The 68,823-nt window shown below is 46.2% G+C and overlaps 1 protein-coding gene, 1 long non-coding RNA gene and 1 pseudogene across 3 annotated transcripts; 1 reads left to right on the forward strand and 2 right to left on the reverse strand.

Annotated features, from left to right (window-relative positions):
• Positions 1-516: 516 nt before the first annotated feature.
• On the reverse strand, positions 517-25,467 carry LOC306648340 (cytochrome P450 2B4-like). The gene is made up of 9 exons (XM_079118399.1): positions 25,261-25,467; positions 9,312-9,474; positions 9,031-9,180; positions 7,932-8,092; positions 7,347-7,523; positions 6,828-6,969; positions 5,445-5,632; positions 5,114-5,255; positions 517-1,080 (listed from the first exon to the last, which is right to left on the reverse strand). Exons 1-9 carry the CDS (start codon positions 25,429-25,431, stop codon positions 899-901), a joined length of 1,476 nt encoding a protein of 491 aa, XP_078974525.1. The 5' UTR covers positions 25,432-25,467; the 3' UTR covers positions 517-898.
• A 558-nt stretch (positions 25,468-26,025) lies between these two features.
• Positions 26,026-27,234, reverse strand: LOC306648350 (growth arrest-specific protein 7-like; annotated as a pseudogene). The gene has a single exon. The product of its transcript is annotated as a growth arrest-specific protein 7-like (transcript).
• A 25,745-nt stretch (positions 27,235-52,979) lies between these two features.
• Positions 52,980-64,435, forward strand: LOC306648368. The gene is made up of 4 exons (XR_013760369.1): positions 52,980-53,705; positions 56,663-56,784; positions 58,590-58,763; positions 63,560-64,435. It is a non-coding gene; the product is annotated as an uncharacterized lncRNA (long non-coding RNA).
• Positions 64,436-68,823: the final 4,388 nt, after the last annotated feature.

The raw sequence follows: 68,823 nt of genomic DNA on the forward strand, positions 1-68,823 counted from the left end.
TGACATGAACATCAGGAACGAGATGGTGGTACTTGCACACCTTTGGGAATGAACTAAATTCTACACTCCAGAATGGATGATTTTGTGTTGTTAATTTATTTCAATACAAATAGGAAGGTGCTGTCGAGAGTTTGTGTTCTAGAGTCAAAGGGTACTGGGTTCTCCACTGGCTAGTTCTGTGACCTCAGATGAGGATGCCCTCACCTGGCCTCTGTAAAATGGGTGGTCACCACGACCCACCACTGAGGCTGTTGGGGAGTGGTATTGAGAGGGCTGCCAGGTTTAGGGGGCAGCAGCCTATAATCCAAGTGGCTCAGGAGGCTGAGGCAGGAGGATCACAAGTTCAAAGCCAGACTCAGCCACTTAGCGAGGCCCTGACTTTAAATAAAAATTTAAAAAGGGGGCTGGGTTGAGTCCATGAATTCAATCCCTGCTGCCAAAATGAAAGGGGGGGGGATCATATGCAAAGCTTCAGCACAGATGATGGAGCACATGGAGTCGACAAATGGAACCATCTTATTTTGGACAAGGGAGAATTTATTCAGCATGAGCTCTGCCTGGGAGGCAGAAGTTCAGAAGGACCTAGAGACCAGTTTCCCCATTTGCCCCCAGTGTCTATATGCACACCTAGGAAGGGGCTTGATTATCTTCAAGCTTGCTTCTGACTTCTGCAATTCTATTAATAGAGGAAAGGAGAATGCCTGAGAGCCTTGGAAGAGCTACAGTGTGAGGGAAGGAAGTAGGACTACACAGGGGACTTTCCCTGGTTGATGCAAACGAGGACAGGGAGGCTGCTGGTTCTCAGGCAGGAAGATGTGGAGGCCATGGGGGGGGGTCATTCTCTACAGAGGTAGAAACAATGACCCTGGAATCCTTTGGCCCTCTTCCCTCAGCCCATTCAGTGAGGAAGGAAGCGGATCTGGTATGTTGGGGGTACTCTGCCCACACCACTCTCCCTGGGAGTGAGATCGATGTCCTCAGGAGCCACGGGACTGGCCACAGAGAAGTTCTGGAGGATGGTGGTGAAGAAGAGGAACAGTTCGTTGCGAGCGATGCCTTCACCAAGACAAATGCGCTTCCCTGTGGGCACAGAGGGTCACCATGTGGGCACGGGGCCAGTGCACGTGCTTGCCCACCACACCCCAAAGCCCAGGCATGTGTGCACTGCAGTGGATTGTCACAGGCTTGACCTGTAACATGTTGGACCTTCCAGAGTGCCCAAATCTTCAGGTGCAGACCTTTGGCCGTACTCATGTTGATTTTTATAGGAGAGAGTTTACAATTGTTGTTTGCTTTTCAAAGGGTTCAGTGGCCCCTGGGAGATAAGGACCCACTTGTGTTTGGATGTGTCTGTGTATGTAGTTAAGTGTGTGCATATTTCTGACTTGACATTTTAATGTTCTTCATTTCTCATGAGAAGAATAGTACTTTTCAGGCACTGACAGGGCAACTGAAGTTAATGTTGTAGAAACTCCTAGACTAATGCCTGGCTGACATTAGGAATCCTGCAGGTGTAGTTACTGCTGTGTTTTGAAGAGCCAATAAGCATGTGTGTGTATGTGTGTGTGTTTCTGGCACTCTGTGTTATGTCTGTCTCTGGGTTGTCTTCTGGTTTCAACCTGAAATCCACCAGCTCCATGAATTCACTCCAAAAAAAATTGTTCATAAAGTTGTAAATAGGACCAGGGCCCATGAGCAGGGTTTCTATGGCATCCCCTGGACTTGCAGAGGTGCTTGGAAAATCCCTGTTGTTTACAGACCACAGGCTTATAGAGGAAGGAGGACAGAGAGATCTCCGGCTGCTTCAGTGCTTCCTCATCTGCAAACTGACAGCCCTGGGAAGGCCAGTGGAGGCTGGAATTCCAGGCATCCCCTGCACCTTCCCAGACACTGCAAAGTTGTCCCTGCGTGGATATATCTGGCAAGGGGACCGTGTCCTTTTGGCATTTCCAGATGTCAGGAGATGGGACTGCCAAAGTACTCAGGGCAGATGTCTGGATTGGATCTTCTCCTAGAACTGGCTCTGGATCCAGATCTTCCCAATAGTCCAAGGCCACTTATCTACCTCTCAGCACACTCTCCCCCTTCCTGGGTTGTCTGTTTGAACATCACTTGTTAGTTCTTTTATCCCAACACTCTTTTGGTTCACTTTGTTCTTCTTTCTGCTCAGAGCACTCTACCTCTGGTCTATATCTAAGAAGCACTGGGTTTTTATCCATTTTAAATTTTCTTCTTCACTTCTCTATCTATATACATATTCATTCATTCATATTCATTCTCTCTCCCTCTCTCTGCCCCTTCCCTCCCTCCCTCCGTCTCTCACAGACTGTCTCCTCTTTGCCATGATCTCCCTGTCTCTGTGTTTCTGTCCCTCTGTCTGTCTAGTCCCCATAATGTCTCGTTGCTTAGCTGTTTTGGTCCCTACTTCTCTATGTCCCCGCCTCTCCCTAAACTTAGGGCAGGATTACTGGGTGGGAGCTGACCTTCACCCACTACCCCAGGTGCTCCCAGCTCTCACTGAAGACAGAATGAGGACACTGAGGTCCGCATCCACAGAGCTGGGGGCTGGGCCAGACCCTGCACCGCTAGAGTCAATGATGAGGCTCATCATTGAGAAATTATTCCTGGGACCTTGCTTCCCCCCGCAAAGATGAGAAGCCTGGATGTTGGGGTTTCCTCAGGTGGAAACTTCAATTTAAATTTGGCCTAAACCCCACTGAGTAACCTGCACCCTAAGTTAATATTAAACAAATGGCAACCAAATTGAGAGCACATTCCTGGGAAAGGTAACCTAGGCTGTCAATCCCAGCACTGTGTTTCAGCCAATCCAGCCCTGTGCTTCAGCCTATCCCACCACTGAGTTTCAGCCATTACAGCACTGCAAACTGCTCAGATCTGTCCAAAGGGCACCACATTGAGCTGGACCAACCAAGCTTAGTGCTTGTTGCTTCGTTTTTCTGTAGGTAGCTCCCTGCCCTGCCGCTGGCAGAATTCAATAAATCTTCACCACTGCAGGATAGGGTCCAATTCATGAATCTTGCTTTGCTCAAATAAATTCTACAAAATTTAATTTGTCTGAAGTTTTACCAAGCAAGTGTGGAGAGTGGGAACAGGGACAAGTGTATCCAAGATGTTCCTCAAGTCCCGCACCCTGGTGCACGCCTGTAATCCCAGAGGCTGAGGCAGGAGGATTGTAAATTCAAGACCAGCCTCAGCTACTTAGTGAGGCACCAAGCAATTTAGTGAGAACTTGTCTCTAAGTAAAAAACAAATAAATACAAAGGGAAAAAGTCTGGGGTGTGGCTCAGGGTTAAACACCCTTGGGTTCAATCCTTGATACGGAAAAAAGAAGAGAAAAAATTTCTTCAGCCCCAGTGCTCAAGGATCATTCCAAACTCCTCCCCAACCCTCCAGGTCCTGCCCAGCTGAGCTCCTCGCCCTCAGCCCCTTTCCTAATCTACATCAGGAGCTTCTTACTGTTTCTCTAATGAGCCACCTGGCTCTTCCGTGCTATTGCCTCCACCTTCTTTCCCGCACCTGATGAACACTCACCCACCAGAACTTGGCTTGGAAACCAGTTTCTCATGTTAAGCTTTCCTCACCTACCCACCAAAATCAGTACTTCCGTCTTTGTGCACCCAATACCTGATTATGAATAATAAGAGTTGCCCACATGAGCACTTACTTTGTGCCAGGCAGGTCTAAGTGCCAGGCTTTAACTCATTTAATAATATCATTATTTGGGGACCATTTGATGAACATCCTTCTCCCTGCTGGGCTATGTTTCCTGGGGGAGGAATTGTGTCTGTATGTGATCTGGGTTTTTTGTGCTTTTATTGATGCACTATAATCAGACATCGTTGATTCACTGTGACATATTCATATGTGCACATAACACTCTCATTCCCCAGGACTTCCCCATTCCTCCCTCCTCTCTCCCCCTGACCCCCTTCTTCTAATTTACTGGTCTCTCCTCTATTTGTTTTTTAATGGTTCTATTACAATTATAGATGAAAGTGGGATTCATGGATTTGTACATGCACAGAGCATAACTTGGTCAGTTTTATTCCCAAGTAGCTCCCTTTCCTTCTCCTCTGCCCTCAGCCTTGACCCCCTTCCTCTGCTCTACTGGTCTCCCTTCTGTTTTTGTGAGATCACTTTTGTATTCCTTTTTTCTCCATAGTTTCCACATATGAAAGAAACATCCCACCCTTGACTTTCTTGGTTTATTTCGTTTAGCATGATGTACTCCATTTCCATCCATTTATCCATTTACCAGCAAATGATCTTATTTCACTCTTCTGTATGGATGAATAAAGCCCTGTTGTGTGTGTGTGTGTGTGTGTGTGTGTGTGTGTGTGTGTATCACATTTTTTCTTTTTTCTTTTTTCTTTTTTTGGTACCAGGTATTGAACCCAAGGGTGCTTAACCACTGAGCCTCATCCCCAACCCTTTATTATATTTTATTTAGAGACAAGGTTTCACTGAGTGCCTCTTAGTGACTGAAGCTGGCTTTGAACTCATAATCCTCCTGCCTCAGCCTCCTGAGCTGCTGGGATTAGTTGTGCCTAGTAACTATACATCTTCTTTATCCATTTACCTGTTGACAGACACCAAAGCTGGTTCCATAACATGGCTATTGTGAATTGTGTTGTTATTAACATTGGTATGCATTCACAGTTATAGTAGGCTGTTTTTAATTCTTCTGGATAAAAACCAAGGAGTGGGATAGCTGGGCCATGTGGAGTCAAAAGACTAGGAATGAAACCTCTCTGAGTTATTAGTCGCATTATCTTAGCCCTTAGTAAGTGCTGGACTTGAAGTCGTGCTAATAAATAGTTTTTAGTGGTTGTTTTTTAAGAAAGTGACTTTGCTCAGATCTGGAAATTTTCCAAGCACTTGCCCAAGGTCCTGCTTATCAAGGCTTGCCTTGGGACACAGTGTCACTCCTCAAGTCCCCTCTCAGGGTCATAGTGAAGATGGAATGTGGCAGGAGAGGTAAAGCAACTGGAATGTACCAAGTGCTGGAAAAACAAGACCTGTGATTGTTTGTCTCAAGGAGAGGATGGGACCTGCCCCTGGTGTCTGCTAAGGGATCCCAGGTGCAGCTTACCTGCCGAGAAGGGAATAAAAGCATCATTCTTCTTCAGTGCCCCATTGGCATCCAGAAAGCGGTCAGGGTTGAAGGCGTCTGGTTTTTCAAAGTAATGTGGGTCATGGAGAGCAGAGCTCAGGATGGGGTATACTTCAGTGTTCTGAGGAAAGGTTGACGGGTCAAAGGTTGACATTGCCATTCCTGGCCCCATGAAAAATAAATAAACCAATACAACAAACAAAAATGAGAACAAGGGGCCCTGTTGGGAAACCCACAGGAGGTTGAGACGAGGGGTTAAGTGAATCCAGGATGCCCACGGAGAGCAGACGTGGAGCCCCGCCGGTCTCACCTTGGGGATGAGGTACCCTCGGAAGAGAGTGTCTCTGGTGACTACGTGGGGCACACCAATGGGGAGGAGGTCTCCAAATCTCTGAATCTCGTGGATGACCGCCTCCGTGTACGGCATTTTGGAGTGATCATCGAGGGCAGGTGGGCGGTGTGAGCCAATCACCTGTGCAATCTCCTCTTTGACTCTCTCTGCACAGAAAAGGGGACCAATGAGCTCAGTTTCAGCAGCGAGGCCATTCTCTGTGGAACACTGAGCCATGAAAGTCCTACAGTGAGGCTCAGATCGCTGATACCCTCAGAGCAATCGGGGGATGGGAAGAGGGAGACTGCAACAAGAACTCCAGGGCTAGAATTCTAATGAACGTGATGAATCATCTCCCGCCTGCACTGTGCGCACATGCACGCGCACACACGCCATGATTTTGCATGCAATTTTAGATGAAGGACTCCAACCTAAAATCTTGTTAAACCTATCCCTCTAAGACAAATAAAAAAATGATCTACTATTTGTCCTGAGTGCATTACTGTTGAGGCACTGTGCTAGGTCCTCAGGAATTGAACAGTGGAACAGACCAATGGGTGAATCCATGAACAACTAGAGAAAGAAATGACCACTTAAGTCAATCCTATCAATAATAAATCAGTGCCTGAATGTGAAGATTAATGAATTAATGAAATGAGCAAGTCAATGAATGGATGATGTATTCAAATTATCAATAGATGGATCCATGAACAAATCCATTAATATATGGCTCTTGGACAAAAAACAATGAATCCTATGAGTCAATAATCACATGAATGCTTGACTTAGGGAGGAATATATGGATGAATAAATTAGTGGAGGGATGCATAAAGGAAAAACTTGGTAGATTAAAGGCTAAATAAATGAGGGATGAATGAATGAGTTATTTAATGGAAGAAGGATGGATGGATTGAAAGACTGGTTGATGGAATGATTAAGGAATGAGACCTAGTTCAGGGAAGGATAGCTGGATGCATGCCAAAGGATGAGCTGATGAATCAATGACAAGTAGTTCATTCAACTATCACTGTCCAAAGGTCAACTCATGAATGAGTTAATCCACATAAATGAAGGAATGTGTATGACCTTGGATGAATCATAGATCAAAGAATTAGTGAGTGTCCAGGTAAATGAATCAATAAAAGGTTGGATAAATAAATGATGGATGAGAGAAAACCGTGAAAGAACAGGTCAACAAATTCCACATTCACTCCTCAGCCAACAGGATTGGCTCAGCAGGAGGCTACCCAGAGCCTGCAGAGCTCCAAAAAGGAGCCTCTCATCCACAAAGGACCCCAGCCCCAGCTCTGCAGCCCAAGAAGGGATCCCAGAACCCTCCCCACACGCCCATCCCTGGCCCACCTGCAACGTGGGGGTACTTGAGCATGAGCAGGAAGCCGTAGCGCAGAGTGGTGCTGGTGGTCTCAGTGCCAGCGAAGAAGAGGGACAGCAAGGTCAAGGTGAGATTCTTGTGGTGGAACTCGCTGTGCGGGTTGGACTTCTCCTGGGTCCGGAGGTGTGAAGAGGGAGGGGCAGGTCAGGGCCAGAGCCCACTGAGGACTCGCCTAGCCTGCCAGGCCTCCCTCTGTCTCTGGGTCTCGCCCCTGGGGCCCCTCCTTCTCAGCATGGACACCCCATGTCTCTGTCTCCCTCAGCCTCCTCACTCTGCCTGACCTGGTGTCTCTCTCCACCTCTTTGACTTGTGTCTCAGATTTCATCCCCCAGGCTCCTCTGCCTCTCAGGGTCTTTTCCTCTTTCTTGTTGTCCTTGCCCTGTATTTCTCCATCCACCTGCGTCCTGTCCCCTCCCCGTCTCATTTCGGTTCCTCCTTCCCTTCCCTTCATCTTCCTTTCGCTCCCCCCTCCCCTCCCCAGGCCTCACTTTGTCCATGCGGAGCAGGTAGGAGTCGATGAAGTCTCTGGGGTTGCTGGGGTCCAGGGTTGCGCGGTGCTTCTCCACACTGTGGCCGATGAAGGTGATGACTTCCTGCAGGTTTTTGTAGACTTGCCTGTGTGTGCCAGGAAAGTGCTTCAGGACGTCGGAGAATAATTCAAACACCTGCAAGAAGGAAGGGGTGGTGAGGGCGCCCAGGGGCTGAGCCAGCAGGTCACAGGAGGGGGAGCCATCCAGGGCCCCAACACCTTGTCTCTGTCTCTGTCTCTCTCTCTCTTTCTCTCATCAGAATCTACCTCTGTCCTTTGTCTTATTCCCTTGTCTTCTCTTTTCCTCTCTTCTTTTACCCCAAGCTTCTTCATCTTCTGTGACTCTGTTCCTCCCCCTCCCCTTTCTCTCGGCCTCTGACCCCTGCTCTCCATCTCTCCCTCCCTCCACATCCAGCATCTCCGACCCTCCGTGAGTCATCGCCTTTCTCCCAATCCTAGGTGCAGTTCTGTTCCTGAAAGCTGACCATCCAATCCCACTACCTTGGATGTCCCCCTGACCCCCACCCGCCTTCCTATCCATGACCTGGCCGAAGAAGGAGCTCATGAGTGCAAAGGACTGATAAAACATGTCCAGCAGCCGCAGGAACTGGCCATCCTGATAGTCGAAGCGTTCTCCAAAGACGATGGAGCAGATGATGTTGGCGGTGATGGACTGGAAGAGGAAGGTGGGGTCCAGGAGGGCTCCTAGGAGGACAAGGCAGCAGGTGCCAGGTCAGAGACTCCAGAGCCTGGGGACAACTGACTGCTGCCCCACCTCTCTGTGGCTGTCCACCGCTGCTCAGTAATAACAGGTGAGAATATCCATCGCGCTCACACTCGCTAGCACAGACCAGGCGTCAGGCCTTATTCCACGCCCTTTGCACACTTAGTTTTCACCAGAACTTTATAGGGAAAAGGCAATTCTCTTATTACCCCACACGCACTTTATAGATGGACGGTCAGACAGGTTAAATAATTTGTCCACGGTAGTTTCTCATTACCGAGGGCAGGACTCAGACCCGGAGACAGAAGCAGTGCTGCAGGGCACTCCCCTGCCTCTGCTCTGGGTCCATCTCTGACTGTGAGTACAGGGAGTCAAGTCCTAGGAGCACCACCATGTTCAGTCAACCCCTTGTGCAGATTTAAAGCCCCGTGGCTGCATCCCTGCCTCTCACACCCACGTCCTCCCTTCTCTCCACCCCAGGGGCTCTCTGGTCCTGCATGAATCATTCCTCACCTGCTCACTGATGCCTGTGCTTGGCAGGCACAGTCCTGGTTTCTGAGGCTGGGAGGGAGGGGGCTGGGAGCCCAGGAACCTCAGGTGAGTGTGACCCTCTCTCTGGGTCTCACTGTTTTCTCTCATTCCTCTGCAGACCTTTCTCTGAAGTTTGTCTGTTTGTCCTACTAATTTTCTGACTTGGTTTCTCTCTGGTTTGGGGGTTTTTATTTTGTTTGTTTTGGTTTGGGGTTTTTTGGTATTTTGTTGTTTTTGCCTCTCTCGGTCTCTCTCTTTCTCTCTTTGGTTTTCTGTTTCTCTATCTTTAATCCTCCTTTTTGCCCACATTTGCCTCTCTTTCTATTGCTGTGCACCCCACATCCCTCTCTGTTCCATGTCTTCTTTCCTGTGCATCCCTGGGCCTCACCCTTGGATTTCCGCAGCTCCTCCACCAGACACTGAGCCTCCTCCTGAATCCGTTTCTCAATGCTCCGCTTTCCCATCCCGAAGTCCCTCATGGTGGCCAGAGAGAATCTCCGAAGGGTTTTCCAGCGTTCTCCATTGGAAAAGATCACACCTGGGGATGCAGGAGAGGCAGGGTTTGCAAAGGAAGTTTGGAGGAGACACCCCTTGTCCTCCCTTCTCAGACCCCCCTTTCCCAGGTCCCATCTTCCACCCTCCCCATCCCAGGGCCTTTGAGGTCCTCACCATATTCCTGGAAGATCGGTTCAATGATGGATATTTTCCCCCTGCCAGAGAAATCCTCAGCCTGGTCCACCAGGGCCTCCCGTATGGCCTCTGTCCCACACAGCATGACCACAGGCCTTGGGCCCAGGTACACCGTGAACACATCCCCGTATTTCTCTCGAAGCTGCCAAGCACATCCACACCAGGGTTGACATTAGTCACCAGAAACCTCAGTTGTTACACCGTGAGATGCTTAGATGCAGATTGGTACGTAGGTGTCTCCCACAAGACCCTCCTCCCTCAGCTGCCATCGCCCTTCCCAGGACCCAGCCACTCAAGGGTCAGTGCACAGTCCAGACAGGTCTGCTCTGATTGGTTGGGTTCCTAAGCATACAGGTGATTAAATATCTCTAGCATCACCCTGCCTGTACCCTTGAGTCCGGCCAGATCTCCTGGGCCTCTCAATCAAATAATCCTTCCTGTGACCCAACTGCTTTCTGCCTCCTGATCATTTCCTGAGAGAACGACTCTGACCCACTTGGCAGATGCAAAGGGCCTTCTAGCACAGCTCACGAAATGGTAAGAGCCATCATATCAGTCCAGCCACTTGGGAAACTGCTGGGCAATACTGTTGTTATCCCTTGGCATCTACAGGATTCAGCCCCAGGACCTCCCAGTAACACCAAAACCCTCAGATGCTCAAGTCCCTGATATATAATGGGATAATATTTATATATAACCTATATTCATCCTCCTCTATAGCTTATGTCATCTCTAGATTACTTATGTACCTAAAGGAATGCAAATGTTATAGAAATAGTTGTATTGCTTAGGGAATAATGTCAACAGAAAATGTCATTACATAGTCAAAGTAAACAACTTTTTTTTAAGTGGTTTCAATTCAATCCACAGTTGAATGAATCTGTAGATATAGAAAATTCAGCTATGGAGGAAAATTACATTTATCGAAGTTGAACATATGCATACTTGGCAGCTTCATCCCTGAGTTCTTGCCCAACACACATGTGTGTGTCCATCAAAAATGTCAACCACAGGTCTGGGGTTATGGCTCAGTGGTAGGGTGCTCACCTAGCACACATGAGGCCCTAGGTTTGATCCTCAGCACCACATAAAAATAAAATAAAGGTATTGTATTCACCTACAACTAAAAAATATATATTAAAAAATGTCAACCACAACATTCATAGAAGACTACTTGACAAAATGTTCATCAATGGAGATATAGAATAAATGAAGTGACCATTTCCAACAATGGAATATATGCAGAATTTAAAAGGAACAAACTACAAGCTACAACCAGTAACTGTGAAAAAAAAAACTCACAGACATAATGTTGAGTGGAAGCTACAAGTCACAAAAGCAAAGTCAGTTTACACTTACATCTACTTACATGAAGTTCAAAGAGAAAACCAATCGATGGCGTCAGAGTAAGTGGGAGGGTAGAGACTGGAAGGGGTCAGAAGAAGGTTTTCTGGGGACCAGATCTGTTGTTACTTGATCTATATGTCAATGAGATGGGTGCGCTGTTTGTAAAAATTCATTAAGTTGTGCACATTTTAGGAAGAGTTAAACATTAAGGAAGAAACTTGACTCAAAAATCATAAAAATGGCCAGGCACATTGGCACACACCTGAAATCCCAGCAACTTGGGAGGCTGAGGCAGGAGGATTACAAGTTCAAAGCCAGCTTCAGCAGTTTTGTGAGGCCCTAAGTGACTTAGTGAGACCCTCTCTCAAAATAAAATATAAAAAGGCTTGGGAATGTGGCTCAGTGGTTAGGTGCCCCTGGGTTTGATCCCTGGTATAAAAAAAAAAAAATGTCTTGCATTGACCTCTGCAAAGCCCCCTCACTGACTTCTCTGCTTCCATTCATACACCCCTTAACTTGGCTTCACCATTCTCCAAGTCAGAGCAATCCTATTTAAGAGTGAATTACTTGATATCCCTGATGCCCTCCAAGCCCTCCATTGTCCCCATGTTACTGAGAATGACACCACCGTCTCCATCCTGGTCCACACAGCCACAAACCACGTGGTCCCTCACTTCTCTGGCTTCTTCCCCTTATGCCTTGGCCGCTCTGATCAACCTCTCTGCTGTTCCCTGAGCTCCTTCCTGTTCAGGCTCTTTCAACAACACCTGCTGCACCTGCTGCATCTGCTCCCTTCGGGGTCTGTCCAGAAACAAAGCAGGACCATGTCTTTCCCTGACCTCGTGATCTGAAACTTCTCCCACACCTTCTAGAGTGGCACCTCCTTTATTTCCATCATAGCTTGTCTACCTGACTGCACCTTATGTTTATTTTTTTTTTGTTAATCTATCTCTCCCAGTAGAATATCCATGAGCTTCGTGACCTCATGTTCCTGTTGAAGATACCACATCATCTGTGCCAAGACTATTCCCCAGCACATAGAAGGTGCCCAGTGAATTTTTTTACATATGTATATTTTAATTTATTTTTCACTTGACAAGTGAAATTGTGCATGCAACATAATGTGTTGGCATCTATGTACATTGTGCAATGGCTAAATCAAGCTGACTAAGAGAGTTGCCTCACACGCATCATTTCTTCTTGGTGGGAACCCATAAAATCACCTCTCATAGCAACTTTTACCCATGCCATATATTGTTAGTAACTGTAGTCACCATGAAGAACAGTAGATCTCTGGAACTTCTTCCTCCTGTCTAACTGAAATTTGTATCCTGTGACCAACATCAGTCCCCCCAGTTTCTGATAGCCTGCAATCTACCCTTTATTTGCATGAGCTTGACATTTGTACATCCACTCACAATAAGTGTGATCACACAGTATTCATCCTTCTGTTCTCCACTTATTTCACTTAATGTCCTCCAGTGATGGACACCACAAACAACAGATTTCCTTCTTTTTCAACGTAATTTGCTCCATTTCAACCCCCAGTATTTCCCCTTTCCCTTCCCTCCTCCTTCCCCCTGAAGCCTTCCTCTCCTCTCTTGGTCTCCCTTCTATTTATTTATGTATTGTTTTTTAATCGGTATGTTATACATAAAAGTGGACTTCGTTGTGATACGTTCTTACATTCGCAGAACGTACTGTCATGGGCTCCTTGACAAAAGTTCCTTAAAATGAGCATTGGAAAAAGTCTTTTTAACAAATGGTGCTGGAGAAGCTCTCCCACTCCTTGGCCTATACCCAAAGGACGTAAAATCAGCATACTACAGAGATGCAGCCACATCAATGTTCATAGCTGCTCAGTTCACAATATCCAGATTGTGGAACCAAACTAGATACCCTTCGATTGATGAATGGATAAAGAAACTGTGGTATATATATATATATATATATATACACACACACACACACACAATGGAATATTACTCAGCCATAAAGAATGATAAAAGTATGGCTTTTGCAGGCAAATGGATGAAATTGGAGAATATCATGCTAAGTGAGATAAGCCAATCTCAAAAAACCAAAGGAAGAATGATCTCACTGATAAGCAGATGATGACACATAATGGGGGGTCGGAGGGGGGCAAGAATGGAGGAAGGAGGGACTGTGTAGAGGGAAAAGAGGGGTGGGAGGGGTGGGGGAAAGGAAAAAATAACAGAATGAATCAAACACCATTACCCTATGTAAATGTATGATTACATAAATGGTATTCCTTTACTCCATGTACAAACAGAAACAACATGTATCCCATTTGTTTACAATAAAAATAAATTTTTAAAAAATTGTACTGGAGAAACTGGATATCCATATGTGAAAGAATGAAACCAGATCTGTAGCTCACCCTGCACAAAAATCAGCTCAAAGTAGATCAAAGGCCCTAGGAATTGGACCAGAATCATTGAAATTGGTAGAAAAAACACAGGGTCAACCAATTCCCTTAATAAGACTCCTCAAAAATGCTGCAAAGCCAGCTCCTTGGCCCAGATACTCAACAGACTTTATGAGGCCCTATAGGAACCTGCTCTTCCAGAAAAAAAGCTTAAGGTCCCATGTTTTCTTAATTATTCTCCTTTGTTCATATGGTCCCTTCCTGTCTCACAGGAAGTGAGAGAGCTTGTTCATCAGACACTCCCATGAGTGCCAGTTTAATGGGTACTAACATGTCTTCCTCACACCCCAACTTCCAAATTGGCTCCATCTCACAGGGATTTCGTGGAGTTAATACTAAACTACAAAAAAGCACCACTAATGGTGATATTTGAAATGACAGAAGGGACCTCAGGGACAGGCTAGTTTCAAATAATCCTTTAATTCAAAGGAATTTCACCTTTACATGTGTGTGAGAGAAAGGAAGTTTAGTAGAGTAGAGGAGGGAGGATGAGGGAGGCAGGAGGGGAACATCAGTGCTGGGGATTGAAATCAAATTCCTTGCAGGGTATGGGGTGTAGTTCAGTGCTAGAGAGCTTGCCTAGCATGTATGAGGCACTGGTTTGGATCCTCAGCACCACATAAAAATGATTAAATAAAAATAAAGGTATTGTGTCCATCTGCAACTAAAAATTTTTTTAAATCTTTGCATGCATGAATTTTTCAAAATGAATCCAAATACCATATATAATTATAATGCTCTTGTTAAAAAAAAAAAAGTCCCCTGCCAAAAATAAATAAATAAGACTCCTAAAAGCTCAAGAAATAAAACCAAATAGCAATAAATGGGATGGCCTTAAGCATTTACTACACCACAAAGGAAATAATTAAGAATGTGCAGAGAGAACCTACAAAATCAGAAAAAAAAAAACTTTCCTAGCCAATCTTCTGACAGGGGATTAATAACTAGAATATATTTTTAAAAACTCAAAAAACTTAACATTAAAAAAAACTAATAACCCACTCAACAAATGGACATGATCTGAACAGACATTTCTCAGAAGAACAAATACAAATGGCCAACAACTATACAAAAAAATGTTCAACATCCTTAGCAATCAGGGAAATGCAAATCAAAACTGCACTGAGCTTTCATCTCACCCAGGTTAGAATGGCAATCATCAAGAATAGAAATAATGATAATTGCTAATGAGGATTTGGGGGGGAAAGTACTTTCATGCATTGCTGATGGAACAGCAAATTAGTACAACCACTTTGGAAACCAATATGGGGGTTCCTCAAAAAACTAGGATTAGAACCACCATATGACCCTGCTATCCCACTCTTTGGTGTTTATAAAAAAAATTAAAATAAGCATGCACTACAGTGTTCATATAAAAGCAACTCACAATAGTCAAGTTACAGAACCAGCTTAACTATCCCTCAGCTGTGAAAATGTGAGCTAGATATAGATAGATATAGATATAGATATAGATACAGATATAGATAGATATAGATATAGATATAGATACAGATATAGATAGATATAGAGACGCATACATACAATGGAATGCTACCCATCCATAAAGAAGAATAAAATGTCAATTGCTGGTAAATGGATGGAACCAGAGAGCACCATGCCAAGTGAAGTAAGCCAGATTCAGAAAGTCAAGGGTCATATGTTTTCTCTTCTATGTAGAAATCAGAGAAAAATAAGCAATAAAAAGGTGGATCTCATAAAAACAGAAGGAAGAACAGTGCAGTAGAGGAAGGGGATCAAGGAGGAGCAGGGAGGGACAGGAAAGTGAGGAAGTGTGGAATGAAACTGGCCAGTGAAATATTGTTCAGTTAGTGAATAAATGGATGAGTGAGTCTAAGTAACCATCACAGGGTGAGCACTTACTGGACACCACGTCTAGGCAGCGTCCCATCTGATCATCTGATCTTCACATCGACTGTGGGAGTCACACTTTTCTATGGGCACCATCTTGTTTTAGAGAAGATTCGAGAAGAGTTGAATTTTGGACACGAATCCATATCTCTCTGACTCCAGAGGGATTGGGGGGCTTTTGGGGGAATAGAGAGGGAACAGCAGCACCCTCCCCAGTCCATCCAATCACGACACACACATGCCCACACTCTCCCTCCCACGCCACAGTCCATTCAAATGGAGGATGGTGGACACCTAGAAGATTCTGGGAGGGTCCATGAAAGTGCTTTAGGGACCCTGTGAATCCTCAGGATGTTATACAAAATTGTATGTGCACAACCTAGGTTATTTGGATTTTCAATCATAAGTCACATGAATCACATTTTCTTTAATATTTTTAGTTGTAGATGGACACAATGCCTTTATTTAATTTATTCATTTTTATGTGGTGCTGAGGATTCAACCCAGTGCCTCACACGTGCTAGGCAAGCACTCTACCTCTGAGCCACAACCCCAACCCCATGAATCACATTTTGTATATGAAGTTCAGTCAAAATTAAGTACAGAGGGATGGGGCGATAGCTCAGTTGGTAAAGTGCTTGCCTGTCAAGCAAAAGGCCCTGGGTTCAATCACCAGCACCACAAAAAAAAAAAAAAAAAAAAAAAAAAAAAAAATTAAGCACAGAAGTCTCCATGCACCAAAATTGGTACCTTTCTTCCTTGTGATTATAGAATTAAATTTACCTGAGTTATTTTGTAAAAATGTATATGCACAGTTGGAGAGGTTTTAACCAACTTCTCAGACTCAGTGATCCCCATGTTATTAAGTGACCCTAGTGTAGGAGGGCTTTGGAGACAAAGAGACCTCCGGTTCCAGATCTCGGCTTCCCTCTTACCATCTTTGTACCTGTGGCTAAGTGCCTTGCCCATGCTGAGCCTCTTCGTCCCTCTTACTCTACTTTGTGCTGCTGTGAAAGATTGCCTGAGATTGGACAATTTATTTTTAAAATGAAGGTTTATTTCTTACAGTTCTTGAGGCTAAGAAGTCTAAGGTCCAAGCGGACAGGTATCTGGCAGGGCCTTGCTGTGACATCTCTAGCGGAAGGGCAAGAGAACATGCACACACAAGAAGGTGGCTGAACTCACTTCCATAGCAAACCCACTCTGGTGGTAATGACATTAATCCATCCGTGAGGCAAAGCCCTCAGGGCCTAATCACCTTAAATGTCCCACCTCTCTACACCATTGCATTGGGATTAGGTTTCCACCACATGAACTCTGAGGGATACATTCAGACCCTAGCGTTGCACCCCTGGTCCCAATACGTCATGTCCCTCTCAGATGCAAAACACATTCGTTCCACCCCAGTAGCCACCAAAGTCTTAAGACTCAAGATACAATTTATCCTGAGGCAAATTCCCCTCCAGTTGTGAGCCTGCAAAACTGAAAGAGTTATGGACTTCCAAACTGCAACAGTTAGACAGGCATAGGGAAGACATTTCCATTCCAAAAGGTAGAAATAAGCAAGAAGAAAGGGGTAACTGGTCCCAAGTAAACCCAAAAACTACCAGGGAAAATACCACGGTACCCTGTAATATATGGAAAGCAATTAAAATGAAATAATATACACTCAGGATCTCTGCCTATGGGAAAAAGCTCAGTAAGAGGGGCAGGCACTGGTCTGTGGCCCTCAGAGCCAGCAGCTCCCTTCCTGTAGCAAGACCAGCCAGGGAGAACCTGGTGTTTTCATTTCACTTCTTCCTTCACTCACTCATGTGCATATATTTACTAAGCACCTACTTACTGTATGCCAGGGACTATGTGCAGCACTGTGCTCACGTGTGTTAGTCAGTTTTTTTGTCACTGTGACAAAACACCTGAGAAAAACAATTTAAAGAGGAAATATTTATTTTGGCCCATGGTTTCCAAGGTTTCGATCCGTGATTGACTAGCTCCACTGCCTTGGGCTTGAGGTAAGGCAGGACATCATGGTAGAAGGGTGTGTCAGAGAAACGCTGCTCAGTTCATGACATCCAGGAAGCAGAGAGAGGCAGACTGGGAACAAAATATAATCCCCAAGGACCCACTCCCTTCTAGTCCCCACCTCCTACATTTTCCACCACCTGCCGATAATGTCATCAAAGTATGATTCCATCAGTGTATTAATCCACTAATGAGATCAGAGCCCTTGTGAGCCAATCATTTTCTAAAACTTCCACTCTGAACATTACTGCATTGGGGATCAAAGTCTTCAACACATGAACCTTTGGGGGACATTCCAGATCTAAATCATAACATTTGACCCCTGAGCCCCAAAAGCTCATGCCCATTTTGCAATGCAAAAAACATCCAGTCCATCTCTAAGAATCCCCAGAGACCTCGCAGTTCCACCATTTCTTGGAAGTCCAAATTCAAAGGTTACTCTGAAGTTCAAAGCAAACTCTCTTCTGTGAGTCCCTATGAAAAGCAGAAAGCAAGGGACATGCATTATGGGTAAGCATTGCTATTCCAAAAGGGACGGATGAGACCAGAGCAAGACTGAAACCCAACAGCAAACATTAAATCCTGCAGCTCTATGTTGGGCGTAGTGGTAGCCTCTGTCCTGGGCTGCCTCTGCTCACCACCGGCTGCTTTCCTCAGCAGACATTCTGCATTCCCTTCCTCTCCGACTTCCTAGGGTCTCCACTGCAGCTTTGGCTTCACTCTCATCGCTTCGAGCATCACCCTCTTAGGAGCTTACCACAGGAATTTTGATCCCGTCACACACTGCCTGGTCCCCCAGCTGAATAACACAGAATGTTGGTGTTAAGAAGGGGAAAATCTGGAGGAAAAAACCTCATGACCCCATAACTCTAGATTCTGCATTCCTGAAAAATCAGCACCATGTGGATGATACCAAGGTCTGCTCTGCTACAAGCGGGAGCAGTGGTAGCCAGGCCCCCTTGGACTGTGGTTTCAGTGGCCTCTGGATGCCTGGAAGGCCAACACTGAAAAGATTCCTGGGGAAACAGCTTCTTAGGTGGCCCCGAGGGAGCAGGGTGCCCTGGCACTCTCTTCTCAAGGCAAATTATTTCAAAGGAGTTTACACTTTTACACCCTGAGCCTGCGATGGGTGGGGTCTGGTCAGTTCCTGAGACACCCTGGAAACATCTTTCCTACTGTCCAGCTGCAATGTACTTGGCTTCTTTTCAGAGCAACCAATTCCTGAGGCAACCACACTTTCATTGGCCTCAACTTTATACAGATTTCTTCTCTAACCAAACTCCAAGTTTCTCAAATCTTTCTTCTCTGCTTCTTGCTCTCAATTTGCATGGTAAATATTGCTAAAAGCAGTCGGCAACCCACATATTGCTTCCTGAATGTTGTACTACCTTGAAATTTCCTTTTCCAGATTAATTTAAATTCAACTTCACTCAAAGTCTCAGAGTATAGACAAAATGTGTACAAGGTTTTTGTCAGAATGTCACACAAATGGCCTCCAGTCCAATACCCAATTGAGTCCTTACTCCATCGAAACCTCATGAGCACAGTTTTCGCTCCCTTCATTCTTGTCAGCATTCTGGTCTTCTGATCTGGCGCCAGAAATGTCCCTTAGGCTCTGCTCACAACACTCTCAGGCTTCTCAGCCCTTGTTGTCAAGATTTTCGCAATTCCTCCTGCAAACCTGTTCCAAGGGCTTCTGAAACATGATCAGGTGTAATCAGAGCAACAACCCACTTCTCAACACCAAAATTCTGTTATTCAGCTTCCATTACCATGACAAAATACCTGAGAAAAACAAATTAAAGGAGAAAATATTTATTTTGGCTCATAGTGTCAGTTCATAGTTAGCTAACTCCATTGCTTTGGACCTGAAACAAGGCAGAACATTGTGGCAGAAGGGTGTGGTGGAGGAAATCTGTTCAGCTCATGACAGCCAAGAAGCAGGGGTCCAGGGTAGGACAAAATATAGACCCAAGGCATGACCCCAAGGACCTACTCCCTCAACTAAGTCCATCTCCTACCATTTCTACAATTTGCCAATAATGCCATGAAATTATGAATCGATTTGCAGATTAACCAATTCATAGGCTCAAGCCCCTATGATCCAATCATTTTCTAAAGTCCCCACCTCTGAATATTACTACAAAGGGGACCAAGCTACAACAGATGAGTCTCTGGGGGCCATTCCAGACCCGAGCCACGGCATTCGCGTGCTGTGGGTTAAGGCGAATGTAGCATTGTCAGGGACATCAACCCAGTAAGGAGACGCAAGTGACACGTGATAGAGATCTGACCACATCTGGGGGTCAGGAATGACTTTCTAAAGGAAATAACACTCTCCTGCAGATCTAGGAAACCCCAATATATACTTACGTCGTCAGTTTAGTAACACCCACAGCTGAACCAAAGCCCACATAACCACCTCCCAGACACAACTGCCCGGAGGAGCAGCCCTGGACTCTTAAGCCAAAACTGAGACCACCAGACACTATTCCAAGGGACATGTCCACAAGCCCAGGACTGTGAGCATGCTGGTATGCAAAGCCAGGAGGAAAAGAGCTGTGCCATTCCAAGCTCATGTGGCTATTGGCAGCTGTATATGAAGCAGGTCACAAACCTCTCATTTCCAGTGTGCCTGAGAGACCCATACTGGCTCTTTCCAGGGATCACCACTGGAGATAACCAGCACCTGGCACTCAGAACTTTCTATGTGGAATAGTTACCTTTGGCTTCCCTCCTATTTTATGTGACATGGGTTCATGTCCCAGAGGTTTGGGCCCTAATGTGACAGTGTTGAAAGGTGGTAGAACATTTAAGAGGTGAGCTCTTGGAGATGACAAGTAGTTCATGGAATTAATGCTGGTCTTCCAGAGTGAGCTAGTTCTTGAGAGGCTAAGTTGTTATAAAGTGAGGCCACCCCACATGTTTGGCCTTTTCTGCACATTCTTCTTCCCTTTCCTCTCCTCTTCCATGTTGTGACACACCTAAAGAGACCCTTGCCAGAGGATGAACAGATGAAGCTGCCTGATCTTGGACTATCAGCCTCCAAAACTATGAGTCAAGTAAACCTCTTTACTTTATAAAGCACCTGAACTTGGGCATTTTGTTAGAGCAACAGAAAAAAGACTACTACACTATAAGACTATCTTGCCTGCCGGGTGGAGTAAATTATTTCTTACTGCTCCCCTTGGCTTCAGACAAGTCAATTCCTTGTCATGCTGCCATAATTCCATTCATGCCTCCTCTCCACTACATGTCTCATGCTCTCATTCACTTAGGCCTACTCTTCCCTAACCTTTCCCCCAAGAAATGGCTTCTCCTCCCCACTCATCCTCACTCCATCCAGTCTTTGCGGCTCTGTTCATGTCCTACCTGTTATATAAACCCTTTCTGGACCCTCAAATGATCTTAAAACTCATGTTTCTTCATTTGTATTTGGAACCATGCAAGAAAGCACCTAATGGTCATCTAATTCATTTTTGTATTTATTTGTATCTCCAAGCAGACTGTCCATTCCTCAAGGGTAGGTCCTGCAGCTTATCTGCATGAACCTACCACAGGTCCTAATACAGAGAGGAATTAGGTTTGTAAACTTTCTTTATCTGCATTAGTTATAGGCAGAAGGACAACCAGACCACCTCCTCAGAGCAGCTACCAGCAGTAATTTCTGGGCCAAGCCACGCTGTCTCACCACTCGTGATATCCTTTTACTCACTATCTCCAGACATCACCTCTTCCAGGACAAGATGTAACACCCTTGGATTACTATGACACAAAGCTAACTTTGTCTTTCCAATAAATGATTAGCACATAAAGTCTAAACTACTTTTGTAAAATATACAGGCTACCTCGGATCATAGACTCTTACAGTGAAAGGTGCCTCTGAGATCAGCGAAGGTCCACCCCTTCCACACTCCATACAAAAATCCCTTCCTAAGAAGTCCCCACTGTCAGAACTCTGGCAAGATGGCCCCAAGTCTTTTTAAACTCACGTCCTAGGCAGATCAGAATTTCATGGTCAGTTTGACCTGTTTCAGAATTTGTAAAGGATGGTTATGGCCAACATCTTAACTAAGTCTTGTTAAGAAACGAGACAGTAAGACACCAAGAGAGTTGACAGTAAGGCAACAAATGCTACTAGTGGTGGCCTGGTTGGCACCCGGTGAGCCACTGAGTTCTTTGAAAACTCCTCTAGAAGAGGGAGCCAGTATTCTTGATGATTGCCATTCCAACAGGAGTGAGATGAAATCTCAATGTAGTTTTTATTTGCATTTACCTGGTTGTTAGGAATGTTGAACATTTTTTTTTTTTGCATATCTGTTGGCCATTTGTATTTCTTATTTTGAGAAAAGTTTGTTCTTCTTTTGAGAAATGCAATGTATTGATTGAACTTTTTTTTTCTTGGATATTGAGCTTCTTAAATTCTTTATATATTCTCGATATTAATCCCCTGGCAAAGATTTTCCTCATTCTGTAGGTTCTCTCTTCATGCTCTTAATCATTTCCTTTGCTCTGCAGAAGGTTTTTTATTGGATGCTGTTGCACTTATTGATTCTCTGTTTTGTTTCTTACACTTTAGGAGTCTGGTTAAGGAGCCTGACCCAATATATTGGAGTGTTGACCCTGTGTTTTCTCCGAGCAGTTGCAAAGTTTCTGGTCTAATTCCTAGGTCTTTGATCCATTTTGAGTTGAATTTTGGCCAGGATGAAAGGCAGGAATCTTCATTTGTTTAATATGCATATCCAGTTTTTAAAATACCATTTATTTAAAAGTCTATCTTTTCTCCAATGTATGTTTTTGGCACCTTTGTCAAGTATCAGATGACTGTATCTATGTGGATTTGCCTCTGGGTCTTCTTTTCCATTCCACTGGTCTTCATGTCTGTTTTGATGCCAACACCATGCTGTTTTTGTTATTATAGCTCTGTGGCATAATCTGAGTATAATTTGAGATGCCTCCTGCATTGCTCTTATTCAGGATTTATTTGGCCATTCTGGGTCTATTATTCTTCCAAATGAATTTTAGAACTGCTATTTCTAGCTATCTTAAGAGTATCATTGGTATTTTCATGGGAATTGAATTGAACTGGGTAACAGTTTTAGTAGTATGACCATTTCAACAATGTTAATTTCGCCTATACCAGAACATGGGGGACTCTTTCCATCTTCCAAGGTCTTTGATTTCTTTCTTCAGTGTTCTATAGTTTTCCTGATAGAAGTCTTTCACCTCCTTGATCATATTTATTCCCAAGTTTTTATTTTATTTCATTTTTTTGTTATTGTAAACAAGATAGCTTTTCTGACTTCTTTCTCAGCAGTTTCACTGGTGTATAGGAAAGCTATTGATCTTGGTATGTTGCTCTTGTATCCTGCTATTTTGCTTAATTGGTTTATCAGCTCTAGAAGTCTTCTGGTGGAATTTTGGGGGTCTTCTAGACATAGGATCATGTCATCAGCAAAAAGAGACAATTTGACTTCTTCTATTCCTATTTGTATCCCTTCAATTTCCTTCTCTTGCCTGATTGCTCTGGCTATAGTTTCAATAACTATATTGAATACAAGTAGTGAGAGTGAACATTCTTGTTTCTGATTTTAGAGGAAATGCTTCCAGTTTTTCTGTATTCAGTATGATGTTGACTTTGGGCTTGTCCTATATACCCTTTCTCAATGTTGAGGTGAGTTCTTTCTATCCTAATTTCTCCAGCATTTTCACAAGAATGAGTGTTGGGTTTTGTCAAAGATTTTTTCTGCATCTATTGAGATGATCATGATTCTTGTCCTTAATTCTCTTTATATGGTGAATTACATTTGTTGATTTTGCAAGGGAGAGGTAATTCACACATTGTTGGTGGTATTGCAAATAGTACAACCATTTTCCAAAAAGAAGAATGGAGATTCCTCAAAAACTGGGAATGGAACCACCATAAGACCCAATTATCCCACTCCTTGGTAATCAACCAAAAGAACTAAAATCAGCATCTTATATTAACACAGGCACATCAATATTTATAGCAGTGCAAGTCACAATACCCAAAATAAGGAACCAGACCAGATCCCTGTCGACAGATGAACAAATAAAGAAAATGTGGTATATGTACACAATGGAATTCTACTCAGCCATAAAGAAAAATGAAATTATGTCATTTACGGGTAAATGGATGGAACTGGAGAACATCAGGCTAAGCGAAATAAGCCAGACTCAGAAAATCAAGGGTCAAATGTTTTCTCTCATATGCAGAAGCTAAAGCAAAATAAGAAGTCAGGGTAGATCCCATAAAAACAGAATTGAGATCAGTGGAGTAGAGGGAAAGGATAGAGGGCAGGGAGGATGGATAGGAAAAGGAAGTAACTAGAATGAAATTGACAAAGTTGTGTTATGTACATCTATGAATGTGCCACAGTGATGCATCCTTATGTAAAGCATGAAATAAAAATAAATTAATAAATAAATGGAAGACCCATAGAGTAAAGGAAGGAGAACAGAGGGAGGGAAGAGGGGACCGAGAGAGGACAGGCTGGGGACTGAAATAGAGCAAATATTATTTCATACATGTATGATTATGTCAAAATGAATCCCACTGTTATGTGTAACTATAATGCACTAATAAAACATTTTTATAAAAGAGAAGGGTCAGTGAATTGTGTAAAAGAGGAGGTCTTTGTCCAGAAGTTGAACCAACTTAATTTAAACCCGATTTCCCAAATCTTGTCACTGCTCACACTATGATTATGTGCACTGCCCAGCACGAATACAACCCAAACAACATCTTATCTGATCATGAGACTCTTTACCTCTTCCATGTAACTCCTCTGAAAAATTCAAAATGTCCCATAACTTGAGAGTTTGAGACCCAGACACATTGCATCTCTCAGGTATAGTGGATAATGTCAAATAGTCATCAGGGACCACATGATTGACTGAATTGTCTATAATAAATATATATGTAGCTGGGCATGGTGGCACACACCTGTAATCCCAGCAGCTCAGGAGGCTGATGCAGGAGGATTGCGAGTTCAAAGCCAGCCTCAGCAATGGCGAAGCACTAAACAACTCAGGGAGAAACTATAAAATACAAACTAGGGCTGGGAATGTGGCTCAGTGGTTGAGTGCCTGTGAGTTCAATCCCTGGTACCAAAAAAATAATAATAATACATGTTTGTGTGTGTGTGTGTGTGTGTGTGTGTGTGTGTGTGTGTCTACATAGATTATAATCATTCATCATTTATGCACTCCTTAAGCAAATAATTTTTATTCTCAAATAAGTATTGTACTAAAAAATATTTTTTGTTAAAAGACACTACGAAAGGGCTGGGGTTGTGGCTTAGTGGTAGAGCGCTTGCCGCACATGTGTGAAGCACTGAGTTCGAGCCTCAGCACCACATACAAATAAGTAAAATAAAGGTCCATTGGCAACTAAAAAAATATTAAAAAAAAAAACAGACACTAAGAAGGAGCTGAGGGTATAGCTCCTTGGTAGAGAACTTGTCCCGCATGTGTGAAGCCCTGAGTTCCAGCCCCAGCACCAAAAAACGGCAACAATAAAATGTTATTAATTAATAGACCACTGATCAGAGAAAATTTTATCAAAAGGATAACAGGCCCAGGGTGTGGCCTCCACGGCAAGGGAAAGGGACAGAGGAGCCAGGAGTTACTGTCAGGGTTCCAGCTCTCTCACTGGAAAGTGGGGTCACAGACGCCAATTAATTATTAATAAGCAGATAATTAAACACAAAATCATGCATCAGAGTATTGACACAGCGCCTGGTAAATAACCGGGAGTGTCAACTGCCATGCTGTAGAATGTTTATACTAACAAACACTCCCTCCCCGCCCCTTCCCACTCCTCTGTCCGGGCACTGACTCAGGCCAGCCTTTGCTCTCTCTTGTTGGCAGGAACAAAATCCATCTGCTCTTTACCCCTGTTCCAGGGACAGGCAGGCACCAGGGACACAGCAGAGAGTGGCAGAGAAGAGGGAAGCTCTGCACCAAGGCTCACACCCCACACCTCTGCACGTCCACCTGCCCCTCGAGGACAGTGCCCCTCACACACTTCCATCTGAGCAGGATGCAGCTGACCATCTGACCACTCTCCATCAAGGTTCAGGCTCAGGCCCTTCACACACCTGCTGTCCCCCACCCACCAACCCCTGAGCTGGAAAGAGGCCTTGCTTCTCCTGCTGAGGGATCCCCAAACAGAGGCAGGGACCAGCCCACCACGGGACCCGTCCATCTGTGTCTCACCCGCAGGAAGGAACTGAGCAAGCCTCCTGTGTCCATCTGTAGCAGGTTCCCCAAGAAAGGCAGAGGCCGGGGCCCTGGTGGGAGATGGCCGCGGGCCTTTGGCCGGCCCCTGACCAGCAGAAGAAAGAGGCCTGTGAGCAGAGCAAGGGAGAGGAGGACAGTGAGCTCCATGGTCCAGGTCTGACCACTGTCCACCAGTAGCAGCCTCAGCTGGACCTTTTATCCTGAGCCTCCTCCCCAATCAGTTATGCAACTCCATCTGCTCCCGCCTCCCTCTCCTCATTGTCCAGGAGAGTGAAGGTAGCAGAGGTGCTGGATGCACACACTTCCTGCTTGGTTGGCCCAGTGACCTGCCCCCTCCCTTCCCTTCTACCCCCTCCCTACATGTTGGCAGGGATTCTGTGAAAGTGATACACAGTGCATGGAGGGTGATGCTGTGTGTGTTGTTGCATCTTTTCTTCTGTGAGTGTGGGTGTGTTTGGGCATGCAGCTAACCATGAGTTTTGTCTGCCTATTGATGCTGGCATGCATGTCCATGCCTGCTTGCTACCGTGTGTGCTTGCGTGCTTTTGATATGCAAAGGGACGTCTTCTATGCCAACGGACTTTTTTTTTTTTTCCAGCCTGTTTGTTCTCAGAGCAACAAGCATGGCATGGGGTTTGGAGGCTTCAGTCTTGGAGACAAGGGCAGGGTTGCAAGTCTGACTTCTTGGCCTGGGAATATTTGGGATCCCCCACCACCTGGGTCATCCAGATCGCCCTTCTGGAATAGCCAGCTCTCTCCTCTCTCCTCAGTGGACAGGAGAGTGGGTGGGAGGGCAGCTTCGCTCAGCAGGAGACACCATCTCCTCTCCATGGGACACCCAGCCCCTCTCCTGGGCAGGACCCCCGGGGCCACACAGGCGTGTCTAGATCTCCATGTCCACAGGCGAATGTTGCCCGTTTTGTGCTCTCTGACCCACAGCTCTCTGTCTTTGGCTGGGTCCACTTTTAGAAGCAGTTAGTCCACAGGCTCAACTGTGCTTTGGTTGAACATGTCTGTCTCATGCTGCAGCTGTGTGTACTGGCACAAATGTTGCTGGATCATCTCCACCCTCTCCACTTCCAGCCAATCTAGCTCCAAAGTGGTGGTCACCATCTCTTCAAACCACTTGGACTGGGCCTAGTTGTAGAGGTCCACACAATACATGAGGTCATCACCAGCCTGTGTGGACTTCCTCTGGGCCTTCTTGATGTCCTCCTCCATCTTGTTGCTCAGATTGATCTCCAGCTGCTGGGTCTTCATCTCCAGGTCTCTCTGCCACTCTGTGAGGGCTTTCCGGGCCTTCTCCACCAATGCATAGCAGCTGGCGAGTTGCTTGCGGAGGTCAGCAATATGGTGGTCATACTTTCTCTTGTCTTTCTTAAAGTTCTCATGAAAGTTCATTAGGGGCTTCTCTACCTCGCTGTGAAGCTTGGTGGAGAACTTGAGATGAACTTCTGCTTCATCTGCCAGGTCTTCTTCACCTGAGCCCATGCTTCTCCAAGGGAGCCTTCCTCCTGTGCAACCAATGAGTTCTGAGAGAGCTCAGCCAAGTTCTTTGCATATTCTTCTTCAATCTTTATCCTCTCTCGGACGAATTCAGACATTTCCTTCTGCATTTGTTTGTCCTTCATTTGCTTCTGGAGCAGAAGTTCGAACCCCACCACAGTGCCATTGCCTTGGGGGTCTTTCATATCAACCCAGAAGTAGTCACGGTAGCTCCACTCAGTTAGTTTCAACAGTTGCTGTTCAGGCATTGTGTCTGGGTGAGGGAACATCATGCAATTTATCATCTTCTCTGTGTGGTCACCTTTATTTTCAAAATTATATATTTTGTCTTCGTTGCCTGAAGTTCTATCTTCCAAGTGGTCTCCTCTGTTGGTGCTGCTTTCCATTGAATTTTTATTTTGGTTTACTTATTCCTTCATTTCAAAGATTTCTTCTAGATTTCTTCTGAGGTTCTTTATCTCTTTCTTTAAGTATCTTCCCTCTCCTGAAACATAGCTCTGATTTCAGTCTTTATATCCTCCTTAAAGTCATGAAGCAGTTTTACTAAGTATATTCTGAACTCCTTCTCTGACATTTCTTCTACTGGTTTGTCAATTGAATCTATAATTGGAGCATCCTGGTTTGTTTGGAGTGCTTTATTCCCTTTTTTTCATTTTTCATTTTGTTTGTGTGTCTTCCCATTTAGCTGTGGGATCTGAAGTAGTACATTTTCTACCCTGTAGATTTATAGTGTCCCTGAAGGTTTCCAGTACCTCACAAATCTGGGTTTCAGTTTCCGTAGGCTCCACCACACCGCAGTCCCAAGATGGCTCCTCCAACCAACGTTTTTATACGAAGGAGCAGGTGCGCATTTCTGCATGGGAGTCTGGGTATTCTCAGGTAGAAGTTCTTGCATGTGTGGAGACTTCTACGTATTCATTTGGTTTCACATGTGAAGAGGCTTTTGCATTTGAGTAGGGGAGATGGTGGTGATGTACATTCCTGTGCATGAGTCTGTGAGCTGTGTGCATCTCCTAGCCCCGGTCCTTGTAAAGCCTACAGATATTCAGTGTAGATGTCTCCAGGTTCTTCCTTTCACTCTCTGTTCTGTGACAGACACAGGTGGGAGCGACGGGAGAACAGAGGCAGGAGCAAGAGATACAGGACTGGTGTGACCCAGAGGGAGTCAGGTGGAGAGAGAGAGTAAGTCTGAGACCTGGCAGGAAGAGCAGCTGGTCTCCTGGTCTCTGGTGATTCCGACCAGTGTTGGGTGGGTTACCTCTCTGCCTCTGGCTATCTTGCCAGGGCAGGAAATTCTCTGACTCTCTTGCTCTCTCTGGCCCTTTAGACCCTGAGCTCCAAGAGCGTAGAGACTGTGTCTTAGTCTGTTTTTCGTTATTGTTGTTGTTTTCTGTAACTGCATCTCAGAGATTGGGTGATTGATAATGAACAGAAGTTTATTTGATTCAGGCTGAAAAGTCCAAGAGCATGGAGTGGCATTTGGTGGGGGACTTCACACTGCATGGTAACATGGCGGAAGGGCAAGGGAACACGCCTAAGAGAGAAAAAGGCAGGGGTCCGAGTCTCTGGATGCCTAACCTACTCCCACAATAACATTAATCCACTCACAGGACAGAGCCCTCATGACCTAATTACCTCTTAAATGCCTCTCTTAATAATGTTAGAACAGCAAAATGAGTTTTAGAGGGCACATTCAAACTCTATCAAACTCTATCGCTCCACTTTGTCCCCACTCCTTTGAAAAAAAAAAAAAAAAGAAAACTCATGTTCTTTTCACATGCAGAATACTTTCATTCCCAACAGCCCCAGAGTCCTAACTGGTTGTTCCAGCACCAACTCAAAAGTCCAAAGTCTTGTCTTTGACACTTAGAGGTTAAGACTCAAGTCATGATTCATCCTGAGGCAAATGAGCCTGTGAGGTCAGTAGGAGTTATCCACTTGCAAAATTCAGTCGTTCCCCCCTTACACACATGCACTTTCTGAGGTTTCAGTTACCCAGGGTCAGCTGTCATTCAAAAATATTAAATGGAAAATTCCAGAAATGAACAGGTCCTAGGTGTTAAATTGTGCACCATCCTGAGCCTCCTGCTGTGACACACACCACCCACGTTGCCCTGCCTTGGTGCCTGTGTTCAAGTGACCCTTGCTTTACTCCAAAAAATGGTTCCGAAGTGTAAGAGTAGTGATGCTGGCAAGTCAGAAGCCATGAAGGGTGAAAGTTCTGGACTTTAAGAAGACAGGGTCTCACTGAGTTGCTTAGTGCCTCATTTTCACTGAGGCTGGCTTTGAACTCATGATCCTCCTGCCTCAGCCTCCTGAGCCCCTAGGATCACAGGCATGCCCCACGGTTCCCAGCCTGCATTCACCTTTCTTGTGACGTGAGCTGTTACAGTGCCTACGTGATGAGATGAAGTCAGGTGTACAACATGGAGTTGTGATGTGACCTCAGTCTCCTGTCGATCGGATGGTGCGTTAGAGGGACCCTCTGCTCCGGGTGATCCTGCATCATCGAGCCATGATGACTCTGAAGGTGGGATGCCAGGAGCAGATGAAGTTGATGCTTGGGGACCCTTGACAGTTGAAATGTCTTTCCTTGACAGAACTTTGGGAGGAACATGAGGAATGTGACAATCTGAAGTGGATGTTGCCAGTTTTGATGGCACATGCCTGTGATTCCAGAGATTGTGGAGGTGGAGGCAGGAGGATCACAAATTTGGGGATGACCTGGGTGACTTAGCCTGACCATGTTCACCCCCTCCAAAAAAAATTAAATTAAAAGGGCTGGGGGTGTAGCTCAGTGGTAGAGCACTGGCCTCATAGGTAAAAGGCCCTGGATTGAATCCCAGTATCACATGCACAAAGAAAAAAGTTGCAACTCTTTTATTTGTTCATTTTTTAACTCACCAGTGTTGCTGCAGACATTGTCATGGTTCGTTGGTCACATGGGTGACTTCAGCGCTGCATTTCATCAGCATCGTCCTTTAATGTCGGCGAAATTTGAAAATGTCCACAAATTTCAGTAATGCCTGCATTGCTGGTTCTGCTTCAGCTTCTTCTTTCTCTTCCTCTGCACACCATTCAACAAGTTCTTCCGATTCCTCATTTGTTGGCGTTTCTTCCTGGCCTCACTTCTTCTTTTTTTTTTTTAACTTCTTTTTTTTATTTTTTAATTTATTTTTATTGTAAACAAATGGGTTACATGTTGTTTCTCTTTGTACATGGAGTAACAGCATACCATTTGTATATTCATACATTTACACAGAGTAATGATGTTTGATTCATTCCGTTATTTTTTCCTTCCCCCCACCCCTCCCACCCCTCTTTTCCCTCTATACAGTCCCTCCTTCCTCCATTCTTGCCCCCCTCCCACCCCCCATTATGTGTCATCATCCACTTATCAGTGAGGTCATTCGTCTTTTGGATTTTTGAGATTGGCTTATCTCGCTTAACATGATATTCTCCAATTTCATCCATTTGCCTGCAAATACCATCATTTTATTATTCTTTATAGCTGAGTAATATTCCATTGTATATATATACCACAGTTTCTTTATCCATTCATCAATTGAAGGATATCTAGGTGGTGGTGCGTGCCTGTAATCCCAGTAACCAAAGCTGAGGCAGGAAGATCATGGGTTCAAAGCCAACCTCAGCAACTTAGTGAGCCCCTAAGCAACTCAGCAAGAACTTGTCTTAAAATAAAAAATAAAAAGGGTTAGGGATGTGGCTCAGTGGTTAAGCGACCCTGAGTTAAATCCCCAGTACCAAAAAAAACTTTTTCATTTGAATTTACATTCTAGAAGAATGTTCAGGGAGATACAATGTCATTGGTTTTAAAGGTGGAGGAAGGTGTCCATGAGCCAAGTAATGCATGTGGCTCTAGAAGCTTCAGAAAAGGCAAGGAAACAAATTCTTCCCTAGAACCTTCAGAAAGGAACATAGTCCTACTGATACCTTGTATTATGATTTGGATCTGGAATGTTCCCCAAAGGATCATGTGTTGAAGGCCTGGTCCACAAGGCAGCAGGGTTCAGAGGTGGGGCTCTTGGGAAGTGATTGGATCTTGAGGACTCTGATCTCATCAGTGGATTAATCCATTGATGAATTAATAATTTGATGACATTGATGGGAGGTGGTGGAAACTTTAGAAGGTGTGTCCTCACTGGAGAAAGTAGGTCACTATGGTGTACTCAAGGAGGGTATTTCTTGTCCCTATTCCCCACCACCCCACTCTGCCTCCTGGCTGTCGTAAGCTGAGCAGCCTTCTTCTGCCATGACGTCCTACCTCACCTCAGGCCCAAAGCAGTGGAGTCAGCCAACCGTGGCCTGAAAACTCTCAAACCATGAGCCCTAATCAAACTCCCCTCCTTTGAGTTGTTGCTGTCAGGTATTTTGGTCACGGCACTGAAAATATGATTTTAGACCAGGGAGTCCCACGACATGCTTCCAACCTCCAGAATTGTAAGGTGATAAATTTGTGGTAATTTTTTACAGCAGTAATGGAAAACTCACACAGCTTTCCTTCATTACTCTCTACAACGGGTTGTAGCTTTCAATGTGCAAGTGTTTTGCACTGTTTTGTCAGATTCATTCCTATATCATATATTTGATGATATAATAAATATTATTTTTAAATTTCCCATTCTGATTGTTCATTGATACAATAAAAAATACACTTCTTTTTTTAGTATTAGTTTTGAATCTTGCAACTCCAGTAACCCCACTTACTACTTCTAATGGGTTGGGTTTTTTTTTTTTTTCTTTTACAAATCTGAGTAGATTTTCCACATAAGAAATCATATGGATGAGGTTGTTCCAGCCCACATGGTGCTCAGAATTCTGCATGTGATCTGAGTGTACAACCACAGCTCTTTTCACCACTGTCCGGGTGCCCAGCCTCTTGTCTCTGGTGTGTTGCCAAAAACATTCCTTACTGACAAAAAGAAGCTGGACATAAGGAGAGAACCGTCCATTATGAGAGTGGATTTCAATGTTCTTCTAAAGAACAATGAGGAAACAAAGAACCAGAGGATCAAGTCTATGGTGCCAACCATCAACTTTTGTTGGACAACAAGTCAGTGGTCCTTAGAAGTCACCTGATTGTGTCCCTAGGCCTGACAAATACTCCTTAGAACCAGTTGCTTCCCAACTTAAATCTCTGCTGGGCAAGAATATTCTGTTATTTTTTTAAATATTTTTTTTTAGTTGTCAATGAATCTTCTATTTTACTTATTTATTTATATGTGGTACTGAGTATTGAACCCAGGGCCTCACATGTGCCAGGAAAGCACTCTAACACTGAGCCACAACTCCAGCCCCAAGAATATTCTGTTCTTGAAGGACGGTGAACACCTAGAAGTGGAGAAAACCCATGCCAACCCAGTCACCCTTCTGGAAAACCTTCACCTTCAGATAAAGAATAAGGATAAGGTCAAGCCACCCAGAACAGAATCTTTCCATGCTTCATGTTCCAAAGAGGGGGCGGACATCTATGCCAATGATGTTTTTGGCCCTGTTTACTTAACGTGTGGTTTCAGGGAGAAGTCAATCTGCCACAAAAGGCTAGTGGGGTTTTGATGAAGAAGGAGCTGATCTACTTTTCCAAGCTTTCGAAAAGGCTAAAGAAATACTTCCTGGACACCCCAGCAGAGCAAAAATCGTAACCAAGATTCATTGATCAATAATATGCTGGACAAAATCAAAGAGGTTCTTATTGATGACGGAAGGGCTTTCACTTTCCTCATCATGTTCAACAACACAGAGATTGGCATTTCTCTGTTTGATGATCATCAAAGACTTAATGTCCAAAGCTGGAAAAAAAGGCATGAATATTAACTTACCCAATGACTTTGTCACTGCTGGCAAATCTAATGAGAACGCCATGATGGCTGACCCACCACGTCCTCTGGCATGCCTACTAAGTGGGTGGGCATGGACAGTGGTCCTGAGAAGTATGCAGAGGCTATGGCTTCAGCTAAGCAGATTGTGTGGAATGGACATTTGGTGAATATGTGACTGTGAAGCTTTGATCTGGGGAACCAAAGACCTCACAGACAGGAGGTAAAAGTCACTTCCAGAGGCTGTGTCACCACCATAGGTAGTGGACACTCTGCCCACTTTCTGTGCCAACTGGAACATATAGACTAAGTCAGTCATATCAGCATTTACGAGCCCATTTAGAACTTCTGGAAGGCAAAGTCCTTCCTGGGTGGATGCTTGCGAGCAAACAGTAGCACGTTTTGGTTTCTGTGAACAGCTCCAAAGTCAATTTGATCTTTTCTGTGTCTCCATGTGACAAATTCAATGTGTGGCCAAGACAGGCAACACCAGGAGCCCTTCAACAATCACACGGCGTCTCCATTCATCTTTCCTGCACCCTCTATTTAGCTACTTTCCTCAAGATGCCATTTAAATTTCTCAGTGACTCAACCACTTTGCCTGCTAAACGAAAACTAAACTGGGCTAGCTTATTCTCTTTTAGAAGAAGTTTATTCTGATAAGCTTTGCCACCATTTCATTAGAAGCTGATTATTAAACAAGCAATGAAGGTGTTCCTTGTGGGGGAAACTAAGTCGTCTGTGGTTCACGGTTTGGTTGTGGTTTTGTTTTGGTTTTACTTCCATGTTTCCAGTCTGCAAACCTTCCTTTCCTTTCATTTATTCCTTTTATTCCTTTTTCTTGCTGTATTGCACTGCCTAGACCACCAGAGCTATCTTGAAGAAGAGTAGTAAAGCAGACATCTTTGACTTTCTTCCAATTATTTGCCATTAAATATGATATTAGCTGCAGGGTTTTTTTATAGATACCTTTTATCAGCTTTCCTTCACTCCTAGTTTGCTTTATAACTTTTCATGTCTTTGCATTCAAGTGTGTTTCTCACAGGCAATATATAATTGAGTATTGCTTTTCTTTTTCTCCAGCCTACCATATTTTAATTTGAGTATTTAGACAATTTGTATCTAATGTTACTTAAGTCTATGTGTGACTTCTTTGCCCCATCTGTTTTATCTTCCATTTTTCCTCTTATTTTTGCTTTAATTTACATTAAATATTTTTCATGACTTATTTTCTAACTTGGAAAATGGATCATAGAATCTCTCTTTGTTTTGTTATATTTGTGATTGCTATAGGATATTCTCTATATATGTTTAACCTATTATTTAGTTTTATTATTCCATCTCCTCATTTGGCCATACTAAATATAACACTTTTGGTGAGTGAGAGAGAGAGAGAGAGAGAGTGTGTGTGTGTGTGTGTGTGTGTGTGTGTTTGGCCACTTTAGGGTTCATAGCACACAACTTAACTTATCAAGGTCTGAATTTAAATAATATCATGCCACATCACATATAATATCAGAACATTACAATCTTATACCCTGAAGCTTTGGGCTATAAGTGTCATACATTATTCATATGCTATAATACTTATTATACTTATTATACATACTTATTAATATGCTATACTTATTATACTTATTATACATACTTATTCATATGCTATAAACCTCACCTTCTGTTGTTACTGTTTTTGTTTAAGCAATTATCTTTCTTAAAAGTTTAATAAGGAACAACCACACATATATTTAACTGTCAATTCTAGTGCTCTTCATTCCTTTGTGTTGATATTAACATCTGGTACCATTTTCCTTCTGACTGGAGAACTTCAACAATTCTTGCAGTGCAAAGTCTGCTAGCAGTGAATTACTTAAATGTTTGTATATCTAAAAACATCTTTATTTTGACACTTTTTTGAAAAATTTTTGCTGGATATAAAATGCTAGGTTGATAGATTTGTTATTTCAGTACTTTGAAGATGTTGCTCCACTGTTTTCCCTCTTTCCCTGTTTCTATGAGAAACCTTCTAGCATCCTTATTTTTATTTTTCTTTACTTAATGTGGCTGTTAAGTTTTTTTTACACTGATTTTGAGAACTTCAATTATGACACATCTTGGTGCACTTTTTCATCTGTCTTATACATGATGTTCCCTAATATTCATGCAACTATGCATTTATACTTTTCACCAAACTTGAAAATTTTTTCACCTTCAAGTCTTCAAATATTTTTCTGTGCCTACCTCTCACTTCTTTCTTTGGGGGATTCAGTTTGTACACATGTGAGGCTATTTGATGTTATCTCAGAGTTCACTTGTGCTCTTTATTTTAATTCTCTTTTCTCTCCATTTCACTTAGAAAAATTTCTATTGCTATGACATCAACTTCACTAATCTTTTCTTCAGCAATGTTTAATCTGCCATGAATCCATCTAGTATACTTTTCAGTTTACGTACTAGATTTTTCATCTCTAGAAGTTTTTGAGTTTTCCATATTTCTACATAACTCTTTGAAATTATAAAAAAGTTATAAAACCTGTTTTAATGTTTTATCTCCTAACCCTCACATCTGTATCTTTTTTATGTTTGTTTTAGTACTGAAGACTGAACCTAGAGGCACTTTACCACTGAGCCATATCCCCAGCCATTTTTATTTTTCATTTTGAGTCAGCACCTTGCTAAGTTGCCTGAGACTTGTTAAGTTGTTGAAACTGTCCTCAAACTTGCAATCCTAGTGCCTCAGTCTCTGGAGATTCTAGGATTACAGGCATGTGCCACTGTGCCCTGCTCTGTATTGGTTTTGACTAATTCTTTCCCTCCTCATTTGGGCTCATATTTTTCTGCTTCCTTGCAATACACTGATAATATTTGTTGAATTTCAGATACTGTGAAGTTTACCTTTTTAGGTGCTGGATATTTGTAGGCATATAAATATTCTAGAGCTTTGTTCTGAGATACAGATAAGTTAGTTAGTAAAATATATTCACCTCTTGTGTTTCAGATTTGTTCAGTGAATTTTGATATATGTTTAGTCCACAATTAATTATTCTCAATCACTAGACAAGACTGCCCTGCATCCCAATGTCCCATAAATTATGAACTTTGTTCAGTCTGGCTGATAGCAACAGACATTATCCTGACCCTATGTGAGCAACTGGAACAGCTTCCTCCAGTCCTCTCAAGGTTCTTCCCCTCACCTCAGGTGATCTCCTCACATGCACCAACCACTTTTCAGCTACACACTCTACAGGACCCGCTGAAGATCTCACAATTCCCTCCCTGTGCAGCTCCAAACCCGCACTCCGTCCTGGGAACCTAGCTGCCTCTGTCCATGAAGACTCTCCACTTCTCCTCTCAGTTCAGGGAGTGCCTTGGGCTGCACTGGTTTCCTCCTTCCTGCACTGAAGCCTGGAGGGCCTGCTAAGGCCACTGCCTGAGGCTGTTATGGGTTCCTCTCTTTGGTCACCCCTTCCTCAGGGACTGCTGACCTTATTGCCTGATGCCCTGTGCCTTGAAAACTGTTTTTCCATGTGTGTTTTTCGTTGTCTGGTTGTTTCTGTGGGAAGGTTGGTCTGTCACTGTGACTTCATCTTGGCCATAAGATACCACTCATTTGCATCTGTGTGGAGGTGTGCTGTGTCCTCCTCTGTGCATTGGCTCTGCTTGTCCTGTGTGTGTGTGTGTGTGTGTGTGTGTGTGTGTGTGTGTCCTGGTCTCTGCTGATGATCCATTTCTTTCTGCTTCACTTCTCCTCTTCTGGGACCAACATAGACTTTTCTCTCCCTATATCTGTGTGTCTCACTCTCTAAGTGTTTTTTTTTTCTGCTTTCTCTCTTTCTCTCTCTCTCTCTCTCTCCCCCCTCTTCCTCCCTCTCTCTCCCTTGCCTTCTTTCCCTCCTTCCCTCCATCTTGCTCTGTATCTCTTCTTTTCTACTCTCTGAGCTCCAGGAGTAGAGTTGGGTCCAGTGTGATTGAATCCCACCACATCGATTGGTTGGTCTCTGTCACTGTGAGTCTGCACCATTCCTGTCTCAGACAGGGGTCAGGTCCTAATTATTCAATATGTGAACAAAAGACTATCTCAGCCTGTTTCTGGCTCTTTCTCTCTCTCTCTCTCTCTCTCTCTCTCTCTCTCTCTCTCTCTCTCTCTCTCTCTCTCTTTAAATAGGGAGACAGCATCTTGCTTGTAAACTCAAACAAACCACTTGCCACCACCAAAGATCCTGATCTAGGAGATAGGGGCGGATGAGAATGAAGCAAAATGTTTTATGTGAGTCTGAAAGTCCAAGCTTCCAGACCCTGCCTCGCCCCAGCCTCCCCTGACCAGGAGGAGGGGCCACAAAGTGCACCTTGTGTGCTCTTGACCTGGGAGAGGTGCCACCATGGACTTTCCTGACCTCAGGACCTTGCTCCTGCTGGGCTGAGTCTTGTGGCATTGGGCTTGGGTCCTCATTCTAACCCCCAGCTTTCCTCAGAGAAATTCACTGAGTCTTCACCCTTTCCAGGAGGTATTGATATTTTCCTGTTTTGTAGATGGAGAGAGTAAAGAAGAGAGAGGTTGTCCAAGTTCACTCAGTGGGTTGAAGCTGTATTGCCCAAGATGGTAGCAATTTGCTGCACATGGCCATTCAACACTTGAAATGTGGTCTGATTAAAGAAATTTAAATTTAATTTAATTTTAAATATTGATACTCAATTCAGTTACTGGAAAATGTCTAAGTATGTTTGAAACAACTGAAATGGGTGAATGATTTTTTTTTTCAATCACAAAGCATATAAATGCTAAATACAGGGCTGGGGATCTAGGTCAGTTGGTAGAGTGCTTGCCTGTCAAGCACAAGGCCCTGGGTTCAATCCCCAGCACTGCAAAAAAAAAAAAAAAAAAAAAAAAAAAAAAAAAAAAAAAAAGCTAAATACAGATCAAGTATTTCTAGCTGGGCATGGCAGTACATAAAAATTCAAGAGACCAGTTGGCAAGGAAAGCATGCTTATTCAAAGCCGGCTTTGAGAAAGATGAAGATTTGATCCAGAAAGAACTTTGGCCTCCTCCAAGTCAGCCAGCAGGAATCCAGACAGGTTCCCTGGGCTGGGTCCTGGCAGCACAGGGCCTGAGCTGCCTCCCTATTATACAAGGGCAGCTCTCTTGGGGAGTTGTCCTTGGCAGAGTCCTGCCCTAATCCTTTCACAGCCCCTCCCTTTGGGCCTGGCATTCTAAATTCTAAAGCAAAGCCCCGCCTGGATGGTAATGGGAACTCCTGAATAATCTTCCCACAGAGGTATGGAACCCAGAAGGCTGATGACCTTCATAATACCCCTCCTTAATCTTAGTACCAACACAAAGTGCGTCCCTTGTTGTGAGATTTAATTAACTTGATGTCTGTTTTGAGAAAACGCAGGATTAGCCATGGTCAAGGTCCATTTCCAAGTTCTGATCAGAGAGGGAAGAGGAGATACACCCCTAGATGGCAAAGATCTCGCTGGCATGTAGCCTCACTGCCCTCTGTCTACCTGTAATTCCTTTTCCTCGCTATAAAAGCCCTTGTACCTCTGAGTTCCCCAAGATGGAACTTTGAGGCCAGAGTCCCTCTATCTTCTACAGAATGCCAGCACTGAAATAACCCTGAATCCATCCTACCACCCCTCATCTTCTGAATATTGGTCTTAGAGAAGGGGACAGTCTGGACCTTAAATTGTGGTAACCCTGACCCTGCAGCTAAAGGGCCCATAAAGCCCTGTGCCCACCAGACCAGACCCCACCCCTACCCTCAGTCATTTTGTGCTGCTAAAGACTTTTAAAGCTTCCAGGTAGAGTTTGCATCTGTGAAAGTGCTTGTTTTTTATATCTAAAAGGGTGCTTTTATTATTTTTTAAATTTTTGACAGCTTTACCAAGCAATAAATGACAAGCAGTACACTGTATGTAATCAAAATGTACAATTTGGTAAGTTTAGATATATCGTCCACACAGAGAATGACAGTCATCAAGAATAACTCTGGGCTCATAGCACACGGCTATAATCCCAACAATTTGGGAGGCGGAGGCAGAAGGATCACATGTTCAAGGTCAGCCTGGGCAACTTAGCAAAACCCTGTCTCAAAATAAAAAATAAAAGGAGTTATCTGCCCTTTATCTCACAGACCACAGGAGTGAAGGCATCCACACTTGGGGGCCGGTCCCTGCAGGTCAGAGAAATGACTATCTCCCAAGGCTACAAATAAATTATGACTCCTGCCACAACTGGATGTAGCCTTTGTGTCCCCTCTTTAAAAGCTATTGTTTATCACGGAAGTCAGAATCACAGCCTTTGGGACAGGAGCGTTTCTCTTGTGCTAGCAAAGCAATTAAACTTCTTTTTCCTTTTTGTCAAAACTTTGTCCTCTTACTGAATCATTACTGGGGATAAGGACCAAGCTTTCAGTATCAAATTTGGTGACCTGGATGTTATGGGTTGCAACTTAAGAACAGACTGACCACCATTGAGAACTCCAAATTTGAGAGTCTTTATTAAGCCGGCCCGCTGACTGTCTCACACAATGCCCAAAAAAATGGCTATTGGGAGAATAGCCCTGACCACAGGGTTGTAGGGGTTCTTATACCAAAAATTACATCAATCATAAGTGTCTGTTGCTATGATTCGAAATTACAAACTAACATCATGAGATCATCAACAGAGGGGGAAGTGGGTCAAAATGACCCTTACCTAGGTACAAATTAAAGAATGGTTGCTAACATCCACACAATCACTGTTCACATGGTACATTGTTTAAGAGCAATAGGGATCAAAAGAGAGCAATTCTTTACTACATAGGAGTTGCCATTGTATATTATTAAACATGTCACACCAAGTAACTGCTGATGGGCACAGAGGCGGGGTGTTCCCATGGGAGAAGCTTATTTCCTACATAACATGGAGTCTTAGAGAAAAATGGAGTCTGTTTGGTCATTTCCCTTAGAGTCTGGCCTACAACATTCTCATGGAGCCAGATCTGTCAGCCCATCACATTCCCCACTTGTTGAGGGCCGTCTTGGACAAGATGGCACCTGGAGTGAGCCAAAGGGCACTGGCTACCAAAGTAAGGAAGTACCCAAAAAGGCTGCTTGCTGTTACTAGTTCCTTGGAGACTTATGACGTGTTAGCGCCAGGCTCAAGGATTGGTTATCTAATATCATGCCGCGCGTGGACAGCTCGTGATTTATATAGTGTAATGCTGGCATTCCTCTGCATGCTGTCCTGCGTGAGAGAAAGTAAAAGATGGAGACGGTTGGCAAGTCACCGGAGAAGTCCACTTTATTACAAGATGAGGCTTACATATATACTCTTGGGGCTTCCGGGTTAAGGGAGAAAGTGACGTGTGGGTTTCTGATTGGTCCGGCTTGCCGCCGGCGGGAAAATAGGTGGCGGGAAGCAGAGACTTATGGGAAGAAGAAGCCGCTCAGGGGCCATCTTTGGTGTGGATCGGACTGCATATGGAACCTTACAGAAAGCTTTGCTATAATTGGCTGATAAGAAGAAGAAGGAGAAGGAGGAGGCAGAGAAAAAAAATTGGGGGATCCATTTTTTTTTATTTTAATTTATGAGCTCACATGTCAACTTTGGTACCAAATATATGTAGACATGACAATACACCGGTGTACATATACACAAAATAAACAGAAGGACAAAGGTCTTATAGCTTATTTTTTAAACCCATTAGATTGAGAGTTAACCCTTGAAAACTGGCCTCTGAATGAAACAGCATTAAGAAAACTTTATATTTGGATAAAATAGGTCTGATTAAAAATTAACCTAGGTGCACCAGATCAAAATTATGAACTCAAAAACAATAGAATTTTAAGTCTTTTTGGCCTCCATCCTGAGATGAAAAAGAATTAAGAGAATATAGGCAAGGTTATGCCCTATCCCTTCCTGAAGGAGTTTCCCGAAGAGACAGCAAGGGAGCTGCTTCCCCTGGTCTCCTTGGGAGAGCCCCTCAGGTTGGGGTCTTGTTCTAAACTGGTTTTTCTGGTCTCTTGGATAGCAGCCATCAAAATTTTAGCCTTGTATTTTGGTGGGCCAACTCCAGTAGTTAGAAGTTTCTATTGGCAGCAGTTTACATTTTAATGTAAGCTTTAATAAACATGGTTAAAAACCCTTTTAACCATTTTTTTTCCCCAAATTTGACTATAAAACATTTGATCAAGATGTCCAGGTTGCCCAAAGACAATTTGGTGGACCCCTGAGGGGGCCATCTGACCTTGAAAGTTGGTCATTCTCTCTCACAGAATGCAGAGAGAGAAAAGACATTGCAGCGGGTTCCGTAGTCCCTGCCTCTCTTCTGGAATTCCTGGAAATTAGTTAACATGCACTGGAGGGGAGTACATGACTGACGTGAGGGCGACTGACCCATGCTTACACTTAAAGGCAACAGAAAAACAGAAAAGGACAAACAAACACTGAACAGATAAAACACCAAAGACACAGACAAGTGCCCACTCCAGATTCCAGACCAGAGGAACTGAGCAATGTCTTGCCAGTCCCGTACTCGGGAAGTAATGCTGCATCCAGCCTTCCTCAGAGTCCCCAAAGGCGGATTCGACAGAAACAGACTTACCTGTCCCCCAGGGGTGCAGAAACAGGTGACTCTCTTGGAGAATTTAGTTCAGTCCTGGGTGGGGCTCCAGAGACCGTGCAGCCTGGGCCTGAGGAAGGTCTCTCAGAGGCCTTTCCCTAGGAGCAACCTTGTGGCCTCTCCCCTCCACAGGAGTTTCCAGGTCAGTGGTGAGCAGTGATTGCTCACCAGGCAGCAAGGATCTCACTGGGGCCTCCAAATGTTATGGGATGCAACTTAAGAACAGACCGATCACCACTGAGAAGTCCAAATTTGAGAGTCTTTATTAAGCTGGCCAGCTGACTGTCTCACACAATGCCCCAAAAAAATGGCTATTGGTAGAACAGCCCCGACCACAGGGTTGTAGGGGTTCTTATACCAAAAATCACATCAATCGTAAGTATCTGTTGCTATGATCCGAAATTACAAACTAACATCATGAGATCATCAACAGAGGGGGAAGTGGGTCAAACTGACCCTTACCTAGGTACAAATTAAAGAATGGTTGCTAACATCCACACAATCACTGTTCACATGGTACATTGTTTAAGAGCAATAGGGATCAAAAGAGAGCAATTCTTTACTACATAGGAGTTGCCATTGTATATTATTCAACATGTCACACCAAGTAACTGATGATGGGCACAGAGGCGGGATGTTCCCATGGGAGAAGCTTATTTCCTACATAACATGGAGTCTCAGAGCAAAATGGAGTCTGTTTAGTCATTTCCCTTAGAATCTGCCTACAACATTCTCATGGAGCCAGATCTGTCAGCCCATCACACTGGATGGAACCCAAGGGTGTCCTTTATATGGCCTTCTTGGGCAGGTCCAGCACTCTGAAAAACCAATTCCATGCCAAGGATGCAAGGTGTTTGGTGAGCTTGTTGAGAGCTGATCCCTAGAGAATGAGGAGATGCGGGGAGTTTGCATCGGGTTGAAACAGGAACTGCTCCTTTCAGTAAAGGGAGCGCTGAGGGACCATCCAGCAGCTGCTGTGGCTCCTTTTGCTTCAGGGAACTCCTGCTTTCTCTCCCTGAATGGTACATATTGCTCCATCAGTTCATCTACTTTGAGAAAAAGAAATTGAATGCAGTAAAGTTGTAACACCTAGACAGTCTGGTAAGCTCCCCAGTGTGCATGCCGAGACCCTTGATTCCACACATCTGGTCCCTCTTCATGAGGACATTTTTGGTACCATGGATGTGGAGTCACAATTAAGTGGGAGTAGGGAACCTAAGTGAATTTTTTTCCCCATTTGGTATGTCTGTTTCAAAGGCTCCCATCTATCGGCCCTGGTTTTGGGTTCCCTCTGGTTGTCTCTTTGTTTTTGTTCGTATCTGTTACTGGTCCTTTAAGACATGGGCAATCCTGTGTTGATCCCACCAGTAGTCTCTTGGGGGAGATCTTGGTTAAATAAGGCACATACAGCTATAAGCCTATGACTGTAACACAGTCTGGCTATTTAATGGTGTTCTGAGGTATTGTACAACCCTGCAGTTGGATTGGTCTGTCAGAGGTCAGGTGAATGGAAAAAAGTCTGTAGGTGCCGGTGTTTATGCAGTCGCATGATAAGGAGTTCGAATAGGCAGAAACTAAGTTGATGGTGCAAAACAGACGCTGTCACTGGTGTGCAAGGACAGCAGGACACCAGAAAAAAAAAGTTTTAAAAGATTTAAATCCTCTTAACACATTGCCAGCAGGTCCAGCACTGCTTCTCAGCCTAGCCCCAAGCAGCCTCAGGTCATCCCACTGCGGATCAAGAACAGCCACCCTAGGCTGGGGGAAACCAGAGCAGCTGCCTGGGCTGTGGAGGAATGAGCAAAGAGGAATGAGCCTCTGCCCTGCCCGCAGCCTCCTTTGCTGGAGGGTGGGGATGGGGCAAAAAGGACATGGCAGTGGATGTCAGCTGCGCAGACAGAAGCCAGGAACAAGAGATGGTTTTGTGGGTCTTGGGAAACGTCAGAATTCTGTCATATTTGGGTTCCTAATTCTGAACTAATACTCAAACCCCTACATAAGACCTTAAAAGAAACAGAAATAGAACTTTTGATTTGGATCCCAGAGTGCCAAGCTGCCTTTGAGAAGTTAAAACAAAGTCTCGTGACTGCCCCTGCCCCAGGCCCACCTGACTTAAGAAAGGAGTTCAGGCTAGATGTGCAGGAGGAACAAGGTCCAGCCTGTGGGGTTCCCTTACAGGCATTTGGGAGACATGTCACGACCAAGCTGTCAAAACAGCTTGACCACACAGCTAAAGGGGGACAACTGACTGACTGCTGGGAGGGTGGGGTTATACCAGAACATTCTACTAGACAATCCAAACGTCAACCTTAAAACTATGCACACCTGAAATCCAGCAGGCCTCTCGCCAGCAGATAATAATGCGCCAATACAACACTACTGCTCAGAGATCTTGGGAGACTGCTTAGCAGATTAGATTTGCTTGATCAGCCTATCACTGAGCCTGCCTGGGACCTCTGCACTGTCAGGAGCAGCTTCATAGACAAGGGTCAGCAGATAGCTGAATTCACTGTGGTCACACGATAACTGGCACTTAAAGCTGAGGCTTTGCTGTAATAACATCGGCTCAGAAGGCTGAGCTAATTGTTCTGACAAGAGTTCTCAGACTGTCCAAAGGAAAGAAGGTAAGTATTTATACTGGCTCAAAATATGCTTCTGTGATAGAGCATGCACATGGAGTTTTCAGCAGTAAAGAAAGCAGCTCCTTACTGCTGAAAATAAGGACATTGAGCATGACCTTGAAATACTGGTGTTAAAACAGGCTGTGATCAAATCAAAGTAGGTAGCAATTGTACACCATCCTGGTCAGACTTATGTGGCCAAGAGAAACCAGGCTGCTGAGAGGACAGCTAAAAGGGCCACAAGGAACAGTTTATTTTGGTCCTAATACCATAGCTTAAATCTGACCACTACAAATTTTTTCTTCTTCTTTTTTTTTTTTTTTTCCTTTGGTATGAGGGCTTGAACCCAGAGGCACTCAACCTCTGAGCCACATTCCCAGCCCTTTTTTATTTCTTATTTTGAGATGGGGTCTCGCTAAGTTGCTCAGAAACTTTTTTATGCTAAAGAGGATGAGGAATGAGATAGAGAAAGGGGTTTTGAACTCCTGATACAACACTGCCAAGTGAAGGTGGGGTTCCCATGGGCTCATCCTCCTGCCTGAAGCACTGGTCTGGCTCTTGGTAAAATACTCACACGAGAGTACTTACCACGAGAAGAGTGCCTTGAGAAATTTCACTCTTCCCCACATATAAGGATCATGTCAACAGACTCTTCGGCAGGTGATTGAAAACTGTCTTGTGCACCTAAAGCAATTCAAAAACTAAAAGGCAGCCTACAGTAAAAGGGACACACTATATAAAAATACAGCCTGTTGATGATTGGCAAATAGATTTTACCTAAATGTCCCATGCCATGGGAAACCAGATATTTGCTGGTAAGCATATTCTCTGTGTGGGTCAAGTCCTCCCCTACCAGAAAAGACTTAGGAAGGGGCTGATCCCAAGATAAGGGCTCTTCTGCTTGGTGCAAAGTTAAAAGAAAACATCTTTCATTGTAGATGTGACCCAAAAACAGAGCAAAGCACTGGATATCCAATGGAAGCTATGCCAATCCTGGAGACCCCTATCTATAGGGAAAATGGAAACGATACATCATGTCTTTAAAAAGAGAGTGACTGGGCTGGGGTTGTAGCTCAGTGGTAGAGTGCTTGCTTAGCACATGTGAGGCACTGGGTTCGATCCTTAGCACCACAATACCACATTAAAAAATAAGTGAATAAAATAAAGGTATTATGTCCATCTAAAACTAAAAAATTATATTTTTTTAAAAAGACAGTGAAATTGAAGCATCATTTAAAAGCTTTCCAACAAGGAAAAGAAGGAGTCCTATCAGACCTTTAAGAAAGCTATACCAGTCATCCTCAAATTACTCCATGAAGTAGAAAGGGAGGGAACCCTCCCAAATGCATCCTATGAAGCCAGATAGGCACAGGACTGCAAAGACAGGCCTCTCAAATGTCAGTGTCCTGATGTCCCCCAGTCAGAGTCTCACTGCCTTTCTCCACCTCTTCCACCACTGCCTCTGGGTCTCATCTCTTATGTCTTTCCCGATTTTTAAAAACAAGCAAAAAAGACACAGAAAGGAAAGAAAACTGCAAGCCAGTATCCCAGATGAACATGAATGTAAAGATCCTTAATAAAATATTAGCAAACTACAAAAACACATCAAGAAGATAGTACACCATGATCAAGTGGGTTCTATCTCATGCATTCAAGGTTGGTTCAACATATACAAATGAAGAAATATAAGTCACCACATAAATAGAATCAGGGACAAGAATCGTATGATCATCTCAATAGATGCAGAAAAGGCCTTTGACAAAATCCAGTAGTGCCTTGCTCAGTGGCACATGCCTGTAATCCCAGCAGCTCGGGAGGCTGAGGCAGGAGGATTGTGAGTTCAAAGCCAGCCTCTGCAGCTTAGCAACTCAGCAACTCAGTGAGACCCTGTCTCTAAATAAAAGACAAAAAAGGGCTAGGGATGTGGCTCAGTGGTTAAGTGCCCCTGGGTTCAATGCCCAGTAACAACAAAAAAAAAAAATTATATATATATATTGTGTGTGTGTGTGTGTGTGTGTGTGTGTGTGTGTGCGCGCGTGTAGAGAGAGAGAGGGAGTGATACACGAAGATGAAGATGAAGATGAATGGAATGGGATAGAAGACACAGAGACAAACCCATCTAGTTACAGTCATCCGATACTTGACAAAAGTGTCAAAAATATGTGCTGCAGAAAAGATGATCTTTTTAACAAATGGTGCTAGGAAAATTATGTAGGATGAACAAAGCTACACCCCTGTCTTTCACCCTGCACAAAAGTCAACTCCAAGTGAATCAATCAAAGACCTAGGAATTAGACTAAAATCGGCTTTAAGAAACACAGAGAATCGAAATAAATAAATCATTTTTTAAAAAAGGAAAGAAACACAGAGTCAACACCCCAACATATTGGCACAGGTACCCACTTCCTAAACAGGACCCCTAAAGCTTAAGAAATAAAGCCAAGAAGCAGTAAGTGGGGTAGCATCGAATTAAAGAGCCCCTGGATTGCAAAGGCTGGGGGAGAATTCCTGAACCCAAGGAGTTCAAGACCAACCCAGGCAACATAGTAAGATCCCATCTCAAAAAAAAACAGAAAGCTGACTAGAGGCTGGGGGTGTAACTTGGTGGTAGAGTGATTGCCTATCAAGCACATGATCCTGGGTTTAATCTCCAACACCAAAAAAATCTGATATGCACACATGCACACATACATACATGTCATACATACATAAATGCATACATACATACCTACGTGTCAATTTCCTTTGGGGGAAGGCATTTTGGAGATCAAACTCAGGGTCCAATTGGGGTCAGCACATTGTGGCAGAAGCACATGATAGAGCAACACTACTCACCTCATGGCTAGGATGGAAAAGAGAAGGAGGACCAGACAAGGTGACGCTTGCCTACCATCCCAGTTACTCAGGAGGCTGAGGCAGGAGGATCACAAGTTTGAGACCAGCCTCTGCAACTTAGCAAGACCCTGTCTCAAAATAAAATAAAATGGGCTGGGGATGTAGCTCAGTAAGAGAGCACTTGCCTAACATGTTCAAGACTCTAGGTAAAATACCCAGTTCCCCAAAAATAAAAAAGAGGTGGGGGAGTAAGGAGGATATCCCTAACCCATTCAAGGACACACCCCCAGTGACCTGCAGACTTCTCACTAGGGCCATCTCTTAAAGTTTCCAGCACCAAGCCTTTAACACATAAACATCTGGGGGACGTTCCAGACCCACACTACAGCAAGCAGTAAGTATGATTTTATCAGCAGTCTTCATAGATGTCTTTTATTGGGCTGAGGAATTTCCTTTGCTCTTCGTTTGCTGTAAAGCTGAAAGTGTGTTTGCATTTCAGTGTCTCTGATAAGCAACAGATAGTTGGGTGTGGCTTTTCTTTTTCTCTACCATTTTAGTCTGGATATTTGGACAGTTTGCATCTAATCTAATGATCGATGTTACCAGGCAGGTGTAAGTGTATACACAAGGTCCTTGTCCCATCTCTTCTTTATCCCCTCTTCCCTCTCTTCCTGCCTTCTTTTGGATTAAATATTTTTCACGATAGCGTTTTGTCACGTGGCTCACTAGCTAGAATTCTTTGCTCCTTGTTTGGCTATCCTCCCAACTGCCTGAGGATACACCGTATACATTTTGACCTTATCACACACTCTGCAGCTCCTTCTGACCTCCTTCATTGACTCACTAACTAGAACTCTTTGCTTTGTTCTTTTTGTGGGTGATTTGGAGTTCACAGTGCACATCGTTATCACGGTCTGCCTTCAAGCAATCATCTGCCTCTTCACCTGAAGTATAAGGACCTTCTGTAGAATATCCTGGTCCTCAGGCTATTGTTATAGATTTCACCCTGACATATGCTGTAAACCTCACACCACATTGTTCCTATTTTTGTTTAAGCAGTCAATTCTCTCTCTCTCTCTCTCTCTCTCTCTCTCATTGGTTCCTTCTAGTTCTACATGACAACAGAGTTCACTTTGACCTAATTATACAAACATGAAATGGAATATAATTGGTTCTCATTCAGTCCCCAGTACTTCCCGTCCCCTCCGGTTCCCTTCCCTCCACTCTACTGACCTTTCTGTTATTTACTTACAGGTTTTTTTTTTTTAATAAGTATCTTGTGGATGTGCATGATGGTGAGATTCACTGTGCATATTCATATATGTTCCTAGGAATGTTAGGTCAGATTCCTCCACTGTCTTTTTCTACCCCATCCCTCCTCCCTTCCTTTCATTCCCTTTTGTCTACTCCACTAATTTACTATTCTTTTTATTATTATTATTACTGCTCCCTTATTTTGGATTTGCTTCTGCATATCAGAGAAAACATTTTTACCTTTGACTTTTGGGGACTGGCTTATTTCACTTAGCATGATAGTCTCCAGTTCCACCCATTTACCAGCAGATGCCGTAAAGTTGTTCTTAACTGACTAGTATTCCATTGCATATATACACCACATTTTCATTATCCACTCATCTCTTTCAATTCTCTTTTTAAAGGTTTAAATAATGGGAGTAAACACATATTTTTCCATATAGTTACCATTTCTGGTGTTCTTCATTCTTCTGGTAGATTCATACTTCCATCTGGTACTTTATCCCTTCCACCTGAAGAACTTCCATTAACATTTCTTATAGTGAAGGTTGACTGATGATTAAGTCTTTAAAAACATTACTATGTTGTCTTACGATTTTGAAAACATTTTCCTGGGTGTAATATTCTTGGTTGAAATTGGTTATTTCAGTAAAGATCTTGCTCCACTGTTTTCTCTCTTGCCCTATTTCTGACAAGAAATCTTCTATCATCCTTATCTTTATTCCTCTGTATGTACTGTGTCTTTTTCTTAGTCTGCTTTTAAGATTTTCCTTTTTATATTGATTTTGAGCAATCTGGTTATTCTGCATCTTGGTGTGATTTTGTTTTATTTTATCACACTTTTGTGTTTGAAGTTCCTTAATATTCTTGGGTCTATGTGTATAATTTTCACTAAATTTGGAAAATTTTTCAACCTTCTTTCTTTTAACATTTTTCTTCCCTCACCTTTCCCTCCTTTTTTTCAGGTATTCCATTTTTACATATGTGAGACCACTTGATTCTGTCACAGGATTCCTGAATGCTCTGTTTTAATTTTTTTCTTCCCTCTGAATTTCACTATGAATAGTTCCTATAGCTAGGACTTCCACTTCACCGATCTTCCCTTCAGCAATGTCTAATCTACCATAAATACAATCCAGTATATTCTTCAACTCATGTGACTCTCTTAATCTCCTTGTCTGTTCATCATAACATCTGTATCAGTTGGTTATAACATCTGTATTTTTCCTCCTTATTCTCATGCATGGCAATTTTTTTCAATTTCAGAAATCATGATTCTTACCTTGTTAGGTGCTGACTATAGTCATATAAATACTCTAGAGCATTGTTCTTGGGTGCAAATAAGTTATTTGAATGACATTTATTCCTTCTTGATCTTGTTTGTAAGATTTGTTCAGTGAGTTTTGATATATGTTTAGTCCACAATTAATTATTCTCAATCACTAGACAAGACTGCCCTGCATCCCAATGTCCCATAAATTATGAACTTTGTTCAGTCTGGCTGATAGCAACAGACATTATCCTGACCCTATGTGAGCAACTGGAACAGCTTCCTCCAGTCCTCTCAAGGTTCTTCCCCTCACCTCAGGTGATCTCCTCACATGCACCAACCACTTTTCAGCTACACACTCTACAGGACCCGCTGAAGATCTCACAATTCCCTCCCTGTGCAGCTCCAAACTGGCACTCCGTCCTGGGAACCTAGCTGCCTCTGTCCATGAAGACTCTCCACTTCTCCTCTCAGGTCAGGGAGTGCCTCGGGCTGCACTGGGTTCCTCCTTCCTGCACTGAAGCCTGGAGGGCCTGCTAAGGCCACTGCCTGAGGCCATTACGGGTTCCTCTCTTTGGTCACCCCTTCCTCAGGGACTGCTGACCTTATTGCCTGATGCCCTGTGCCTTGAAAACTGTTTTTCCATATGTGTTTTTCGTTGTCTGGTTGTTTCTGTGGGAAGGTTGGTCTGTCACTGTGACTTCATCTTGGCCATAAGATACCATTCATTTGCATCTGTGTGGAGGTGTGCTGTGTCCTCCTCTGTGCATTGGCTCTGCTTGTCCTGTGTGTGTGTGTGTGTGTGTGTGTGTGTGTGTCCTGGTCTCTGCTGATGATCCATTTCTTTCTCCTTCACTTCTCCTCTTCTGGGACAGCCATAGACCCAGAGGTGAACAGAGAGAGGATAGTAGGTAAGACCCAGAGGCCAGGGTGGAAGGGGTGGAGAAAGGAGTGAGACTCTGACTGGGGACATCAGGACACAGCCATTGAGAGGCCTGTCTCCTGTGCCTCTCTGACTTAGCTGGACATGTCTCTCCCATTTCTGTGCCTTTCTCATTAGGTGCCTTCCCCGCCCCCACCATTCTCCTTCCCTCCTTCCCTCCGTCCTGCTCTCTGAGCTCCAGAAGCACAGAGTCGGGTCCACTGTGGTGGACGGTCTCCATCACTGTGCGTCTGCACCTTCCCTGTCCCAGACAGGGGTCAGGTCCTGATCCACATGTGAATGAAGGTGACCACATCTGCCTGCCTCTGTCTCTTTCTTTCTCTCTTTTAAAATAGGGAGCGGACACATTACCCACAAAACCAAACTAACCACTTGCCACCCCCAAAGATCCTGATCTAGGGAATGGGGATGTCTGACTCACCCATGTGCATGAGGCTGAGGTGAAGTGCTTTATGTGAGTCTGAAAGTCCAAGCTTCCAGACCCTGCCTCGCCCCAGCCACCCCTGTCCAGGAGGACAGGCCGCAAAGTGCACTCTGTTTGCTCCTGACCTGGGAGAGGTGCCACCGTGGACTTTTCTGACCTCAGGACTTTGCTCCTGCTGGGCTGGGTCTTGTGGCATTGAGCCTGGGTCCTCATTCCAGGCCCAGGAAGCAGTGAAGTGCTTTCCATAAAGGAATTCATTGAGTCTTCACCCTTCAAGGAAGGTATTGTGTCCTCCCCTGTGTATAGAAGGAGGGACTGAAGCACAGAGTATAAGACCTTGCCCAAGCTCACAAGGGCAGCTATAGAATAGGTGTCAAACCCAGACAGACTAGTTTGAGTACCTGTTATTTTAACCACTTTGCCTTGCTGCCCCTCTCAGAGAGATATGGAGACATGGAGATAGCAGACAGTGAGAAGCAGATAGAAAAAGAGAAAGAGAGCCGGGCATGGTGGTGCACCCCTGTAATACCAGCAACTCGGGAGGCTAAGGCAGGAGGATTGTAAGTTCGAGGCCAGCCTCAGCCCCATCTCAAAATAAAATAGAAAGGACTAGGGATATCATTCCTGGTAAACCACCCCCTACATTCAATTTTAACCCTTTATGAAAGAGAGAGAGAGGAAGAAGAAGAAGAAGAAGAAGAAGAGGAGGAGGAGGAGGGGGGGGGAAGAGGGGGGAGGAGGGGGGAGGGGGGGAGGAGGGAGGGAGGAGGAGAAAGGAAAGAAAGAAAGAGAAAGAAAGAAGGAAGGAAAAGAAAGAAAGAAAGAAAAGAAAGAAAGAAAGAAAGAAAGAAAGAAAGAAAGAAAGAAAGAAAGAAAGAAAGAAAGAAAGAAAGAAAGAAAGAAGAAAAAATAAGTTCTGGATAAAGGGTTTATGGATAAATAAGCAAGGGAGAGACAGGGCTAATGAAGGTTAACAGGTTTCTTACTTGCGGGACTACTCAGTGCCTTTAGAGTGCCAATGTGTGCATTATAAATGACTCACCAAGGGGGCAGGGTCTGACAGCCACTCCCCAGCCTACTGAGCTTCTCAACCTTTTTCTCCATTGGTGCCCTCTTCCCTCCCTCACCGGTCTAGGGCTCTGAGGGGCACAGTCTGAGAAGAGCTTATGAGTCAGAATAAAGTGCTAATTTTTGGAGTCAGATGGGCCTGAGTCCCCACCACAGCTTCTTGTTCTTTGGTTGTGCAACGACACTTGGGCAAATGGCTGCTGGGCCTTCATGGCACGTGTCCTCGTCTGGACCACGGGGAGACTACACTGGCTAGGCTTGGCACCTTGCCAGTGCTCAGTGGATGCGTAATTGCCACAGGGAAAGACACACAGACTCAGAGTCAGAGGCTGAGGGTGGCAGAGGGACAGACAGACCAAGAAAGAGAGGTTTGATGTGCCCAAAAGAAAGAGGTGGAACCCTCCAAGCAAGATGAGGGTGAGACAGGGAGGGCACCGAGGACTAGCAGCGGACCCTCGGGCCCGCACAGAGAGAGCATCCCAGCGGGATGGACAGAGGCCAGGGAAACAGACAGACACAGCGATTCGCAGTGTCAAGGTGATGCGCTGCCCTGGCCTTCCAGGTGTTCTTCTGCCAGCATCTGTTTTGATCTGTGAGGTCCACAAATGCTAAGTGCCAGGCAGTTCCACCGCCAGCCTTGGGTGCAGCGAGTGTTACTGTCAGAGTAGGAGGCACGCAGATGGGGACTGTGGTCCCTGAGGCCAGGGACTCAGAGCCCAGCCTCCCTTGTGGTTCCCTCTTCTCTCCCAAGATACAGAGGCAGGTGAGAAGATGGCAAGAGGAGCCAGAAGCCCAAGGATAAAGGACAGGAGGAGAGACTCATGGAGACGGGGGCACACAGGAGGCCGAAATGGGTCTGGGGGGCTACAGACAGGCTGGGGGAGCCAGAGACCAGTGGAAGGGACTGGAGATGGCTAAGGAGCTGCTGGAGACAGGCTGAGGAAGAACTTGGGAGCCACGCAGCTGAGGGCAGGAGGGATCCCAGACCTCACCCACCGCTCCCTGCCTGCACCTCGGGCTTGCAAGAGCTTGCAGGGATTACTTCCTGGACCTGCTTGTCCTGCCCTGGTCCCTGCTCTCAGTGACCCATGGCCCTTCCAGTGGCTTTCCTCTCCTCCCCCCTCCTCCTCCTGCTGGGGGGCCTCGCCCTCTGGAGCAGGGATAGGGACACAGGCACTGGCCTGCCCCCAGGCCCACCCTCCCTCCCAGGGCTGGGCAACCTCCTGCAGCTGAGGGGAACACCCTTCCTCCGGGTTCTGAAGCCAGGAAGGGCAGCTCAGAGCCAGGGCACAGGTCACTGTGGGGACAGGGCACAGGGGCATGAGAAGGCAGAGAGAGAGAGAAGGGTTTTCTAATCAGAAACACCCCTGGGCAGAAACTTAGAGGAACTCAGAGATAAGAAGGCAAGCAAACAGAAAAGGCGACAGAGAGAGAGAAGGAAAGAGACCCTGGGACGCACAGAGAGACGGAGACAGGGGATGCAGAGACTGGACAAACAGGCCTGCGGTGCTCAGGAGCCAGACTGAGCCCGCAGCCACAGAGAGACTGAGACACTCAGACCCAGAGACCAGAGGAGGCATGGGGGACCTAGAGAGGCATTGTGAGATGGGAGAAACCAAGAGAGGTGGCCAACAGAGCCGGCCCCCAGCGCAGGCAGGAAGCAGGCGATCCCAGAGCAGATCCTAGAGACATCCGGGCAGCGTGGAGAAAGATAGAGGGCGCCGCTCAGAATCAGAGACAAGCGCTACCCAGGAACCAAAAGAAACAGTGAGATGGAGACCCCCAGAAGCAGTCACAAAGACCAAGGCTGCAGGAGATGACCCCTGCAGACGCACAGTGGACAGGCCCTGGGCAGCCCCTCCGGCCTCCAGGTCACTGTCCCGCCCCTGAAGCTGAAGCACCAGTACGTGCCGGTGTTCACGGTGCGCCTGGGCCCGACCCCCGTGGAGGTGCTGTGCTGCTCCCTCCGAGGCGGAGCGTGAGGCTCTGGTGGAGCAGGCGGATGCCCTCGGTTAGCGGGTGCGCAGACGTGACCATTTCCGAGACCAGCCGAGGCTACAGTGAGGCCCGGGTGGAGGGCGCCGAGCTCTGAGTTGGTTCTCTCGGTGACGCATCCGCGCCATGTGTAAGTGACCCCATGCTGGAGCCGGAGGTGTGGTCCATTCCCGCTGTGCCACAGCAGGCAGGTTACCTGGCCTTTCTGTGCCTCCCCTCTCCCTCGCTGTGAAAATATTGTACACGCTCCCTGCAGGCAGGCATCGCTTTCGGTCAGGGCGAGCGGCGGTTTGCCCTGACCACTCTTCGCGACCTGGGTCTGGGGAAGCGGATCCTGGAAGAGCGGATCCAGGAGGAGGTGGGCGGCCTGCAGCAGGAGCTGGAGACCACTCGCCCGGAGAGCCCTGGGTCGGGGAGGGGCGGGCTGTGCGGAGGCGCATGCGCGCGTGAGCTCCTGCAGGTGGAGGAGCGTGGGAGTGAATCAAGCTGGACGACCCCCAGCCCGGCTCCTCTCAACCCGACCTTGACCAGTCCTCCCCGCTCTGATCCTTCGGTTCCTGCGCACTTTCAAGGGCAGTTAGTGGGCATTTTCCAACTGGTAGTTTCCAAGCCCCCAGAAGCTCTTGAAAGTGCCCTGGTGGTTCCTGTCCTTAAAGAGTACTGGCGTTGGCATCCATTCCTTTTCCTTAGTCTATCATATGTAAATAGTAAATATTACATATTATATTTAAAGTCTTTGGGAGCTTCTGAGGGAAGAGCAACTGCTGAGGCCATAGGGTACCCCTCTGTGAATTAGAAAAGGTACCCCTTTCTCAGGACATCTGAGCTGTCATCATAGATATGTAAATTCAGGGATCTGCAGTGGAAATGGTGCCCCTTGGATGCTGCACCTTTGGTCAGTGCACAACCTGCACAACGTCCCAGATTTGGGTCCTCGGGACCTCTACTTGAACCAAACACCCAGAATGTGCTTGCCCCCTCCTTAGCCTGTCTCGCTACAAATCCTGCTACCATTCAGGTCTCAGCTCAGACGTACTCCTCCAGGAAGTCTCCACTGACCAACACTTCTCCACCTCCGTACAAAGCTGGCTGGGAGCCACCACTGAGTCCCCAAGAGCCCTGTGCTTCCCCCACCACAGCACAGAAGGCTTGCTGGAGGAGCCGTCTGCGCTTACGCTCCCGGATGAATGGACTCTAGTTTGTGGAGAAAAAAGAAAGGGAGAGTTAACATGGGCAAAGATCCAGAGAAAAAGCTCAGTGCTCTGGAGAAACCATGAAAAGTTCAATTTTTCTGTAGCCATACAGGCAAGAGGCGAGTCAAGAGTGAGGGGACTTGGGAAGCCTCTTTGTCCACATTAAGAGCTTGATGTCTGTCTTGAGGGCACATGGGAGCCTAGAATGCTTTAGAGCAGGGGAGTGACGTGGTCAGGCGTGTGCTGGCCTCCCATACAGGAACACCTTTGGCCCCACCTTCCCCACTGGCCGCTCCATCGCCAATATCATCTGCTCTGTCCTGTTGGGCCGAAGTTTCCGGTACCAGGATGAGAACTTCAGGACCTTCCCGGGGTTGCTGGCTGAAACCCTGAAGCAGATGGACAGGTTTGGGGTTCGGGTGCCTAAATCCCCTCTCCAGTCCCCCCACCCCAGGCCTCGGGCCCCTCCCAGGTCCCACTGAACTGTGAGATCCTGCTGGGTGCAGCCCCACCCCTGTCCTCCTGAGGCTGGCAGGCCGGTGAGGCACGCAGACCCGTCGCCAGCCACGGTGACCCAGAGTAGGCAAGGCCGTGAAGGACTCAACAGCCATCCCGCCAGCATCCATCGAACTCACAGCTCCATGCCAGCCTGCAGGGGCTGCCGAGGACACCGAGGTGACCAAGACAGACCGGGGACCTCCCTCGTGAAGCTCTCACTCAAGGGGGGCTGGTAAACCTGTCACAGACAATGGCTGCTGAGGATGGACAGTGCCAGGGTGGGAGGCACAGAGAGAGGGTGGGCGACGGGACGGGGAGGGGCAGGCTCTGTGGCAGCTCAGAGGCACTGCCTGGCAGGGTCCAGAGGTCAGGGGGGACTCTGAAGGACAGAGAGGACATTCTATCCCAGTGAAGACCTCAGAAGTGAACAGGAGCAAGCAGAGCCCAGGGAGAGGAAGGATGTGGAACAGTGTTTAAGGCAGAGGGAACAGCAGGTGCTAAGACACTTCCTCCCCAGGGCCTCCTTCTCCTAGGCACTGGTCTCCTCCCCACTCTCCTGAGGCACCTTCCCAGGCCACACAACTGGCTCTTTGAGGTCTTCGAGAAGCAGAGGGCGTTCGAGGCCCAGGTGGTGAGGGAGCCCGAGGCTTCTCTGGAGGCAGCTCAGCCTCAGGACTTCACCGACACCTTCCTCGGTCGCATGCAGCAGCTAGGCTTGCAGTGAGACGCGCTCCTTCCTGGATCTTTGGGACCTGAGGTTCTTGGAGCACCCTCAGATGGGACAGGTCCCCCCAGCCCTGTGCCTTTCAGGTTCCTGTGTAACCAGGTGGGATTTTCTCCAAATCTCGAGCTTTCCGTCAGTGAAATCCACGTGCCGATAGTGGAGCTTTGGTCTAGATTTGCAACTATAACCAGGTTCAGCTCATGTGTCATCTTTGTTCATTTGACAACAGGGACCTGAGGAGGTTTCTGAGGCTTAATGTGAAAGAGTGCTGCAGCCGGGCACGGTGGTGCACACCTGTGAACCTAGCGGCTCAGGAGGCTGAGGCAGGAGGATCGCAAGTTCAAAGCCAGCCTCGGCAACTTAGCAAGGCCCTGAGCCACTCAGCGAGACCCTGTCTCAAAATAAAATACAGAAAGGGCTGGGGATGAGGCTCAGTGGGGTTAAGTGCCCCTGGTACAGAAAATAGAGAGTGGTGGAATTGATCGGTAATGCCTGCTATGGGCAAGAATCTGGAAGTGAACATTCACATGCCACATATTTGCCATTCCTGGGCTGGATGGTTTCTTCTGATTCTTCTATGACTCTGATATTCTGTGCTTTTGTGTAGGAGCAGAGAGACCCTCACAAGAGAATTTGCTAAATTCTGCTCTGGACCTCTTCTTTGCTGGGATGGAGACAACCAGCACCACACTCAGATATGGGCTCCTGATCCACTTGAAGTTCCCACAGGTTACAGGACCAGCCCTCTCCCTCCCCAGCCTGAAGTCAAACTGGGTACAAGGACCAAGGACTTGTAATGTATTGCGGGGAGGTTGGGTTGGGAGCTGGAGGAATAACATTTTTTTTGGGGGGGGAGCACTGGGGATTGAACCCAGGGGCACTTAACCACTAAGCCACATCCTCAGCCTGTTTTATATTTTATTTTGCAGCAGGGCCATGCTAAATTGCTCAGGGCCTTAATAAGTTGCTGAGGTTGGCCTTGAACTCGCAATCCTTCTGCCTCAGCCTCCTGAGCTGCTGGGATTACAGGTGTGGGCCACCATGCCTGGTGGGAACACCCATTTTAGAAGCTAGAGAGAGATTATTTAACACATCCGAGTTTGAAGTCTGGGAAGGGGAGGTGGGTAGGCGGGCAGGTGCCCAGGGCCATAACCCTTCCCGTGGTCAGGACTCTTGTTTCCCACCTCTTTTCGGATGGAGCATAACTCATACAGCAAGAGATTAACCAAGTAGTGGGACCAGAGAGACAGCCCTGCCTTGGGGACAGGGCCCAGATGTCATACACAGCTGTGGTCCTTCTTGAGATCCAGAGGTTTGCAGACATCTTGCCTCTGGGGGTGCCCCACACTGTCACCCAAGACACTGAGTTCCAGGGTTATCACATCCCCAAGGTGCAGAGTGCGGGTCCCTTGGGTTCATATGGAGGGTCAGGCCTCATACATGGAGCTGCAAGACTGGGCCTCTCAGTATTAGGTTCTCGGGTCCTTCCAGAACCTGACCATCCCCCCATCTCCCTCAACCCAAATAAGACTGAGATTGTAGATAGAACCAGGGCCTTAGATCATCCAGAATCCCAGCACTTCCACTTATAAATTGTATGACCCTGAGCAAGTGACTCAACCTCTCAGAGCTTCAGTCTCCTTTTCTATACAATGTGCATTAAGATACTACCTACACTAGGTGATTACAGGGATTCATTGAATTGGGATCCATAGTAAATGCTAAAAATTCTAGGTTTTTTTATTATGACTACTACAAGATGTCTGTTCCCAACACCAAAGTCAGAGTGGTCTTATAAAAACCCATTAGGGAGCCAGGCCTATAATCCCAGTGGCTCGGGAGGCTGAGACAGGAAGATCACAAGTTCAAGGCCAATCTCAGCAATTTAGTGAGATCCTGTCTTAAAATAAGAGATAAAACGGGCTGGGGATGTGGCTCAATGGTCAAGTGCCCCTGGGTTCAATCCCCAGTGCCACCCAAAAATAATAAATAAAAAATAAAACCTGTTAGACCACGTCCCTCTGCTCAACAGCACTACATGGCTCCAATCTCAAAGAGTCACCCGGAGGGCCCTAGGGAACACGCAGTGTGAGACAGGAAGGACAGCCAGGTTGGGCAGAGGGACTGTGATCCAGCTGAACAGAGGACGCGGTTGGTCCACAGGAGCTCGGGGCTGCAATGCTCCACAGAGCTTCCCCAAGCAAGGCTTCGCTTTATCCCCCAGTGTGACCAGCGCCTGGACGCAGCCTTCCCGGAGCAGCGCTCACCTGGGCCAGGTAGCTCCCAAAGCAGCTCTCAGACAGGAATCGGCACTGAGCTGTTAGCTGCAGACGTTCCCCGGAGCTGGGAGTGAACGACTTGGCCATGCGGTGGGGAAGAGGTCTGGCTGGCCACTCAGCACAGGGAAGGACTCCCCCAGAGGCCCACCCACCTGTCTCTAAGCATGTGTTTGGCAGCCTGAGGTCAAGTCTCACCATCAAATGAAGCATGCCCCCCCCCCCCCCAGAAGGCACCTGCTTTTCCTTCCGCTCCAGCTCCATGCTACCTACGCCAGGAGGAGTCTCCCACACCAGGGAACACCCTCGCCCACCGAAGCTGCATCCCCCGCCACAGCGCAGGTACAGCTGTGGGCACACGAGGGACACAGCTTCCCTTGGGACACTGAACGTGGACTTGAGGCCATTGGGCTAGAAATTCTGCCGTCCCAGGTATGAAAGGAACGTTCAGAGTTGGGTCATGGTTGTCCGGAATGGACCAAACCCTAGTCCACAGGCTCCGCCCCAAAATTCATAGGCGTGGCTAGAGGAGGATCAGGGCATCTGCAAGGACCCATCAGGTATTCCTCTTACCTAAATCGTTTCTGCTCACTGAGGGTTGAGCCCAGGGTGCTTTCCCGCTGAGCTGCGTCCCCAGCCCTTTTTATTTTTTATTTTGAGACAGAAATTCAGTAAGTTGGCCAGGCTGACCTCAAGCTTGTGATCCTGCTGCGTTAGCCTCCCAGGTCAGTGGGACTACAGGCATGTGCCATCACCTCCAGCTCCACACCCGCAGCCAATTTTCTTGTTTCTTTTTAATTATAGTAAAATACACATTATATAAAACTTATCATTTTGCCAGGAGCAGTGGCACACAACTGTAATCCCAGCAACACAGGAGGCTGAGGCAGGAGGATCCCAAGTCAGGGGCCAGCCTCAGCAACTTAGTGGGACCCTGTCTCAAAATAAAACATAAAAAGGCTGGGGATGTGGCTCAGTAGTTAAGCACCCCTGGGTGGAATCCCATGTTTTAGTCAGCTGTTTCACTGCTGGGACTAAATGATCTAACCAGCACAATTATAGAAGAGGAAATGTTTATTTGAGGGCTCATGGTTTCAGAGGTCTTAGTCCATAGAAGGCCGGCTCCATTCCTCCGGGCTCAAGGTGAGGCAGAACGTCATGGCGGAAGAGCATGGCAGCGGGAAGCAGCTCGCATCATTGGGAAGCAGAGAGAGACAGAGAGTCTCCATTCTACAGATACAAAACTCATACCCCAAAGCCAAACCAGAATTCCAATCTCCTCCAGTCACACTGACCACTTCAATTAATCCCATCAGGGATTGATTTGCTGATTGGGTTAAGACTCTTACCACCCAATCATTTCTCCTCTGAACCTTCCTGCATTGTCTCACATGTGAACTTTGGGGGGACACCTCACATCCAAACCATAACACCCCAGTACCAAAAACAAAGAGCACACCCGATGTGCAGCCTGACCACCTCCACGGCCCACACTCTTCTCATCCTGCAAAACTGAAACTGTCCCCAAGAACACCAGTTCCCCATCCCCCTCCCTCAGTCCCTGGAGCCCACCATCAACATTTTGTCTTTATGATTTTGACGACTCTAGGTGCCCCATGTAAGCAGAATCTTATAGCATTTGTCCTTTTGTGACTAGTGTGTTTCATTTAGCAATATCCTGACGTTCATCCGTGTCGTAGCAAGTGTACGGATACAGCACTTTTTTTTTTTTGGCGGGGGGGTACCAGGGGTTGAACCCTGGGACATTAACCACTGAGCCACAGCCCAAGCCCTGTTTCTTTTTCATTTAGAGACAGGGTCTCGCAGAGTTGCTCAGGGCCTCACCAAGTTGCTGAGGCTGGCTTTGAACTCGCAATTCTCCTGCCTGGGCCTCCCAAGCCCTGGGATCACAGGTGTGCACCACGGCACCTGGTTCTACAGCTCATTCTGCTCATCCCTTCTTCTGTGGGTAGGCACCTGGGCTGCTGCCTTTTAGCTCTTGTGCATATAATGTGGCCATGAACCTGTGTGTACAAGTCTCTAACAGCCTGCTTTCCATTCTGTTAAGTATACCTCCAGGCCTTTATTATCGTTGTAGCTGCACAGATGTCTGGGTATACACACACACACACACACACACACACACACACACACACACCACACACACCACACACACACTTACACTGTTAATCAGAAAAAAAAATCTTAAGTGTTTGCAGAGCCTGGATCTTTTTGTGGTGCTGGGGATTGAACCCAGGGCCTTGTGCTCGTGAGGCAGGCACTCTACCCACTGAGCTACATCCCCAGCCCCTAGATCTATTTTTAAGGTTCTCTCAGAGGTCATCTCCAGGCTTGTGTGGTAAAGGACATGTCAATCATGCTCCAAGAACCTGCGAAATCTCCTGAATGTGAGAGTGAGCATGTGCGTGTGAAAGGTTCCTGGGAAGAGAGACACGCCAAGGGCGTGCTTTGCCTTGGTCCTCAGCCCTTCCGTGTCCCCAGATGTCCTTAGCATCGGCTGACTGCTTATTTGCCTGACCCCACAACAAAAGGTGCCCTTTGGCAGCGGGACCAGGAAACTGGTGACATTGCAAAAACAGTGAGAACAGCTAAGGAGAATCTGGAATATGTGAATGCCCTCTCCACGGGCTGCTCCAGCTGCTTCCATGGTCACAAGAGGCATAAGCAATAGCAGGGCGGCCACAGTCCCCAGGAGGCACCTGTATCTCTGGGCACAAGGCTCATGGCCAATGCATGACATCAACAAAAATCCCTCCTGGGACTTCAGTCCCGCTGGTGCAGGGCACAAACTCTGTTTTCACGTATTATTTTTACTTAAGTGTAGCCCTGAGTCATGATAATAGCAATTAATAACAAAGCAATCATAATAACCACTCGTTGAGTCTTTATTGGGCACCCAGTGTTTTCTCACTACAAATGTCATGCAACTTATGATCCTTCAACCTCATGGTGCTGCAGTAACGAAACACATACGCAGTGCATGCCATACGAGGAACGTCGAGTTTTGAGCTTTCCCAGGCTGGGTGACACTGTCTGGAGATGCCGGGCAGTGGCAGTGAGCCATGGCTCCCCATCAGCCACACGGTCTCAAGGGGAACAACAGACATGGTGGCGTCCTGGGCCGAAAAGGTGTTTTCCGTTTAGCGTAGGATTTATCCCCATTCTCAGTGGAGGGCATCTGGATCTCACTGACTCCTCGGACTGAGTCAACACAGGTCTTATGCCTGTTTAACAAGGAGAGAGATTGAGACTCAGAGAGAAGTCACGCGCCTGGGGTCACCCAGCTGGGTAGTAACTGAGCTGGGACTCAGTCCAGGTCCGTGGACCCCAGAGTGCACATTCTGCCCCTATTGCTGTTCCCAGGCAGACTAGACCTGGGAAGCTTTGGCTCAGGTGGCTGGAGCCCCCTCCAGGTGTTGTCCTGGGTGGATGACTATCTGTGCCATCTCCTCCCACCGGGCACCCTGGTATTCCCACTGCTCCACTCTATCCAAGACACATCCTGCTTCCAGCCTGAGAGGTTCCTGGATGCCAGTGGAGCTTTTAGGAGGAGCCCTGCCTTTCTGTCCTTCTCTGCAGGTCAGTGTTCATGCTATGTGACTCCAGGGAGGATGCCTGCCCTCTCTGTTCCTCTTTTGTTTGCATAAACTAGTTACTGCCTTTCTGATCACTGGTTTGGAAGACAGATGCTACAACCAGGCTCAGATGAGAAAAGGGAAAAAGAAATGCAAATCTGCCCTAGCCACACTGGATCCTGAGAGCACATAGTTCACTCAGGAACTATAAATTCTGTTAGACCATGAAAAACACCCAAAACTTACTTTAAAAAAAAAAATGTTTGATTTGCAAAACAAACAAACAAACAAAAAAGAAAAATGAATCCCCCAAGTTCTAAATCAAGGCACGTTTAATCCAGAACACTCAATGCTTTTTCAATGATCACTTTTGTTATAATTATCAAAAAATCAGAAGCTGTAAACACCAGCAAATATTTTTGTTTAAACCAGTTTTTAATTGTATGTGTAATGCAAACACTTGATTTGAAAATCAAGCAGAACAAGAGTACACAATGAAAGTAAACTCTCTCTCCTTGATTCCGTTCTCCAGATTGTAAGTCCTGAGACCTAGAAGTAAACACACTTTATGGTTGCATGTGTCTCCCTCAGGAATTCGTCTAAGTAAAGGCAAGCACAAACAGGAGCCTACACATATGGCTTACAAAGATAGGTGAGCCTAGGGTCACAGTCTGTGTTCTACAATAAAATACCTGAGGCTGGGTATGCTTTAAAGAAAAAAGTTTGTTCAGCTCAGTCTTAAAAGGTGGGAAGTCTAGAGGCTGGAAATGTAGCAACAATAAGGCAGGGAAGGAAGGAAGGAGAGAAGGAAAGGAAAGGGAAGGGAAGGGAAGGAGGGAGGGAGGGAGGAAGGAAGGAAGGAAGGAGGGAAGGAGGGAAGGAAGGAAGGAAGGAAGGAAGGAAGGAAGGAAGGAAGGAAGGAAGGAAGGAGGAAGGAAGGAAGGAAGGAAGGAAGGCTGGACACAGGCAAGAGCACACACTCCTGTCACCCCAGTGGCTCAGGAGGCTGAGGCAAGAGGATTGAGAGTTCAAAGACAGCCTCAGCAACTTAGTGAGGCCCTAGACCCTGTCTCTAAATAAAATATAAAAAGAGGCTGTGGATGTGGCTCAGTGGTTCAGCACCCCTGGGTTCAATCCCTAGTACCAAAGGAAGGAAGGAAGGAAGGAAAGAACCTGTTTAGAGAGTAAATCCGGGAAGATTTAGCTGAACTCAAGGTCTTTGGTTCGAATGCCCCCTCCCAAATTCATGCTGAGATTGAATAGGGTTGTGATGGTATTAAGGGGGTCCTTTAAGAGGTGATGAGGTCACCAGGGCGCCGCCTTCTAAACAGATAGATGCCGTTATTACAGGGCTGGTTATTGAATGATAAATGAGTGTGTTCCCCCAATTTCTTCTGCCTCACACACCTGCTCACTTGCCCTTCTGCCACAGAAGCCCTGGCTGAATGCTCGCACCACACTCTTGATCCTCCAAGCCTCCAGAGACCATCCCTGTTGTCTTTCTTTTCTTTTCCTTTCCGTGTGTGTGTGTGTGTGTGTGTGTGTGTGTGTGTGTGCGCGCGCGCGCGCGCACGTGCACGATTTACCATGGAGCTACATCCCCAGCCCTTTTTTATTTTTCTTTTGAGACAGAGTCTCCCTTAGGGCCTCTCTAAGTTGTGGAGACCGGCCTTGAACTTGTGATCCTCCTGCATCAGCCTCTCACGTTGCCGGCCTTCGCTGGACTAAGACAATCTTAACCCCTGCGCGGCTCAGACAGCAGCTCAGAGGTCACCTCTGCTCCGCGCCCCCCTCTAGTGATCAGGCTTCCCCTCGTCTAGACCGGCCCTGTCTGTACCCGTCTCTCCCGGGCTCTGATCTCCGAATCCCTTTCCGACCGTCTCTCCCGCCTCCTTCTTTCGGATCTCGCTCCTTCCCGCTCGCATCTCGCTCCCTCTCGCTCTCTGATCTCTGCACCGCCTACGCCCGCAGGGCGCGCACGCCCTGGAGGGGCTCTGGCCCCGCCGAGCCCTTGCTCGACCTGCCCTGGCTGCTGCAGCGCTTCTCCCCGACCTCGCCTCTGCCCGCTGCGGCCCTGGACCTGCAGCCCGGGACAGTGGCTTCGGAAAGCAGCCGCCCGCTTTCCAGCTCATCCTGCTACCGCGACAGCACCTACCCGAGCGCACCTCCCACCCTGACGTCAGCCGTCACCTGGCGGTGAGCCTGAGCCCTCCCCCAGCGCCTGGCCTCAGTTTCCCCCCGCGCACAACACAGAGGTTTTCACTGGGTCCACGTGTGGGCTCCAGAGCCTGGGTCTTCCCTCCCCAGCCACTGCTGTATCCTAGAAGAGCATCTGCCACACAGTAGGTGCTCAATAAATAACTCCTGAATAAAGGAACATTTTTAAATGAATCCTGGCTCTGGCTCTGACACTTCTTCTGGCCACGTGACCCTGGTCAAGTGGCTTCCCTCTCACAACCTCAGTTCCTTCATCTGTAAAATGGGGTCATAGAAAGACCCGCTTCGAAGGTCGGTGATCAGTCCTCCACAAATCCTTGCCAAGCACCTGCCTGGTTTAGGCGCTGCACCAGGGCTGAGGATACCACAGCAAAACGCAGACAAAACTCTTGGCCTTGCAGACCTGCCACAGGGGAGGGGAAGGGAATAGAGTCACCAGAGGACATAAGAAATAACCAAATTGTATGGAATGACAGAAAGTCATTAAATCTAAGGGGGAAAAATCACCATGGGGTGAGGGGAGAAGGAGTGTGGTCATTTGTTATTTCACAGAGGGTGGACAAAGGAGATCTTGCAGAGGACAAAGCAGTTGAAGATGGGAGTGTTCAGCACAAATGTCTAAATGAGAACAACTCCAGCCAGTGCAAAGGTGGGAGTGTGGTGGGAATGTGCCTGGAATTTGAAGAGGCAAGATGAGTGAGCAGGGCTCTGCAGCTGAGACCAGGGAGGAAATACAGATGGAACCTGTAGAAAGATTTCAGCCAGAGAAGGGAATTGATCTGATTTGGGGTGTTTGGGTCTTGATTTTTGTTCTGCACTGCTGGGGATGAATCCAGGGCCTCTGGGGTATGCTAAGCAAGGCCTCTACCACTGAGCTACACTTCCATTCCCTGATTTATGTTTTAAAGGGGTCCCTCTAGCTGCACACTTGTCTGTGCCCAGGTAGTCCCTGAGGCAGGTGCTGGAGCATGAGAGTCATTTCCTCCATCCCCCTGCCACAACCCACGCCCTGCAGAAGCAGAGTACCAGGCCCTGGTTGCTCACATGCTCTTGCTTGAAAGCCACGGAACCTATGGGAGAGAGGGAGCCCGTGCTCCCGCCTTCCGCCTCCACACACACACATACACCACCCCCTCTTTTGTGTAACTCAGCCTCAGGTTAGGTTAAAAGGTCGGTTATGCAAAGGCACACGGGAACCAGGTTTCATAACATCAGCGGAAGCGCCTGCTCCCTACTGCCCCCTGTGGGCTGATAAGTTCATTGCAAGGTGGTTTGTTTACCTGAAACTGCCAGATTCAGTCTAGTTGACACATCCAGATCTGGCTTAATAATAGCATCTTTTCCGCTCTCTGAACAATCCTAGTGTGGACAACATATTATATGGTCGCTATTTTTTAATACACTTTAATTTTACAGACTGGTTACCTTTTTTTTTTTTTTTTTTTTTTTTTTTTGGAACCCAGGGGTGCTTTACCACTGAGCCATATCCCCAGCCCTTTTTGTTTTTTATTTGGAGGCAGGGTCTTACTAAAGTTACTTAGGGCCTTACTACATTGCTGAGGCTGGTCTTGAACTTTGGATCCTCCTGCCTCAGCCTCCAAGTCAATGGGATTACAGATGTGTGTCACCACTCACCCTTAAGCAGGACATTGTTTTGTCTCCCAAATAACCCAGCAACAATTCCCATTTGTTGATCATTTACTTATGCTAATGTGGCCCTCAGATGTGGCCGGCATTATTGCATTTACATTTGACAAAATAGAGACACCCAGAAGTGAAGGGATGAGCAGGGACAGAATTGAAGGCAGGTCTTTCCAAATGTCAGGTCCACGATCTTACCCACTGTGGCTACACAGACTCCCATGGAGTTCTTCAAAGACAGAACTGCAGCAATTCAGGGTCTTGGGGCCGAGGCTGGCATGGCTGGGATGCTTTAAAGGGATGGGTGGGCTGGTAAATACTCACTACCTGAGGATCCCCAGCCCACCCCAGCACCCCCAGGGCTCCCCAGAATCCAGCACCCAAAGGGTGAATGCTCGTGGGGGAAAGGGGGAAGGGGGCCTAACATCCCTCCTGCGGCACACCCCTCTATCCTGATTTCTCAGGTATTAGACATTCGTAACATAATCTCTGCTTGTAACTATAATGGGATAATTCTGGAAGGAGGTGGGGACTGAAACTCAGAGTTAATGTCACATTCTCACAAAAAGGTAAAGAGAAAGTCGCCAGAACCTGGGGCCTCTCCTCAGCTGGCATTCCTGTGCACAGGCCCCATCTGAAAACTGAAGGCATACAACACTCTGGACAATAAGCCTTAATCTCTGGAGGAATTTCTCTTGGAAGGAGGCCCTGAGGTCAGAGCAAGGACCATCCTCTCTTCAGAGGAACCAGGGTCTGCCAGTCCCCACCATGTTGCTCCCTCAAAATACTTGTTATCAATTTTTATTTATTTATTTATTTTTTTTAGAACTAACAATTGAACCCAGGGACACCCTACTACTGAGCTACATCTCCAGCCCTTTTTTTAAATTATGTTTTTATTTTTACAGACTGGCTTTTGATTCATTGTACCCCAGCCCTTTTTATTTTTTATTTTGAGATGGAGTCTCACTAAGTTGCCCAGGCTGGCTTCAAACTTGCAATCCTCTGCCTCGGCCTCCCACGTAGCTAGGATTGCCAGCACGTGCCAAGGCGCCTGGCTTGATGTCCGTTTCGTGCCTTCTCTGGGCTCACTTTCTAATGCAATCAATAAATACGTACATCACGTCAGGGGGTTGGACTCTGTGAACAAAAACAAAGCTAAATAGGAGGACGAAGAGGCCGGGCCAGGCTTTGGCCAGGCAGTCAGGCAAGAGGATGGCACGTGAACAGCCCCTAGAGGCACTGAGGACGCAAGCCATGAAAATACCTGGGGGCTGGACAGGGAAGCTGATCCAACAGTGACTTGTCCAAAGCTTGAACTTTTATCCCAAAGGCAGAGGGTAGGGACATGATCAGACCTGCATTTTGATACGAGGCCTGTGGCAGTTGTGAGAAGAGGGACAAAGGGACCTCTTAAGAAGCCAAGGCAGAAGCAGGAGAGGAGCCTGCACCTTGGGGCTGCCTAAGTCAGCCAGGCTGATGGAACAGCTTCAGCAACAGAAAGTACCGCCTCGTGGTTCTGCAGGGTAGACGCCAGGACCAAATGTCAGAGGGGCCGGTTCCTCCCAAGTGCTATCGTGGGAATTCCCCGCCTTCTGGGGATTGGCTGCCGACCTTTGTCATCGGTGGTTTGCAGATCAAGACCCAATCTCTGACTTCATCCTCGCATGGCCCTCTCCCTGTGCGTTTCTCTCTGTCCCAACTCCCCTGTGTTAAGAAGGCAATCATGTTGCCCTGAAGCCACTCCATGACCTACCATCATCTGAACTTGACCATCTGCAAAGACTCTGTCTCCAAATAAGGTCCCGTGTTTACAGACTAGGTTATGATTAAGAGGTTAGGATTTCAAAGGACAAATTCAAAGCATACAGATGGTGGAGAGGCATAGAAGTGGACATATTTAATAGAAGCTTTGGAGGCAAAACCAACAGAATTTGGATTTGGCAGGAGAAACTTGAAGGTCTGCGTGTCAAAGGCTTGTCCCCCAGGACAGGGAGGTGATGAAAACCTTCAGAGTCAGGTCGGGCAAGAAGTCCTTAGGTCACTGGGGTGTGCCTCTTCCTCCTTCTTAGTTGTCCCCCTCCTGGCCATGAGATGAACAGTTGTCCTGCCATCCAGCTAGCATGCTCGCTAGAGGCCAAAAAGAAATGGACATCGACCTCTAAAACCACAACCCACAATCCGTGGTACCAAAAAAAAAAAAAAATTAAAACCATTGACCAAAATAAGCCTAAGTGTTCGTTATAGTGACATAGATGACCAACACACTTGTATTAAATGCTGTACCTACAGTATCCTATTGAGTCCTTGAGATTTATCTACTTAACATGCTCATTTTCTAATGGAGGACACTGAGGGCACTTGTCCAAGGTCCTACAGGTTGTAGGTGCTGGAACTGAAATTTCTAACTCGGGTCTGATTGACAGAGCCTCAAATCTCAACTTCTTCTCAAAGTTCCCGTGTCATCCAGGGAGGCTCCGCCCTCTAGTGGCCACTCTGAACGAAGGTTCCCATTTTTTCCAACAACTTCGTATGGTGTCCGTTCCTGAATTTCACAGTCGACCCGGGCAAGTGAGGGAGTCCCCATAGGAAAGAGGAGGCAGACCCGGGCAGCGGCGGCCGCAGGACGAGGTGTCCAGCGAGGCGCGCGCCAGGACCCACGCCGGGCACGCTACGTCGCCGTCTCGGAATCACCCCGACAACTCCACGTCCATACTGTTCCTATCCCCACTTTAAAAAGGAATAAAACGAGGCTAAGATAAAGTCAGCGTCTCAGCTAGACAGACAGTAAGAGGCCTCCGCCGGGGCGCCAGCCGGGATTCAAGCTCAAGGCTAATAATCCGAGTCAGCGCTCCCAGTGGAGTCGGGTTAGCGCCACCTCGTGGCGACTTGTTCGAGTTACAACAAGATAAAAATCCACTAACCCATAGCGTTTACAGAGTGCCAGGCATTGTTCTTTACCTCGATTTCATTCAAATTCGTTTATGTAGACCCTTCTCATAAGAACCCTTTAAGTGAGATGAGTTATCACTTCCACC

This window comes from Sciurus vulgaris, assembly GCF_902686455.1.
Source record: "Sciurus vulgaris genome assembly, chromosome: 17".
NCBI classification, from domain to species: domain Eukaryota; kingdom Metazoa; phylum Chordata; class Mammalia; order Rodentia; family Sciuridae; genus Sciurus; species Sciurus vulgaris.

What these genes read in the sequence shown, in the direction of transcription:
- LOC306648340 (XM_079118399.1), bottom strand. Translation starts at nt 25,431, where the DNA reads ATGGAGCTCACTGTCCTCCTCTCCCTTGCTCTGCTCACAGGCCTCTTT. An exon ending in TGAGCTCCTTCTTCGGCCAG is followed by an intron (nt 7,524 to 7,931) that starts GTCATGGATAGG and finishes TCCTTCTTGCAG; the next exon opens with GTGTTTGAATTATTCTCCGA. An exon ending in GAGGGTACCTCATCCCCAAG is followed by an intron (nt 5,256 to 5,444) that starts GTGAGACCGGCG and finishes ACCTTTCCTCAG; the next exon opens with AACACTGAAGTATACCCCAT.